This window comes from Urtica dioica, chromosome 2, assembly GCF_054948205.1.
Source record: "Urtica dioica subsp. dioica isolate 48M chromosome 2, U.dioica_male_clone48M_v1_H2, whole genome shotgun sequence".
In the NCBI taxonomy this organism is placed as follows: Eukaryota; Viridiplantae; Streptophyta; class Magnoliopsida; order Rosales; family Urticaceae; genus Urtica; species Urtica dioica.
In genome coordinates, this window is record NC_142757.1 from 10,044,299 (window position 1) to 10,116,387 (window position 72,089).

General features: G+C 45.4%; 1 protein-coding gene across 1 annotated transcript; it reads right to left on the bottom strand.

Annotated features, from left to right (window-relative positions):
- Nucleotides 1-22,919: 22,919 nt before the first annotated feature.
- CPL2 (carboxyl-terminal domain (ctd) phosphatase-like 2) lies at nucleotides 22,920-52,899 on the bottom strand. Its single transcript, XM_089602529.1, has 16 exons — nucleotides 52,403-52,899; nucleotides 51,300-51,770; nucleotides 50,377-50,587; nucleotides 49,745-49,902; nucleotides 49,581-49,651; nucleotides 49,329-49,434; nucleotides 49,162-49,248; nucleotides 34,835-34,970; nucleotides 34,368-34,708; nucleotides 34,208-34,265; nucleotides 31,315-31,436; nucleotides 31,185-31,238; nucleotides 25,339-25,435; nucleotides 24,449-24,609; nucleotides 23,701-23,777; nucleotides 22,920-23,362 (listed from the first exon to the last, which is right to left on the bottom strand). Exons 1-16 carry the CDS (start codon nucleotides 52,670-52,672, stop codon nucleotides 23,254-23,256), a joined length of 2,529 nt encoding a protein of 842 aa, XP_089458655.1. The 5' UTR covers nucleotides 52,673-52,899; the 3' UTR covers nucleotides 22,920-23,253.
- Nucleotides 52,900-72,089: the final 19,190 nt, after the last annotated feature.

The window sequence follows — 72,089 nt, forward strand, 5'->3', positions numbered from 1 at the left end:
TATTAGCAATGTAATGACAAGGCATAAAAGAAATAACAACAAGCATAAAACGATTCAAGTAAAAATAAGAAACTAGTAAGACAAGAAAATTAGTCACAAAATTTTACTCGAAATTTCTCAAACCTTTAAAACACGTTTTTCAATATAAAAAATTAAAAACTTTTAGAATTGATTCTAATGTGTACATGCTAATAATTTTAAATACATGTACATGCTAATCTTTGACCATAGCTCTAATACCATTTTTTGGAATCGATCTAGGGTTTAAGAAAATAATTAACGCTTCGGGAAGCGGCGGAATTTTAAAAATTTTCTTTTATAAGTAAAAACGGTTTTTTACTAACCTAGACAAAAGAGCAAGTACATGTAATTAAAAACTAGTATGAGCTAAGAAGTTTACTAACCTTTCTTGAAGCTTGATCTTTGAGAAGCTCTTAGAAAGTTGCAACGCTCGTCTCCCCTCGCAGCACGTCTCTCTTTCTTTCCTCGGCACCTCGAGCAACCACGAAAGTTTCTATCACTAAATCACTCGAGAGAAAAGGAATTAGTTAGTGGACACTTTTAAACACTACGACTTAAGAACGAGTCTCGAAGTCGCAGAGCTAAACTATAGGTCAAATGAGGACCTAGGTGCCAAAGCAAAAAATCGAAAATAAACTAGAGAGAGAGAGAGAGAGAGCATTTCGGCCAAAGTTCTAGAGAGAGAGTCTCTCAAATCTCTTAAACTTGGATGAATGAAAATGTGAGGAAATGAGGCTCCTATTTATAGGAGAGGTCTCACCTTCTATAAGGTAGTTTCCTCTTCTATAGAATATCACATATTCATGAGCCAATTTCCCTATTTCCTTTATTGAGTCACACGGCCAACATAGGCTTCAATAAGCCTTGGATTTGTTTCCTATTTTGTTCCATGCCTTGCTTTGACTCTCTCTTGGCCGAAGTTGTGCTTTCCTTCTAGAGGAAATTTGTTTCCTCTTTTTCTTTTGGCAAGTATCTTGATACATTTATGCACAAAATAATCTCTCCTATTTCTCTATAGGGTAGGCGCCCATATTGTCTAGAAAAGGCTTCTAGAAGCTTTTTCATTTATTCATGACAACATGAAAAAGCCCATTAAGAATTTTCAATAAAATTCTTATGAAATGAAATTAATCCACAAGGCCCAATAAGACTAGTATTGGCCGAGTGATGCATGTCATCAAATGACCTTGTCAAAAATTTATTGACATTCATTTCATCCTATGTCTCAAAAGACAAAAATACCCTTTTTACAATTTTCGTTCTTGTTTTGACTTAGCTTCCAGTTTAAATATTCCTACTCGATGTGATTCGTAACAGTGACCTCATGGACCCAAATGAACAAAGCTTGAGCTAAACACTTGGACTCAAAAGTTCACAAACCTTTTCCAAGTTTAGCTTAATGCCAACTGACTCCACTAAAGAGTTGACACTGAAAATCTCTCGGTTCAAATGAATTTATTTTCTACTCAAGAATTCAACCTAATTATGATGAGCGGATCCACTGAATATTATCTATGTTTACCCTTCATGAATGTCATCAGCTAGTCGGGATTTACTAAATTACCATTTTACCCTTCTAGCTGTTATTTCCTCAACTCCTTTGTCGCTTGTGAATAAGTTAGAAACAATGTATTGACGAGGAGCTAACAAGTCACATTGTTTCATCCAAAAGTGTCAGGACTCAATTTGGACACTGGCCAGTTCATTTATTCACACTCCAAGGAACAAAGCATGAGGTGACATACATTGCATTCCAGCAATCTTGTACATGAATTCCATATCTATGAGAACTTCACAAAGTTACTCATGACATTCTCACAACTTAGTATTTCACCAATAGGCCCTGTTCGGAATCACATAGTGAGTCCGAACTCTGACTTTCTCAAATGAGAATACTAAGCTGTGAAATGGCATGTCTCATTTCAGGATTAAGGTAAGCATGATGCAATTCATACGTAGTGACTTCGAGACATAAGAGGTTAAATGGTTTGTTCTTATCTTGTCTCTAGAAGTGCACTGGTCAATTCAGTACCTTCGGAAGATACCTAGAAGAACTATAGAGTCTCCAACTCTCAATGCCTCATAACCAGACATCATAGATTTTTCTAACAATCGTACTGAGGTCAATAGTCCTTTGACCCTAAGATTGCGAATATATCGTTTTAAGCAAACTACGAAGAGTTTGTTCATGCAAATCTACATTTGTCTCTTCGTAAGTTGTTAAGTTTGTTTATGGACTAAAAGACTAAGGTTTTATCATAAAGCTTCAAACAAAGAAAGAATGAATGAACGTTTCAACTTTATTATTAAATGAATAGGCAATTACAAGCAAGAGTCTTCATGAGACTTTATTACATCAAATGTACAAAATAAAGATTACAACTCTTCTTGTGGGCACCATTGACAACAAATGACACATCATTAATGCTTAGCCAAGATGTCAATACACCAATTTTGACTAGCCACCTTTTAAATTCGTTTGATCACTCACATCCTTTCGCAGAGCCTCAAGGGAGGATTACTAGGGATTGAGTCTAAGTGTGCAACCAACCACTTAGTCCAAAAGGTCAACTTTGGAAAAACAATCCCCCAAGAGGAGGCCTTGTCTTCATTGTCTTAGTCTCGAACGTAGCTCATTGAGAAATGATCGAAGCAAAAACGCCATAGAGTACTCTCATTGAAGAGAGGGTCACAAGAGTGACTCTTAGTCTCACGTTAATTCCTTCTTTCATTAGTGTTGGGGACCGTGGGTTAAAAACAACAAGTATAACCCTCCCACTTAGTTTTTAGAAAAGGCACATCGTCTCTAATACATTTCAGAATCATGCTTTCCTTGTGCTTAGAGAGATAGAGTCGACTTCTAGAAAGGAATCTTAGACCTTCGTGTTTAAGGAAGAGCAGTGTTAGTACATAAATGCACAAGGTACATACTCGAACATTTTCCTATTTTCTATTCGGGAAAGTGCATGAGGGAAGTGTGAACTTCAACTCACTCGAACACTTGAAAGTTTGAGATTACACATCTTTTTTTTTCGGCTCGTCTACGAGGAGACCTCCCACTCAAATTTTCAAGAGCATATAGATTTTGAACATATGTGATATAGATATAGTTTTGAAAACTTATTTGATTTGGATGACAAAATATTTTCAAGTTTGAAAGCGAAAACGGTTTTTCAAAATTCAAACTACTTATGTAAAAATTAAATTTCAATTAAACTTTCAAAAATGAAAATATTTTAACCTTTCACTTTATGTTTCTTATCTTATAAAAAACAATTTTGGTCAAGGAAATTTTTCTAAGAAGAGTTCTATAACTCATGGAGTGGGGTCCTAAATTCGGAATTCAATAATTATAAAAAACTGGACATTTGGAATAGTCGCAGACCTCGGAGTAAAATCATCATAACTGGCGGTTCCGATATCCTTTTGACCTAAAACCTATTGCATTAGAAAGAGGACAAAAAGATATTTAATTTGATTCAAGAATCATTAAATTTCAAATTCTGAGCAGAGATGTATGCCAATTTTACTGTGTGTTTTTCTCGAGCTCGAAGAAAACAGAAATAATTAAAGTTCGAACTTTAAGTGCGAAAGAGAATCGAGTGTAACGGAACGTTTTAGAGAAGTGTTAACGCTTTTATTCTGTTGTAATAACATGGTATAAAATAAAATAACAACAAACATAAAACAAACGATTAAATAAATCAAATTAGCAAGACAATATAACTAGTCACAAAATTAATCGAAATTTTCTCAAACTTTAAAAACACGTCTTTCATTATAAAAAATTAAAAAAATTTAGAACTTATTCTAATATGCTTTAATAACATCCCAAGGCCATAGAAAATCAACATGATTTTTAATTTAAAGGCATGAGCAATAAATTAAAAAAAAATCTAAGAAAACAATTCTAACTTGTCACAAAATTAGTAAATTTTCGAAAACGATTTTCAAGCTCATAGTTCTAATTACATGTACATGCATATCTTTGACCATAGCTCTGATACCATTTGTTGGAATTGATCTAGGGTTAAGAAAAAATTTAACTCTTTGAGCAAGCGGTGGACTTTAAAAACTTTCTTTTAAACGAGTAAAACGATTTTACTAACCTACACAAAGAGCAAGTACATGTTCATTTAAAACTATTAAAAGAATTACTCATTTACTAACCTTTTGTTGTCAATGGAGCCCACAAGAAGAGTTGTAGTCTTTATTTTGTACATTTGATGTAATAAAGTCTCATGAAGACTCTTGCTCGTAATTGCTTATTCATTAATAAAAAGTTGAAACGTTCATTCATTCTTCCTTGTCTGTTTGAAGCTTTATGATAAAACACTAGTGTTTAGTCCATAAAAAAAACTAAACAACTTACGAAGAGACAAATGTAGATTTGCATGAACAAACTCTTCGTAGTTTGCTTAAAACGATATATTCGCAATCTAAGGGTCAAAGGACTATTGACCTCAGTACGATTGTTAGGAGAATCTATGATGTCTGCTTATGGGGCATTTAGAGTTGGAGACTCTATAGTTCTTCTAGGTATCTTCCGAAGGTACTAACTGACCAGTGCACTTCTAGAGACAAAATAAGAACAAAGAATTTAACCTCTTATGTCTCGAAGTCACTACGTATGAATTGCATCGTGCTTACCTTAATCCTGAAATGAGACATGCCATTTCACAGCTTACGTATTCTCATTTGAGAAAGTCAGAGTTCGGACTCACTATGTGATTCCGAACAGGGCTTATTGGTGAAGTACTAAGTTGTGAGAATGTTATGTGTAACTTTGTGAAGTTCTCATCGATATGGAATTCATGTACAAGATTGCTGAAATGCAATGTACATCACCTCATACTTTGTTCCTTGGAATGTGAATAAATGAACTAGCCAGTGTCCAAATTGAGTCCTAACTCTTTTGGATGAAATAATGTGACTTGTTAGCTCCTCGTCAATACATTGTTTCTAACTTATTCACAAGCGACAAAGGAGTTGAGGAAATAACAGCTAGAAGGGTAAAATGGTAATTTCGTAAATCCCGACTAGCTGATGATATTCATGAAGGGTAAACATAGATAATATTCAGTTGATCCGCTCATCATAATTTGGTTGAATTCTTGAGTAGAAAATAAATTCATTTGAACCGAGAGATTTTCAGTGTCAACTCTTTAGTGGAGTCAGTTGACATTAAGCTAAACTTGGAAAAGGTTTGTGAACATTTGAGTCCAAGTATTTTAGCTCAAGCTTTGTTCATTTGGATCCATGAGGTCATTGTCATGAATCACATCGATTAGGAATAGTTAAACTGGAAGCTAAGTCAAAACAAGAACGAAAATAGTCAAAAGGGTATTTTGTCTTTTGAGACATAGGATGAAATGAATGTAAATAAATTTTTTGACAAGGTCATTTGATGACTCAATAACACTCGACCATGACTTGATCATTGGGTCTTGTGGATTAATTTCATTTCATAAGAATTTTATTGAAAATTCTTAATGGGCCTTTCTCATGTTGTCATGAACAAATGAAGAAGCTTCTAGAAGCTCCTTCTAGAGTGATGTTGGGCGCCTACTACCCAAGAGAAATAGAGAATATTTTGTGCATAAATGTATTTAGATACTTGCCAAAAGAAAAAGAGGAAACAAATTTCCTATACAAGGCATAGGGAATTTTGGCCAAGTATAGTCAAAGGGAAGCTAAATAAAAGAGGAAACAAATACAAGGATATCTTGGATCCTCTTTGGCCGTGTGAAATAGGGAGAAGAAAAGGAAATTGGTTCATGAATATGTCATATTCTATAGAAGAGGAAACTACCTTATTGAAGGTGAGACCTCTCCTATAAATAGGAGCCTTATTCTTCACATTTCATTCATCCCAAGTTTTAGAGAGTGAGAGCTTCTCTCTCTGGACTTGGCCGCCCCTCTTCTCTCTCTGTCTATTCAATTTCGTTTTTATTGTTTTGGCATCTAGGTCCTCATTTGACCTAGTGTTTAGCTCTTCGACTTCAAGACTCGTTCTTAAGTCGTAGCGTTTAAAAGTGCCCACACACTAATTCCTTTTTATCTTGAGTGATTTAGTGATAGAAACTTTCGTGGTTGCTTGAGTTAGCGAGGAAAGAAAGAGAGACGTGCTGCGAGGGAGACGAACGTTGCAACCTTTTCCAAAAGCTTCTCAACGTTCAAGCTTCTAAGAAGGTTAGTAATCTTTAAAGCTTATATTAGTTTTATTTACATGTGCTTGCTCTTTGTCTAGATTAGTAAAAACTGTTTTATTTGTAAAAGAAAATTTTTAAAATTCTGCCGCTTACCGAAGCGTTAAACTTTTTCTTAAATCCTAGATCGATTCCAACAAATGGTATCAGAGCTATGGTCAAAGATATGCATGTACATGTATTTAAAATTATGAGCTTGAAAATCGTTTTCGAAAGTTTACTAATTTTGTGACAAGTTAAAATTGTTTTCTTAGATTTCTTTTAATTTATTGCTCATGCCTTTAAATTAAAAATCATGTTGATTTTCTATGAGTTTGGGATGTTATTAAAACACATTAGAATCAGTTCTAAATATCATGTGAAAGATTAAAATGTTTTGAGGAAATTTTCTTGAGAAAAATGTTTTTCATAAGATTATAAACATGATGTGAAAGATTAAAATGTTTTGATTTTTGAAAGTTTAATTGAAATTGAATTTTTACAAAACTAGTTTGAATTTTGAAAAACCGTTTTCGCTTTCAAACTTGAAAAATATTTTGTCATCCAAATCAAATAAGTTTTCAAAACTATATCTATATCACATAAGTTCAAAATCTATATGCTCTTGAAAATTTGAGTGGGAGGTCTCCTTGTAGACAAGCCGAAAAATAAAAAGATGTGTAATTTCAAACGTTCAAGTGTTCGAGTGAGTTAAAGTTCACACTTCCCTCATGCACTTTCCCGAAATAGAAAATAGGAAAAGATTCGAGTATGTCCCTTGTGCCTTTATCCACTAACACTGCTCTGAACATGAAGATCTAGGATTCTTTTCTAGTTGTCCGCTCTATCGCTCTCTAACTAGAAAATCCGTTTCCGAACTTATAAGAGTCGATGAACCAACTCCACAAACTAAGTGGGAGGGTTATATTTGTTGTTTGTAACCCACGATCCCCAACACTAATGAAAGAAGCAATTAACGTGGGACTAAGAGCCGCTCTTGCGACCCTCTCTTAAATGGGAGTACTCCAAGGTGTTTTTGCTTCGATCGTTGCTCAATGAGCTACGTCCGAGAGTGATACAATGAAGGCAAGGCCTCCCCTTGGGGGATTGTTTTTCAAAGTTGACCTTTTGGACTAAGTGGTTGGTTGCACACTTAGGCTCAATCCCTAGTAATCCTCCATTGAGGCTCTGCGAAAGGATGTGAGTGATCAAACCAATTTAAAATGTGGCTAGTCAAAATTGGTGTATTGACATCTTGGCTAAGCATTAATGATGTGTCATTTACTTATAAATGGAGATTTTTTGCGGCCTTCTCTTGAGGGAGTAAGTTATCGTTTGGTTTACAACACCTTTGGATTTTATCAAGTATTAAATAAAACTTAAATCCTAAACCAAAGACTAATCATAAATTTGTTTCAACTTTTATAAGCAACATGTCTCTCAAACATCTCTCAATCATCCTTTCCTGGAACAAACTCGAAACTAAAAACTACGTTAATTGGAAACATAACCTCGACATAATAGTTACCGCTAACAAGCACAAATGGGTACTCACCACCCCGTGTCCTCCTCTGACGAATGATGATTAGACTCAAGAGGGCAAAGACGCCTTAGCGGCCTGGCTTCGATCCGATGAGATTGAAAGATGCTATATCTTAGCAGCAATGAACAATGTGTTGCAACAACAACATCGTGACATCGATACTGCCGCCGACATGCTCAACAATCTCCATGAGATGTTTGGAGGGCAAAGGCGTCAAGCAAGGCAACAAGCAGTCCGACAGTTTATGAACTATCATATGAAGGCTCCTAGGCTCCTACGACTCCTGTTGGAGACTTTCTGATACTGATCATTAGTTTTCTGAATAAAATGGAAATCCTAGGATCTGAGATTGATGGGAAGAATGTCATAGATATGATCTTAGAAACTCTCCCCGCATCTCTTGATACCTCCAAGATGAACTACTCTATAAACAAGCTAGAGTACATTGTTACCAAGCTTATGAAGGAACTTCACACTGCTGTAGGTCTCACTAAGAGAAAGAGGAATCAAGGATAGGCACATGCTACAGAGCAAAAAGTCTCCGCCTCTGGAACTAAGAAGAGACCTCACAAGGCCGATAAAATGAACTGTCCTGCCTATGTCAAAGCAAAGGAACATAGTATTGTACTAGTTACCGAAGCATGCTTAGTAGCTGATAATGTATCAACGTGGATTTTATGAATCCGCTGCTACTAACCATAATTGTTGTTCCTTGAATGGTTTCAAGAAAACCAAAAGCTCAGAGGAAGGCGACTTCTGTTTCAAATGGGGTGATGGGAGCCTGGTGTCTGCGAAGGCTGTGGGATCTGTGACGCTGTCTTTTGAAGACCGCACTTTAAACTTGAATAATGTTTATTTTGTTCCTACCTTTGGGAAGAACTTAATATCCATTGCTCGTCTTCTTGAGCAAGATTATTGTTTAAAGTTCATTAAGAATGGAATTCGTATTTCGTTTCCTGATAATTCTTTCGTCACTGATGCATGTATGAAGAATGCTCTTTTATACATCTATCTCACTCAACCTTCTCTTTTCGACACCAAAATAGATAACGATCTAATTAGGGAGCCAAAGAGGATCAAACTTTTTTAATCATCCGATCTAACAAAATCAACATAACTCTGGCACTCGAGACTTTGTCATATCAGTCTAGATAGGATTAAGAGTCTTGTGAGGGACGGTCCACTCCAAGCCTCTGCAATAGGTTCACTGCCTACTTGTGAATCCTGCATAGAAGGAAAAATGACTAAGCGACCTTTCTCCGATATGGGTCGAAGAGCCACTGAGTTGCTGGAACTAGTACATTCTGATGTATGTGGTCCGCTTTGCCAACAGGCACGTGGAGGATACGAATACTTCGTTACCTTCACCGATGATTACTCGCGATATGGTTTTGTCTAATTGCTCAAACATAAATCCGACACCTTTAACGTATTTAAGGTCTTTAGGGCTTTAGTGGAAAAGCAAACTGGCAAAGTGATCAAAACCCTTCGATCTGATCAAGGTGGTGAGTATATGTCTGGAGAGTTCGATGACTTTCTTAAAGAAGAAGGTATCGCTCCTCAGCTTACCGCACCTGGCACACCTCAACAAAACGGAGTGTCAGAGAGAAGGAACCGAACTCTTATGGAGATGGTTAGATCAATGATGAGTTACTCATCACTCCCTCTTTCCTTTTGGGGATATGCCCTCGAAACAACCGCTTATATTCTGAACCAAGTTCCGTCCAAAAACGGTTCCTGGTACTCCTTATGAACGATGGACTGGCCGTAAAGTAAATCTTGGCCGCATCAAAATTTGGGGTTGCCCCGCACACGTGCTAAGGCAAAAGACTAGCAAGTTGGCTAGTAGGTCAGAATTGTGCCTGTTCGTTGGATATCCAAAGGAAATCAAAGGTTTCACATTCTATAGTCCTGAGGACGATAAGACTTTCGTTAGCACGAATGCTCGTTTCCTTGAGGAGGACTTCATGAAGGATGCAAAACCTAGAAGCAAAATTATGCTTGAAGAAAAGTTGGGTGAGGAAGCTTCTACCTCATCTGTAAGAACTGTTCTTATTCCAACTGAAACACAACCTAACTCATCAGAATCTCGTCAAGTAGTACTTCGACGTAGTGGGAGGGCTACTCAAAAGCCTGACAGGTACATGTCTTATGGAGACTCTCTCGTAGCCGTCTTTGACATGGATGATCTTGTTTCCTATAGCCAGGCAATGGCTTGTTCTGAATCAAACCTTTGGCTTGACGCCATGAAAGTTGAAATGCACTCGATGTATATCAACAAAGTTGAAATGTGACTTGTTAGCTCCTCGTCAATACATTGTTTCTAACTTATTCACAAGCGACAAATGAGTTAAGGAAATAACAGCTAGAAGGGTAAAATGGTAATTTCGTAAATCCCGACTAGCTGATGATATTCATGAAGGGTAAACATAGATAATATTCAGTGAATCCGCTCATCATAATTTGGTTGAATTCTTTAGTAGAAAATAAATTCATTTGAACCGAGAGATTTTCAGTGTCAACTATTTAGTGGAGTCAGTTGACATTAAGCTAAACTTGGAAAATGTTTGTGAACTTTTGAGTCCAAGTATTTAGCTCAAGCTTTGTTCATTTGGATCCATGAGGTCACTGTCACGAATCACATCGAGTAGGAATAGTTAAACTAGAAGCTAAGTAAAAAAAAACGAGACAAGTTTTACGAAAATTGTCAAAAGGGTATTTTTTATTGAGACGTAGGATGAAATGAATGTCAATAAATTTTTTGACAAGGTCATTTGATGACTCAATAACACTCGGCCATGACTTGATCATTGGGCCTTGTGGATTAATTTCATTTCATAAGAATTTTATTGAAAATTCTTAATGGGCCTTTCTCATGTTGTCATGAACAAATGAAGAAGCTTCTAGAAGCTCCTTCTAGAGTGATGTTGGGCGCCTAATACCCAAGAGAAATAGAGAATATTTTGTGCATAAATGTATTTAGATACTTGCCAAAAGAAAAAGAGGAAACAAATTTCCTATACAAGGCATAGGGAATTTCGGCCAAGTATAGTCAAAGGGAAGCTAAATAAAAGAGGAAACAAATACAAGGATATCTTGGATCCTCTTTGGCCGTGTGAAATAGGGAGAAGAAAAGGAAATTGGTTCATGAATATGTGATATTCTATAGAAGAGGAAACTACCTTATTGAAGGTGAGACCTCTCCTATAAATAGGAGCCTTGTTGTCGCCGCTTTTCGGACAACGATTTAGGAGCCCCAAACGGTTCCACCCAAGGCCGGACCAAGTGGTCGCGTTCGGGCTCGAGCGTGTCGGACATGGTATCCCAAGTCGTCCCTTAGCTGTTGGTGGTGTCTATCTTGTTCGGGCACCTGAAAGGCAAGCAAAGAGGTGTGAACTACAAAAGGGAAAACAGGGGGGTTGCCCCTGTTTACCTCTCCGACGCTCAACATTAGTAAGGGTGAGGTGGTTTGTAGAGGGTTTAAGTGTTTTAGGGCCGAGACTTGAGAGAAACGAGCGAGGTATGAGTTTGGCAGCGTTTCAACACACAAGAATGGATTACCTTTGGAAGAGGGCAGGCCTCTTGTATTTATAGGCGACCAAGGGGTCATTGGAGGGCCCCATGGCCGAGGATAGCCAGTGGCCGAGGATAGCCAATGGCCGAGGATAGCCAATGGCCGAGGATAGCCAGTGGCCGAGGATAGCCGATGGCCGAGGATAGCCAGTGGCCGAGGATAGCCAGTGGCCGAGGATAGCCAATGGCCGAGGATAGCCAATGGCCGAGGATAGCCAATGGCCGAGGTCGAGCTCGTGAGGCCGAGGTCGAGCTCGTGAGACCGGAGGTCGGCCATGGAGCTGGAGGCCTAGCTCGTGAGGCCGAGGTCGAGCTCATGAGGCCGAGGTCGAACTCGTGAGGCCGAGGTCGAGCTCGTGAGGCCGAGGTCGAGTTCATGAGGCCGAGGTCGAGCTCATGAGGCCGAGGTCGAACTCATGAGGCCGGTCTAACTCATGAGGGCGAGGTCGAGCTCATGAGGCCGGTCTTTGGCCTCTTAGCCATGGGACCCCGCGGGCACCCACGGGCGCTGTCGACCCGGAACGGGCCGACAACATTAGCCCCCCGAGTTTGCGGTCGAGCGTAGGTCGAGTGGAAACTCAATGCTTACGCCGGCATGTGGACGCGGGACGAACGCTCTCGGGTTTGCGAGCGTGCCGCAAGAGGGCTTTTAATGCATCGCGAGGGAAAGCCTCTGTGCGTCGCGAGGGACGGCCTTTGTGCGTCGCGAGGAACGGCTTTTGTGTGTCGCGAGGGACGGCTTTATTGCGTCGCGAGGGACGGCTTTATTGCGTCGCGAGGGACGGCTTTATGCGTGTCTTATGTTCTCGACATATTATCGTAGTCGATTCGCACGGTTTTGTCGGTGCGCGTCTTATTTTCTCGACTTACTAGTGGAGGCGTAATCGATTTGCGCGACTCGGGCCTCGGGGGACCCCAGTGTCACGTTCGTGTGACCGGGTTTCCCGCGGACGCTGGCTAGACCAGATACGTCCGGCGGACGCCAGCCTTTGAAACCCATTTGTGACTCGCTGCCTTTCGGCTCACGAGCTGGGCGGCGAGCGCGGCGCCACGTTCGTGTGGCCGGGTTTCCCGTGGACGCTAGCTAGACCGGATACGTCCGGCGGACGCAAGCCTTTGAAACCCATTTGTAACTCGTTGCCTTTCGGCTCACGAGCTGGGCGGCAAGCGCGGTGCCACATTTGCGTGGCCAGGTTTCCCGTGGACGCTGGCTAGACCAGATACGCCTGGCGGATGCAAGCCTTTGAAACCCATTTGTAACTCGCTGCCTTTCGGCTCACGAGCTGGGCGGCGAGCGCCGTGCCACATTTGTGTGGCCAGGTTTTCCGTGGACGCTGGCTAGACCAGATACGTCCGGCGGACGTAAGCCTTTGAAACCCATTTGTAACTTGCTGCCTTTCGGCTCACGAGCTGTGCGGCGAGCGTGGTGCCACATTTGTGTGGCAGGTTTCCCTTGGACGCTGGCTAGACCAGATACGTCCGGCGGACGCAAGCCTTTGAAACCCATTTGTAACTCGCTGCCTTTTGGCTCACGAGCTGGGCGGCGAGCGTGGTACCACATTTGTGTGGCCAGGTTTCCCGTGGACGCTGGCTAGACCAGATACGTCCGGCGGACGCAGGCCTTTGAAACCCATTTGTAACTCGCTGCCTTTCGACCCACGAGCTGGGCGGCGAGCGCGGTGCCACATTTGTGTGGCCATACCATCTCATGAACATGGCACCACTCGGCGCGTGCGTCACGTGACAGGCAAGGTTGGGTGCAGATTTGATCCCCCGGCGAGTGTGGCACCTTAGGGCGCTGGTCGCATTTCCGGGTTGGGTCTCTCGGGTCAAGCCTTGTGCCTTTGTGAGTGCGGCGCTCTGGTGCGCGTTTCGCGTTTGGGTACTCAGGTGGCTCATTCTTATTTAGTACTCGACTCGTGGAGTGAACTCGACCCGAGGAGACATGTAGAGTCGTCACGAGGAGTAGCTAGTCGACTCGCGGACTCGGTACTTGACTCGAGAATTGGACTCAACTCGAGGCGACATGTAGAGTCGGCACGAGAAGTAGCTTGTCGACTCGTGGACTCGGTATTCGACTCGAGGAGTGAACTCAACTCGAGGAGAAACGTAGCGTCGGCACGAGGAGTAGCTTGTCGGCTCGTGGACTCGGTACTCAACTCGAGGAGTGAACTCAACTCGAGGAGAAACGTAGAGTCGGCACGAGGAGTAGCTTGTCGACTCGTGGACTCGGTACACGACTCGAGGAGTGAACTCAACTCGAGGAGAAATGTAGAGTCGGCACGAGGAGTTGTCAATCGACTCGTGGACTCAAAACTCAACTCGAGGAGTGAACTCAACTCGAGGATAAGTGTAGAGTCGGCACGGGGAGTTGTCGATCGACTCGTTGACTCGAAACTCAACTCGAGGAGTGAACTCAACTCGAGGAGAAGTGTAGAGTCGGCACGAGGAGTAGCTTGTCAGCTCGTGGACTTGGTACTCGACTCGAGGAGTGAACTCAACTCGAGGAGAAATGTAGAGTCGGCACAATGAGTAGCTTGTCGACTCGTGGACACGGTACTCGACAAGAGGAGTGAACTCAACTCGAGGAGAAATGTAGAGTCGGCACGAGGAGTAGCTTGTCGACTCGTGGACTCGGTACTCGACTCGAGGAGTGAACTCAACTCGAGGAGAAATGTAGAGTCGGCACGAGGAGTTGTCGATCGACTCGTGGACTCGAAACTCAACTCAAGGAGTGAACTCAACTCGAGGAGTAATGTAGAGTCGGCACGAGGAGTAGCTTGTCGACTCGTGGACTCGGTACTCGACTCGAGGAGTGAACTCAACTCGAGGAGAAGTGTAGAGTCGGCACGAGGAGTTGTCGATCGACTCGTGGACTCGAAACTCAACTCGAGGAGTAATGTAGAGTCGGCACGAGGAGCAGCTTGTCGACTCGTGGACTCGGTACTCGACTCGAGGAGTGAACTCAACTCGAGGAGAAATGTAGAGTCGGCACGAGGAGTTGTCGATCGACTCGTGGACTCGTAACTCAAATCGAGGAGTGAACTTAACTCGAGGAATAATGTAGAGTCGGCACAAGGAGTAGCATGTTGACTCGTGGACTCAGTACTCGACTCGAGGAGTGAACTCAACTCGAGGAGAAGTCTAGAGTCGGCACGAGGAGTTGTCGATGGACTCGTGGACTCGAAACTCAGCTGGAGGAGTGAACTCAACTCGAGGAGTAATGTAGAGTCGGCACGAGGAGTAGCTTGTCGACTCGTGGACTCGGTACTCGACTCGAGGAGTGAACTCAACTCGAGGAGAAGTGTAGAGTCGGCACGAGGAGTTGTCGATCGACTCGTGGACTCGAAACTCAACTCAAGGAGTGAAGTCAACTCGAGGAGTAATGTAGAGTCGGCACGAGGAGTTGTCGATCGACTCGTGGACTCGAAACTCAACTCGAGGAGTGAACTCAACTCGAGGAGTAATGTAGAGTCGGGACGAGGAGTAGCTTGTCGACTCGTGGACTCGGTACTCAACTCGAGGAGTGAACTAAACTCGAGGAGAAATGTAGAGTCGGCACGAGGAGTAGCTTGTCAACTCGAGAAGTGAACTCAACTCGAGGAGAAACGTAGAGTCGGCAGGAGGAGTAGCATGTCGACTCGTGGACTCGGTACTCGACTCGAGGAGTGAACTCAACTCGAGGAGAAATGTAGAGTCGGCATGAGGAGTTGTCGATCGACTCGTGGACTCGAAACTCAACTGGAGGAGTAATGTAGAGTCGGCACGAGGAGTAGCTTGTCGACTCGTGGACTCGGTACTCGACTCGAGGAGTGAACTCGACTCGAGGAGAAATGTAGAGTCGGCACAAGGAGTAGCTTGTCGACTCGTGGACTCGGTACTCGACTCGAGGAGTGAACTCAACTCGAGGAGAAATGTAGAGTCGGCACGAGGAGTTGTCGATCGACTCGTGGACTCGAAACTCAACTCGAGGAGTGAACTCAACTCGAGGAATAATTTAGAGTCGGCACGAGGAGTAGCTTGTCGACTCGTGGACTCGGTACTCGACTCGAGGAGTGAACTCAACTCGAGGAGAGGTGTAGAGTCGGCATGAGGAGTTGTCGATCGACTCGTGGACTCGAAACTCAACTCGAGGAGTGAACTCAACTCGAGGAGTAATGTAGAGTCGGCACGAGGAGTAGCTTGTCGACTCGTGGACTCGGTACTCGACTCGAGGAGTGAACTCAACTCGAGGAGAAGTGTAGAGTCGGCACGAGGAGTAGCTTGTCGACTCGTGGGCTCGGAACTCAAATCGAGGAGTGAACTCAACTCGAGGAGTAGTGTGTAGACCGCCTCTCTCTGAGACCTCCGGCCTAACCATCGGCCCCTTGAGACTTTGTTATGCTTATTTTTATTTTGTTTTTTTTTTCTTTTTGAGTTGTTTAGTAGATTGGGCATTTATCCATGTTAGCCCCCCGAGTTTCTTGCGTTTGTGAGACGAAGGCCAAGAAACTCTCGTGTTGGAGGTGCACAATAGAGTGTGTTGAAATGTGTAGAATGATCCTTTATTGTAGTAAGGAGGTCGTTACAAGTTTTCGTGGCACTTGGCCTTCTTTGGAATAGGAAAATTACATAATTGAAATGAAGCGATTACAAAGTCGAGTGAGTCCGGGCATGAGTTTAAGGGCGGAAGCTGCGACAATCACGGCTTGCTAGCGTATGCGACAAATTCCTTGAAGTCCCCACTTCGAATTAGGGAATCAATTTGCTTCCTAAGTTGGTAGCATTCTGTCGTTGTGTGCCCGTGGTCTCGGTGATATTCGCATTTTTTGCTCTTATCCCGTGTTGCGGGGTCCGTCTTTAACGGGGCCGGCGAGCCTAGCTTCTCCCTGTGTAAGCCCAGGATCCAGTCGGGCGTCGCGTTGAGCGGGACGAAGGATTGCTTCGGGGCCGGAGAAGGATGGTCATTAGGGACTCGACCATTTCTATGCTTCCTCCTTCGCGAGCCGAGACCGGTGGCCGGTGGCATGAGTGTGGCGGCGCGTTTCTTGTTGGATGCGCGGTCAGCAACGTTGGGTGGTTGATGTCCCAAGACGACTTCTCTCTCGACCCCGCGCTGGGCGTTGAGTTTTTCTCTCAAGTCGCTCCCATGAGATTCCCTGCGGGAATTGAGGCGATCTCTCAAGTCTCCGGTGGCCGTCCCCATCACTTTAGGCGAGGGGACATCATTCGAGTGACGTCCTCGACAGACGCCGTGGCCATTGACGTCGTCACATCCCCGGGGGTTTTGGACGCGGATGGTGAGCTTGGAGCGTCCCCTTCGGGACCTAGAGGTCAAGCGTCCCCGAGTATTACTCGACACCTGACGCCTTGGCGTGGTCGCCCGAGGGTGTCCCCTCGAGGGCGCGTGCGTGTGCTCATTGGAAAGTTGACGTCTAGACGCAGTCGCCCGAGGGTGTCCCCTTGGAAGCGTGCTCGTGCGTCCCCTTTCGTGAAAAGCGTGGTGGAGGTCGGTCTCGTTGGTTCTCGACTTTGCCACGTAATCGGGGTCTTTCTCGTCGTGGTTGACGTCGTCGACGTTGTTGGAGTCGAGGAGGTCGGCGATGAGCGTGCCGGTGACGCCGGGGCGGTCTAGGAGCTCGGCGAGCCTTCGAGCCGTGTCCTCTCGGACTGCGGCCTCGGGGTCATTCTTCGGGTCTCAGGGCTAGCTCTCATTATCATGAGGTTGCCCTTCGAGACGGTGCGCGGAGCTTTGGACGTCGTGCCTCGAGCTCGTCGCTCGGTCGGCCGCGGAGGTGACGGGCAACTGACTCATCTCTCGAGAGTTTTTCCGTTGAAGGATGAAGAAGAGTGGTAGAGGGAATGCGTCGCCAAGGTCGAGAGATCCCCTCCTTCTAGCGCCAAAATGTTGTCGCCGCTTTTCGGACAACGATTTAGGAGCCCCAAACGGTTCGACCCAAGGCCGGACCAAGTGGTCGCGTTCGGGCTCGAGCGTGTCGGACTTGGTATCCCAAGTCGTTCCTTAGCTGTTGGTGGTGTCTATCTTGTTCGGGCACCTGAAAGGCAAGCAAAGAGGTGTGAACTACAAAGGGAAAAACAGGGGGTTGCCCCTGTTTACCTCTCCGACGCTCAACATTAGTAGGGGTGAGGTGGTTTGTAGAGGGTTTAAGTGTTTTGGGGCCGAGACTTGAGAGAAACGAGCGAGGTATGAGTTCGGCAGCGTTTCAACACTCAAGAATGGATTACCTTTGGAAGAGGGCAGGCCTCTTGTATTTATAGGCGACCAAGGGGTCATTGGAGGGCCCCATGGCCGAGGATAGCCAATGGCCGAGGATAGCCAATGGCCGAGGATAGCCAGTGGCCGAGGATAGCCAATGGCCGAGGATAGCCAATGGCCGAGGATAGCCGATGGCCGAGGATAGCCGATGGCCGAGGATAGCCAATGGCCGAGGATAGCCAATGGCCGAGGATAGCCAATGGCCGAGGATAGCCAATGGCCTCGGTCGAGCTTATGAGGCCGAGGTCGAGCTCATGAGGCCGAGGTCGAGCTTATGAGGCCAAGGTCGAGCTCATGAGGACGAGGTCGAGCTCGTGAGGCCGAGGTCGAGCTCGTGAGACCGGAGGTCGGCCATGGAGCTGGAGGCCGAGCTCGTGAGGCCGAGGTCGAGCTCATGAGGCCGAGGTCGAACTCGTGAGGCCGAGGTCGAGCTCATGAGGCCGAGGTCGAGTTCATGAGGCCGAGGTCAAGCTCATGAGGCCGAGGTCGAACTCATGAGGCCGGTCTAACTCATGAGGGCGAGGTCGAGCTCATGAGGCCGGTCTTTGGCCTCTTAGCCATGGGACCCCGCGGGCGCTGTCGACCCGGAACGGGCCGACAACAAGCCTTATTCTTCACATTCATTCATCCCAAGTTTTAGAGATTGAGAGCTTCTCTCTCTAGACTTGGCTGCCCCTCTTCTCTCTCTCTCTCTCTCTATTCAATTTCGTTTTTATTGTTTTGGCACCTAGGTCCTCATTTGACCTAGTGTTTAGCTCTTCGACTTCAAGACTCGTTCTTAAGTCGTAGCGTTTAAAAGCGCCCACACACTAATTTCTTTTAATCTTGAGTGATTTAGTGATAGAAACTTTCGTGGTTGCTCGAGTTAGCGAGGAAAGAAAGAGAGATGTGTTGCGAGGGAGACGAACGTTGCAACCTTTTCCAAAAGTTTCTCAACGTTCAAGCTTCTAAGAAGGTCAGTAATCTTTAAAGCTTATATTAGTTTTATTTACATGTGTTTGCTCTTTGTCTAGGTTAGTAAAAACTGTTTTACTTGTAAAATAAAATTTTTAAAATTCTGCCGCTTACCGAAACGTTAAACTTTTTCTTAAACCCTGGATCAATTCCAACACCTTTGTGAAGCTTGAACGTTGAGAAGCCTTATGATGGTTGAAATGTTCATAAAAAGTGAATGAGCAAAAACGTTCATAAAAATAAACAATATCTCACAAAAGGAAAGGGCAACTGTACCAAAAAATCCTAGAAAGCAAGCGCTAAAGCAAGTGCGCTGAAAGGAAAAACCTAAAAGAAAGAATGCGCTAAACACTTGCGCGACAAAAATAATAAAGAAAATATATCACTTGGCGGGATCGTCGCCAACAGGATCAGCCCCGTCGAGTGGTGGGAACAACGAGTCGAAGAAGTGGAAGGTGACCCCCCGAGAAACATTCTCGGTAGCTGTGGCGTCCCGACACTCCACCGCCGCCGCATGCCTTGCCTCCTCGACTCCGACGTCGAAGTCGTCCTGAAGGTCGGACGCGAGCTGTTCCGCCGTAGCTTTCTCCGCGGTGACCCAAGCCACCTCCTCCGCCAAGGAGTCGCGCTCACTCTACGCTCGAACACGGGCAGCTTCGCTCGATGTAAGTTGGCCCTGAAGAATACCTATTTCTTCTGTGCGCGATTCCAACTGGCGTCGAAGGTCCCGCACCTCGCTCCGGAAGACCTCCGTCGATCGAGTTGCCACTTCGAGAGCCTGACGTTCCGTCGTTAGCTCCTCGGCCATCTTCGCAACCGCCGACTGAGCACGGTCGCATTTGCCGCAAGTAACTCCCAACTCCACGCGAGCCTCTTGGAGCTGCTCGCGGAGACTCGCAAACTCTGCCTTTGAGTGAGAACCTCGCTCGGCACGGGCCAGCTGAGACTTCGCTTGAGCGAGCTCCTCTTGGGCAAGGCTCATCCGTCTGATGAGGTCATGAAGGATCTTTTCGCCCCGGGTCGCTCAAGCAAGAACCTGAGAAGGCGAAAAGACAATTCAGTAAAAGACAAAGCCCTAAAACAAACAAGGCATGAGAAACTCACTCTCTGAGCGTCAGAAACGCTGTGACGAAAGAATTCCACGTCGCTGCTGGCCATGACGCTCTTCCACATCTTCATCGAAGATCGAGCGAGACCCAGGGAACATTCTCCCCTAACCTCGGCGGCCTCCACGTCGACCATCGAATTTACGCGCTTCGAGTCTGAAGACGTGTCTGGTAGAGCCGAGGAGGAGGGTCGCTTCAAAGAAGCGCGAGGGCCGCTCTCCGACGGATGACCGGTATCGGGTCTGTCCCGACCATTCCGCGCGGCAATCCGAGAACGGACCGCCGCCAACGACTTTGGGTCCCGGGAAGCCTTCGCTAAGCGCGCTTGAGCCCTCGCCCTAGCCGAGGAGGCTACAAAAGCGACAAAGTCAAAACCCTAAACTAAAAGCAAAAAATAGAAAGAGCGAAAGTCGAAATACCTGGAAGACCGCCGCTCGAGGGAGATGACACGGCGTTGGGAGCACTCTCGGTCCGCTGACTGCCGCCATGGCTAGGAGGAAAGGGCGGGAACCACCCGGTGGAAGCCATCAGCTCAGGCGAACGAAATCGTTCAACAGCCTTCCGAGCCTCCGACATTCCCCGGATCTCCTTCACAAAGTCGATATCATCGGCCCCCGCGTCAGCAGAAAACTCGGCCAAGGGACCAAACCGAAGCGGCGCGTCGCCAAAGGCCTCCGCCGAGACCCACACCCACGGTCTTCGATTACACTTCTCCGAGTCCGTGATCAGCTTAGTGTTTCGGCGATCGCGGGCCATGAAGAAACCAAGCTGCCCGGGCGCAGGGAAGACCGCGTTGAGATTGCGAAAGTCACTCACGGTCATCACCCGCTCGGTCTGGCAATGCCACTCCATGTGACACATCGCCACGATGCAGTAAAACGCCGGACTCATCTGGCAAGCATGCCCCCAGTCGTGCGAGGAGCTGCTGAACGATGGGTTGGAACGGCAGCCGCAACCCGCAGTTGAGACTCGCGACCGAAACTGCGGCAAATCCATGGCGATGACAGAAGGGACGGTCGCCATGTAGGTGAGCGAGCTCGAAGCATCGACCCCCGAACAATCGAAGCCCTCGGGAGCAGCCCTCCTCGGGATACCACTCCGTCCTAGCAAGCGACCTCGCCGACACTAGCGCCTCGGCGTCAGGGGTCTCGGGCTGAGAGCCCTCTGGCTCCACGGAAGGGCCTCCACCCTCCGGCACTTCGGGACGCTCCGATGCGAGGCCTTCGGCCCCCGGACATGTCTCCGAATCACCTCCGGGATCTTCAGACTCGGGACCGAAATCGTCCACACAGTCAATCTCGTCGAGGACCGACTCTAGTGGAGTCGTTGCATCCACGCCCGCAATATCTCCCGGCATGCCGTAAGAATCACAGCCGGACTTTGGCGCGTCAGGGCAGGTCTTGTCGCGAGCCCCCTCGCCGACCAAGTTGATCACGAGGCGAGGAGCGGGATCCTCAGACGCGGGATGATCGACCCCCCACCTGCTCCGCGCCCAGTTGGCGCGCATTCCTCTTGAGGCTGAGCAACAGGCACGGTCACACCCAGCTCGCCTTCTTCGAGCCACTGCTCTACTCCACTTGGATTCTCTTCCACGTGCAGAGGAACTTCCGCTAATCCCGCGAAGAGATCATCCTCTACACGTTCAGAATCCTGAAACAAGAGAGAGAAATCAATCTCGGGACTCTCAGCTGAGAAAAGGGAAGGAACATCCATAATGCAAGCGTAGAAAAGAAACAAGCGTAGAGAAAGAAAGAAAAAATAAAGTGGAGGAATAGGAGAGAAGGGGGGGGGGGGGGGGGGGGGGGGGGGGGGGGGGCTTATTTATAGACTCCTAGGGGGGTAGGAGTCCAAATCCTACTCCCACAAGGAGAAAAACAGAGGAAAAAGTCGAATTTCCCTGCGCGAAGCGAACCAGAAAGACAAAAAAAATTGAAAATTAATTATTTTCCTTGGGTGACGGGATTTCAGAAAATATTTTCCTCAAACACCCAACCGGAAAGACAAAAAGTTCATCGCCGGGAACCTCCCGAGCAACGAACTTGGGGGGCTAATGTTGTCGGTCGTTTTCGGAAAACCCGAGACGCCAGGAAGACACGTCGCTCAAAGGGTCGATGGTCAGGCCGGAGGTCCTGAAGAGTGGCAAGCCTTCCAGCCCTCACCCAAACTCTTGACTCCTTAAGTCGAGCCTAGCCCCTCGAGTCGAGACTTGAGTCGGCTCCTCGAGTCGAGCATCGCTCCTCGAGTCGAGCCTTGAGTCAGTCTCCTCGGGTCGAGCTTCGCTCCTCGAGTCGAGCCTCGACTCAAATTCTACCCGTCGAATAGCTACATTCATGTCACAAACCCAAGATGAAAAGCCCACAATAGCTCAACGGGCCCGGAAGGACGACGGTCGCGAAAAACCCACGAAGGCGCTGCCCAACGCGCGCCGCGCCCGGGTAGAGTCGCGCCGCGCGCACAGCAGCGCAGACCGTGCGCCGCGGGTTGTGCGCCGCGCCCCGCAAGTCGCGCGCCGCGCGCCGCGCGTGGTGCGCCGCTGCCTCTTGTGCGCCTCGAATTGGAGAGGTGCGTGCCCCCAATCCCACATGGGCGACGAAGGACCCTCTTAGGGTCCCCAAACACCTATATAAACCCCCTCTCACTGAGGGGCAAGCCATCCCTTCATCTCCTATGGATACGCTCGATTTCTCACTCTTCTCTGCTTCTCTTGATGCGATATTTGGCCTGAAGCATTCTCACAAGTCTCTCTCGTTCTCAGAGGTTCCGAAGCACTCACGGGAACTTCCCGGACGTCGCTCCCTCTGACCGAACGCCCCCCGGTGCTCAAGCACGCCCCTAGGGTTCTCAACTAGAGTCCCTTAACGCGTCTAACACGCTAGACGCGTACGCGATCTCCGAAGTTCTGAGACACCGCCGAGGACTCCTCCTTCGTTGAGCACGCTTCTCCACCAAGGTTCCACGCCTCATACTGCGTCTTACACGCTTGAACTACGTTCTGACCTGATCCCACGCACGGGTACATAGGCAGCCGACACCCAAGGCACGGTCACTCCTCCTCCTCACCCCTTTCCTCTCCCGAGAGGCGGGTTGATCGGAGAAAACCTAGCTCGAGACTTTCGAGTTCACACTCTTGGCCCGGGTGCGATCACTTTGTCCGGCCTTGAATCGAACCGCCCGAAGTATTAAATAATTGTTCATTTTCGTGCGACAACAATAATTTCAGTTTTTACTTAGTTGTGGTCGAACAAAATGCAAACATAGTGGTTGTAGAACAGTCGAAGTTTGTAATAAACAATCTGATAACCAAAACTTGTATATATGATAGCAAACAATGTCCGTACAGATCCAAGGGTCAAATTGGCTCCCTGGTTCAAAGGAAGTAAAAAAAAAATGGGGCACAAAATCAAAACATCATCCCAACTTTTCCTCACAAAATTACAAAACTGAAAGTTTCCTACACTATTAGTTATAGTTAATCCCGGGCATAAAAACAATGACTGAGGAGAGGAGATCTCAAACTACCAACCCCAAATCACTGGGCTCCAAAAAAAACTTCTTTTCTAAGTCCCTTTTTTTTCCAGTCCAAGATTTTCTGTTTCTACATAATATTTAGACTCATGGTATTGGATGATGACCATTTTTCGGCTGCCACGATGCAGGCAAATTTTGGGAACCTTGCTGATAATCTTCCTTCGCTTGTTTTGTTGGAACAAATGGCTGAAACCTGCGAAATCAATTTACAGCTAAATAACATAAATCAGAGACTGACGTAAGCACGAGCCATGCTCACAAATCTCCATACGATGAATTTCATGCTAAAAACAAACGTTTTGTTTTGTATTATAGGAAGAGTGAGTTTTCAGTTCATTTTATGAATGATTCGAATATTCAATATTATCTGCCTCTAAAACTACTGTCAGATGTATCACCAGATATCCAAAAGATGTGCGAGAAACTAGTCATCTCTAGATCAGCGACTATGACATTTAAAATTCAATTAGAAGAACTTGATCATATACGCTAAGAATAATTATCGATGTTGACTTTTTCATCTAACGTTACCTTTGGGAATTAGCTCGCTTTTGCGCTTGCTGATTTCCCACCATGGAGGATGCACTCCCAGCCTCAGTATCAGCACCCTGCAGATATATTATCAATTATCGTACATGCGCAGTGATCAGCCAGTCAAGTCAGGCATGAGAGGAAAGAATAAAGATTCAAAGTGTGGATAACAAGATAATAATAAAACATAATAGCTAACAAAAACATTACTAAATGGATAGAAGAAAAGAGTAGCACCATTACTGGGTTGACAAGCACATTTTGGTATCAATCCAGCTTGAAGTGCAACTAATTAGCTGCAATTCAAGCCACCTACCATAACTTAAGAGCTTAAATAACGGATTTCTGACATGCCCCGTCATACAAGAACAAGTACAACAAAGAAGTGCGCTCAGACTCACAAATGTCTTGACAAGAAAACATGTGGCTACACTAGTTGAATCAACTACTTTGAGAATACTTGGATAATGGGCAGACCTAGGGGCTAACCCCCTAGCTTACCTCATACAACCATTAAGTGGAGCCTAGCCATGGCAGCAGAAGCGGACATGAAGTCAGCTCGCTTAAGTGTTTTTAGCCATCACATCGGTGCAATGCAAAATTCAAAATACGAGCTGTTTTCTTGCTAGATAACCACGAAATCTTTTATCGAATTGTCTTTACCACAAACGCTATATCCAAGCATCACCCATGTTTTTTAACAAAGAAAATCTAATCTCTTATTGGAACCATTATCAGGAACGCCAACCTCAGGAAAGCTTTCGTTCGGAAAGTCCTCTTCTTTAGGTCGTACTACTGGTCCATCTTGAATAACTTCCCACAGAAATCCGTTCTCGTTTCGAAGAGAGAGCTTATCCAAATCTTTATCCACATCCCCAGTGCGAGGCGCTATATAAGCTACGTATTTTTCTGCAATTCCAGGTGTACAACTATATTAGAAAGGGATTACTCAACCTTTACATTAAGAAAAAAATGTCACTTTCGTTTGAAATCTTTGAATCTCTGTAGCTAGGTCTAGATAAGCAAACAAAGAAATCCTTGAGTGTGATTTTATATTTATGGCCTCATTTCTTAATTATGGTGAGCTCTTTCATATCAGTTATCTTTCCGACAAGCGGGCTGTTGCTACTCTGGACCAGGAACAAATGGCTTGTTAGGCCCAACCTGAATCCCAAGACGAGGAGAAGGGGCCAACTTCAATCCAACAGAAAATCCAAGCAGCAACAGAGTCAAGCCCAGGTAAACAAGGTTGAGCGAGACAATTGGGCCAAGCGGACTCCCCACTGGATGGCTGATTACGCGTAGAAGGCAGAGGCACGTGAAATGGGACCAGCGGTGGCGAATACCGGCGACATAACGAATTGTAATTGCATTTATCATTTTATTTTATTTTTAGGAAGGAGGGATATATGGATTACTGTAAGGAGTTTTATCTTGTACGCAAGAATGATTTCTGTTTGCATCACCTGGTACTGTCCCAAATACTACAGGTTATCAATAAAGATTTCTATCCCTTCCATTAGATCTCTTTTATCACTTCCGTATATACTGATTGACTAGTAAAGACTAAAGCTGAAGATTGTAAGACAACATATTGGGGGTAAGAGAAACAACAATATGAGTTGCGAAATATCATACCAGCCAAGTTATGAAGGGCGTTCTCAGCAGCTTGCTGTTGGGCATCCTTTCTTGTCTTCCCCATTCCAACACCTATCTTATCGCCCGTAAATAAAACCTACACAATGAGCCAAGAATTAGATATTCAAGATTCGAACAGTTCTTGAAATCTCACACAAGTTAGTAACCAAGCCATTTCAAGGATTTGGTTTCAAGCTGTGACATCAAACTTCTTATTTTTGTTGCAACCAGAGATGATTGAAATACCGGGAAAACCGGTCGGTATACCGGTTTTTGGCACTTCCCGGTAGCGCTATGAACAAAACTGTTAGATACCGAGAAAACCGCCGGTCACCAGCAGAAAGCCGGATCGATTACCAAAACTCCGAAAACCATGTCAATTTTTTAAAATTTTTAAGAAAATGGGTCAATTTTTTAAAATTTTGAAAAAATTCAGCCAATGATCGTGGCCGACTTTTGAAAATTTTGAAATTTTAAACCCATGATCGTGGGCATTAAATAATAGAGGGTTAATTGCTCCAATGGGTGTGTTAAATTGCAAAGTATGTATTGTAATGAAAATATTGTAGACTATTTATATTTTTATCCTAGGTATGAAAGTACTTTTTATTTATAATGATGTGTTCACTGGATACCTCTCGGTAAATCCGGTATTTGTCAGCAAAGCACATCATTAACAGTAAATACTTTACCAAGCTCATTTTTTTTTTCTTTTTTGTCCTTTCTTTTCTTATTTAAGGTGTTTCATATTGAGCTTTTTAATTAGGAAATTGGGCTATTTATATTATGCCGGAATTCTTAATTCTGAATTTTATAATTACAAATTTAAATTAATTAAGTCATTAGGATTATTTATGTGACTAGGTTGATGGTTTTGGGCTGGCCCATAAGGTAATAGGTTGTAAGCCTTAGTCAACTAAAAAAGGTTGTAAGCCTTGGTCAACTAAAAAAGACCCAAGTAAATGAGAAGAGTCTCTAACCAATAACTTGATGTCCCAAGAACGAGAAGAGATTAGAGGTTACCGTGAAGGTTTGCATTCTTGTTTTCCGGCAATCAAAACACAACGCTTAGTATTAGAGATCGAAATCCCGGCAATCATAACAAGGTTAGTATTAGAGCCACGTGAAATGGGAGAGGTATCAAAAAATTTCATGGCAGAACTCCCAACCGTTCATGGAAACACAAAAGAACGCAGCAGCAGTTTAGGAGGAGCTGTTGGAGGAGGTACAAGCTCAGCAGGCATCAATTTAGGCCCTCGAACGGCAGATGGAAGGAGCCGTTGGAACAACAGACAAAAACGAGCCGAACGGGGGCGTATTTGTGGAGATGAAGCTTTAGGAAGGGCAGCAGGGCGGCGAGTGTAGTTAGGAGGACATCCGCATCCACGATAGAATGGTTCGGGGTTTGAACAGCAGCGGCGGGCAAGACAACGGCCTATAGTTCCGCGGGGCATGCCGATCAAAAACCCTAGGCAGCGGGCATGACCGTTTCTATGCATCCCTCAATGGCGAGCGCAACACCGCATCTCCATGGCGACCGCAGGGAAAAAGGTGGTGGTTACTTAGGGCACAGTTGGGAAAACCTAGGCGACAGAGGCCACTAGGAAGGACGGGGACTGAGATCGTCGATGATGGAATTTCGACCTTACGCTGGGGCGAGCGATGCCGTTGAATGGCTGAAATAGTGCAAAGACTTCTTCGAGGACCAACTATACGTTGAGGATGCCAAAGTTCAACAGGCCACATTCATATTATCATCTCTTTCTCGGGTGTGTCGTGGCCACTGATCTATGGCGATGGCTTTTCTCGAAGTTGGGGCTCGATTTCAACACTATCTCCATTGAGGCTTTACTGAATACTTACGAGTCCCCCGGCTTCAGCTCAAAAAGGGCAGCAGCCGCTAAGACTGGGGTGTTGGCTGGTCTGTGGGGTATTTGGAATACTCGGAACAAGGTTATTTTTAAGGACAAGAGGTGGAATCTACAAAGTTTGATCAATAGTCTGAATCACTGTATAGCCCTTTGGCTTTTCTCTTCTTGTTCTGAGTTGAAGTCTTTTTCTTTGGCTGATTTGGCTTGGGATTGATCCAGTGCTTTGTAACGGTCTGTTTTCGGGTTTTATGTTTTCTTTCGTTTTAGTTCTCTGAACTCTTCTGTGTTGTACTTCGGCTATGCCATGTTGAATGAATAAAGTCCCGATGTTTCTTTTAAAAAAAACGATTAGCATCTTTCCTTTTTTAATATCAATGGGGATTCTTATTTTCCCCATCATAAAAACGATGACATATTCACTGCTTGCCATGGGAAGAGTTTTCAGAGAAATGTCGATATTGTTTTGGGCCACTGGAAGACGTTAATCCATCGAGCGAGCAAATTGTCGAAACTCCGACAGATGGGAACAGTCGAGGAATATTATGTGCATTCTGTACAACACAATAGGACGACACCGAGCGGCACTCTTCCACATCGTAATGATAGAGGGAGAAGATCAAGACGACACCATGTGGGGACTAATGTTACGTGGTGGGCTTTTTAATTAGGAAATTGGGTTGTTTAAATCGTGCCAAGAGTATTCTTAATCCTGCACTTTTATAATTATGAATAGCTTAATCTCTCTCAAGAATAAGAAGAGATCAAGTTCCGCCAGAGCTCTTCATGCTTAGCATTCTTGTTTTCCAGCAATCAAAACACAAAGCTCCCATCACAAGACCAAAATCCCAAGCTATGACATAAGACAAAAGTGTTGATACGCCCCGTGATATTCGTAATAACCCGAATAAGAACCAGAAATACAAGGATTGATATCGGACATTCGAGAGGTCCGTGCTCTCCCAGTTGGAAATCTCTTCCTTACAAGATACTTTTTAGAGAATTACATACCCATCTCTATGCTATTCCCCTCATATTTATAGGCTATTATAACTTCCAAAGGATTGGGCCCTAGATCTTAGTTCGCGCGGGCTGTCTAAGTCTGTTGGGTAAAAAAAAAAGACTACTTTAACGCTTGGGTCCAGAAGGTGGTGCCCCAAACAGAAATCGCTATTTTGAGTCGCGGCCATTGCTAGATGGAACGACTTTGTTAAAAGGAAAAATCTCGTCCCTAGTATTCGGAAGCCTATCATCGACTACGAAAACTCGGAGCTTATGAGAAATCGGAAGCACGTAAGATTTTTCTCAAGGAGACGACGGGAGGATCAAAGAGTTTTGTCTCCGTTTTGTCCCGAGCCGGGTATTGCGAGCGAACAAGGAGTTGAGTTCGTGATGGAAGAGCTCGGTCTGGCCGAAGGCGATGGAGACTCGGAGAGGATGGATCGTTCGAGGAATCGTTCTCGTCATCTCTAGAGGACGGAGAGATTGATCCTATGGAATGTCTCGATGGTTTGGCTCTGACTTTTGGAGTCGAGAATTTCACGCCGATAGATTTTGCACCTCCGAAAGACCTAGAAGTCGCGCTGGCCATTCCCCCAACCTCGCCGCTGGTTTTTCACTTCCCCTCGGAGCCTAAGGTCTCAACCCCCTGGACTGAACTCGCTTAGCTTAGAGGGTTCCGAGAAACTGAACAGGGTCAAGGGTCAGTGTCGGGAACTTCGCAATTTCGAATTTGAGATGTCTTTTGGTAAAGCAAAGGTGTCCGAGTCTTCACCAATGAATCAATGATAATTCTTTCATGGAACATTAGGGGATGGGGGGATCCCGAGAAAAGGAAAGGCATAAAGGCATTGGTGTGTAGTGTGAATCCCAATATCGTGTGTTTCAAGAAGTTCGAAGGGCTCACATGGACATGAGGTTTATGGGCAGTGTGTTAAGTTCCAGGTTCAAAAAATGGATTTATCTTCCCGCTGTATCCTCTGGACATTCTAATGGTGTGGCATTCAAGGAAAGTCAGTGTGTTGGATAATCTCATGGGTGCGTTTTCCGTGTCTATCAAGATTGGAAGAGGAGTCGTCGTGGCTGTTTTCGGGTATTTATGGGCCTTGTCACTCGGGTGATCGTGGGGAGTTTTGGGACGAACTTGCAGGTCTCGATTGGTGGGGCAAAGAAAAGCAACACGGTTGGGAAGGCTTTTGTTTCATGAGAAAACTTAAAAGGGCATAAGGAGAAGGTTAAAGAGTGAGCTCTCGAGGAAAGGGCTAAGGCCGCGGGGCTGAAAGCAAGTATTCAACGCAAAATTCATAGGCTGGATAAAGCAAGAGATGAATTGGTCTAACAAGCACCGGAATGAAAGGGTTGATCTTAAAATCTAGCTCGCCGAAATTTTTGAGGAAGCAGAGAGAGCAATCAGACTCAAAAGGAAAAGTCTCGTGGGCCAAAGATGGTGACGGTAATTTTAAGCTTTTCCATTCCCTTATGTCGGTTTTCAAATTGCCGGCGGGTCGCTGCAGATTTTCAAAAGATCATGAAGCAGTTCTTTTGGGAATGGTTTCGAGGAAGGTCACTCTCGCGCAGCGGTGGCGTGAGAAACGTGATGCCTCCCTAAGAACAAAGGGGGGTTAGGCTTCGGGAGTCTCGTGGATAAGAACAATTCGCTTCTAGCGAAATGGCTGTGTCGTTTTCCGCTCGAAGAAGATGCCTTGTGGCGTAAAATTATCAGTGCTATCTACGGCACCCTCCCTAATGGATGGGACCCGAGGGACTTAAAGATCGCATTTTTTTCAGCCCATGGCGATCTGTTTCCTGGAAAGCTTTCGATGGGTCGATTGTTCGATTTTAAGAAGACCTATGGTGTGTCGATATGTATTTGAAAACCGTCTTCCAATATTGGCCAAACTCTGTCCTTTCCAAAATGATCCCATTAACAGGTTCGCGTCCTCTTCTGCTGCCTCTCCTGAACAGGTGGATTGGAACTTTTGGTTCCCCTGAAATTTGACGATCAGGGAGTCTTGTGAAGCTACTGTTATGATGGGGGTTCTGGATTCTTATAAGCTTTGGGAGGGGCTAAAAGATCGGCGCACGTGGTTAGGCGACGAAGAGGCTTTTTCAATTAAGAAAATGGCTGCCCCCTGTTCCTTTTTTCGACGCGGTGTGGAAATCTTCGGCTCCGAACAAAGTCCAAATTTTCGCTTGGATGGTGGCTATCAAGAGTGAATACCGCGGATCCAGTCTAAAAGCATAATCCCCACCTTTTTCTCTAGCCAAATATCTGCCCTATGAGCCTTAGACCAAGCGAAGATGCCAAGCATCTCTTCTTACAGTTTAGCATGGCTTCCTAAGTCTGGCGGTGGCTTTTTCTAAGCTGAGCATCACATCATGCCCTGTTTCCGTCGACGAGCTGCTGCTGTCTCACAATTCGCCTGGTCATAGCTCTAAATGGGTCGCAGCTGCTAAGACCGGGGTTTGGCTGGATTATGGTGCATTTGGAACACTCGAAACAAGTCTGTCTTCAACGATGAGCCGTGGAATATGAAGAGTTTGATCGATAGCTTAAATCATTGTATTGCCCTCTGGATTTTTTCCTCTTGTAATGAGTTTTAAGTCCTTCTCTTTAGCGGACTTGGCTAGGGATCGGTCTAGCGCATTATAATTTCGTTCTTGAGGAGCTTTTGGCTTTTGTTTTGGATTTTGGTTCTCTGTACACTTTTGTACTTTTTTCCGGCTTAGCCTTGTGTTAGTAAAGATCCGCTGTTTCTTTTCTTTTAAAAAAAATAATAAAAAAAAAAAATTAAGCCCTCTAATTAACTCGTTACTATTATATCCTAGAAATCCCGGGTTCTAAAAAGTGATACTTAGCTGGCAATCATCAATGCTTCCCTCAAACACGGTTTAATTTCATACGAATATTTAATCATGATTTTGGCAACGGTTACATTTCATCATACTAGATAGAAAATTTGAAGCTCGGTAACTAACCTCAACAGAGAACTGCAAATCCTTGCTGGTGCTTAAAACAGACTTGAATTCAACCTGCAAATTAGCAAATGCTGTTGGAAATCATATAAAACTCTACAAACAATAAAATCAGTAAGTCAGACAGGAATACCTTTGAGCTGCACCGTCGTGCAATTTCTTGCAGCACACCAATTGATAAAGGGGATGGAAGCAATTTGATTTTTCCAGATTCAATTGGAAAATCTTTACCATATGAGGATGCCTTATTAGCATCTGCAATCAGCTATACATCAGCCAGAAACTCTAAACATATAAGATATATCATTTTTAATAGAAAAAATATCAATACTGTCACCAATACTTGTTACATACGAGAATACAACTTAGTGCATTTTCCATTACTACTCGTTGATTTTTTTTTTTTCCCTGCGCTAATCTAAGCGTGGTAAGACCTAGTACAAATTGTACTACCCAACCAAAACATAACCAGATACAGAGCAAATAGGGTATGAATTTACTAATATTTCAGAACTACAAATAGTCACCTGGCCTTTCGAGAGGACAAGTGCTCTCCAAGAGTAAAACACTGACAGATTTAATGAATAACCTCACTCATCCAAATCAATGTAAAGGAAACAAATTTTTTTTGGTTGACTATAAAGCCATCACCAACAATGTAAAGGAAATAATAAGATAAACAGACCTCATACTAAGCCATGCCCCATGCAAAAGTACAAAACTACCCCTGCCCCTATCACTAAATTCCTTGAATGCCATCCTCACAAAGGTACAATGAATTGGGACCTTATCAAAGTGCAGAGAAGTTCATTTCGCTATAATCAATACCAAGAGACCCGAGAGGTTTGTGTCAAGGAGACCCGATCTCGCATTTTCTTTTCATCTTAGTTGCGGACGCTATGTCAAGAAGAACCCTTCGAGGCATGGAAAACGACTCTTTCAGACCCCTCGAGGTAGGTTCCCTGAGATTAATCCTTTCCCATCTACAGTTCGCGGATGACACCCTCATCTTCGGAGAATTCAATATTCAAAGTTGGGCGAATCTTATTGAGATCCTTCGTGATTTTTGCAAAGACTCGGGTCTCAAAAGTCAATATTGAGAAAAGTTGTTAGGTTGGAATTAACTGCGAAGCAAAGGAAGGTGAGAGTCACGCAGCTTCTCTCGGTTGTCAAAAGCTGGATTGGCCGATCACCTATCTCGGACTACCCCTCGGAGACAACCCGAGGAGCAAATCTTTCTGGGACCCCGTGCTTCTCAAGGTTGCTAAGAGACTCGCTGGCTGGAAGCGAGGCTTTCTTTCGAAAGGAGGGAAATTGACCCTTATTCAATCGGTGATATCTGCCCTACCGACCTATTTCATGTAAATCTTTAAAATGCCCACTGGAGTAGCCGACGAAATGGAGAAAATTATGAAATGTTTTTTTCTGGGAAGGATTCGAAAACAAAAAAAGTCGGGCAACAGTTGCATGGATCGAGTGTTGCAAGCCAAAAGAGGCGGGAGGTTTGGGGATTGGGAGACTTAGTTGCGAAAAACAATTTTTTACTCGCTAAATGGCTTTGATGCTTCCCACTCGAGCCGGATGAGCTGTGGCACAAGATGATAAAAGCAATCTACGGTATTCAAGAAAATAGATGGGATCCAGGGCCTGCACCAAGACACATTCTAAGGAGTCCTTGGAAATCCATTTTCTCGCTCCAAGAAGAATTTTTTAAGCGATGCACATCGATAGTAAGAGATGGTAATAAAGTTAGGTTTTGGGAGGACGTTTAGTGTGGCGGCGAGGCTTTGGAATCACGCTTCCCAGGTCTATTCTGTATATGTTCTCTTTAAAATGTGTCAATTAGGCAGATAGTCTCTAACCGTCTTACAGGTACTATCGAGTGGAACTTCAACTTCTCACGAAAATGTGTCAATTAGGCAGATGGTCTCTAACCCTCTTACAAGTACTATAGAGAGGCCTCGGAATATGCATAACTGATGAACTCCCTAGAGACAGTCTCCTCCTGGACGGGGTAGAGGATCGAAGGGCTTGGTTGGATGACTCGGAGGAGTTCTCGGCAAAAGCTATGCACGCTGCACTCGCGTCTCCGGGATCGACCAGTTCAATGCCATTCCATGAAACAGTGGAAGTTTGGAAGAGTGCTGCTCCAAAAAAAGTACAAATCTTTGGGTGGAGACTGGCAATCAAAAGAATCAACATGGCGGACGTCATTCAAAGGCAAAATCCTCATCGGGCCTTTTCCCCGAGCCGTTGTATCCTCTGCCACAGAGCAGTTGAGGACATTCACCATCTTTTTGTAGACTGTCCAGCACAACAGGACTATGGACGTGGTTTTTTGGGAAGCTAAACATTGATGTGTCATCGATAGTACTCCTATTTGATTTTTTCTTGCTTCACGCGACACCGGGGAAGAACAATCGTTGGAAGGCAGCGGTCAAAACGGGGATGCTGGCAGGCTTTTGGGCCATGTGGCTAAGCAGGAACAAATGCGTTTTTGAAAACAAGGTTTGGAGTCAAGAAGGCGTTCTGGAAATTCTAAATCGGAACATTGCTCTTTGGCTTCACAATTCATGCAAGGGGTTTAAAAATTTCTCCTTTGGCGGATCTTCAGAGAGACTGGAGTAAAGCTATATAGACCTGGTTTGTATAGACCTTTTGATTAAAAATTTTAGGATTTTCCTTTGTAAGTTTTGGTATCTTTACTGACCGACCGCCTGGAGTAATGCTATATAGACCTCTTGGTTTGTATAGACCTCTGGATTTAAATTTTTAGGATTTTCCTTTGTAAATTTTGGTATCTTTACTGACCGACCTCCTGGTTTGTTGTGGGAGGTTACGACTGGTCGGTGTGTGTTTTGCACTCCATTTTTGTAATTGGCTTTCAGCCTTTTAATACAAAGATTCTTGTTTCAAAAAAAAAATACCAAGAGATAGATAGTTACCTTGGTAAATGCAAAACTAATTTTATAATTCAGGTTCAGCAGGTTTCTACTTTGTTATTTTAATACACATGTTGTACGTACCAGTTGGCTGGCCTGGAAGAGGAAGATATGGCTTTTGAGAATCAAGTCCATTATGAGCCTGTACATAGAGCACGACAATGGTATGAGTAATTTTAAACCTAAAGTAATAGTTTGTAGACTTTATAATACTATCAGATGAAGGAAAAGTGTGAGAATATACGTCTTCGATCTTCATTTCAGTTGCTGGCAGGTGTAAACCAGAGGGTGTAGAAACCGGAGTGATGAAAGACGTGCCATGTTGAGATTGCTGTTTTTCCGGTTCATGAATAATCATCAAGGGTCGATTCTTTAGAAGCCCTCTACTGATATCATCATCAGTTAACCAACCTCCCTGTCCATGAGGTGGAGGTCCTGAAATTTGTGTCGGTAACCTGGACAAGATAGGAGGGTCGCCAGAGACTGGGTTCCTTGAGTCCAGACCACCCTTTATATTCCCTCTCTTTAAGTCGGGATAATCAGAAAATCCATCTCGCCTAACAGGAGGTCCAAGCAAACCAGGTTCTACAAGATAATTGGATAGACATTAGAACACGAAAGTAACAAAAAACACAAGCATGCATTACTTTATTACACTTTCAAAACCAACATATCACGTGTGCATTATCATCAATCAGAGAGACTTCATACTCTGAGAAGGCAGCAGAGGTCCTAGAGATGCCGGGTTAACGACATTCGGAAAAAAAGTAGTGGCTTGAGACGTTTCGGATCTTGAGTCATCATTGTATGTAGATTGAGTAGCTGATTCAATAATATTCCTGTCTTCCTGGAAAAAAAAAAAAAAAAAAAAAAAGGTAAATAAAGTTTCCATTCCTCAGCAACCTCGTCGTCCACAATTAGGAAAGATAATTAATATTTCTTGTACGATATGAATATGTTACATATTTACCCATTTGAGGTTTTAATTATGAAAAAATCTGATTTTTATATTATGGAATTAGGCTATTCAAATCTTGCGAATGGTATGTTTATTATTATGAATTTAAGGTTTTAATAGGACATTTAGGGATTACAAAAACGAGAAAAGGTTAGGTTCCAGTGGAGCTCTGCGTTCTAAAGTATTCTTGTTAACCATAATGGTAGCACAACGGCTCCCATCACAAGATCAAAATCCCGGGTCAATAACAATTTGGTTTTAAGAGTCACTCTTGATGAAGACGCAAGTAGAAGATTCACTAGTGGAAATCAAGTCGTTCCTGATTGCTCAGGCAGCGAGGTTCAATGGGCTTCACGATGAACTCCACACGTTGCAGACCACCGCGGACCAGTGGATAGAAGCGCTGGATTTTGCAGTGAGCTAGGAAAAAAGATCGAGCGTCGCAGCGACATAGGACGAGTCGCTTAAGAAAAAAAGGAAAGGATCAAAACCTAGATGGTGAAGATAGCGACCTCGACCCGGTTGAAAGTCTTGGTGGCGGGGGCGAGCCGATTGCCAGGGTTAGTAGACATCGCAGACGTAGCTTTCGAAGGGAGCTAGGGGCGGTTGAGGACACAGGCTCCCGACGATGGCGGCGAGGTCTTTGGAAAAGGGGTTTCGGGCACAGCATGGCAGCAACACCTTTTGCGGTGTTGGAGTTCGTGACAACAGCTATCCGGCTCAGGGGAGCGGCGATGTGAGAGTGTGCAGCTAGCGGAGTTGTGAAAACGGTGGAAATGACGGCTGGGACAAAGGCGAGTTCGGCTGCTGGGATCGGCGGGACTGAGCGCAGTCAAGCTGGTCCACGACCACCTCGGTCACAACCAAATTACAAAATATTGGGTCCACGACCCTTAGGGTTTCGTTCCACTCAGGGCTCGGGAGTCCCGACTTCGGGATTAGGTTTTTGGGTCACAATGTGGCGGGTGGCGGTGAATCTAGTCGGGAGAGCCAGAGGTGGTTTGAAAGGTTGGAACATTGGTTTCGAGGAACCTATATACTACCATCGTGGAGATGAGCCCGGAGACCACGCAGGATGCGACACGTGAAATGGATCAATGGGTGGAGACTATGTTCACGGCGTGGCTGACTTTTGTAGGGCATGGATCAACTCTGGAGAAGGTGGGCTGATCGTGAGTGGCGCAGTAGGTGTTCCAGGGAATCAATTCCCTGGATGGACTTTTCATCCCACGTTCGAAAGATGGACCCGATCATATGGCTACGGAAATGCAGACTTTTTCGACGGTTAATCGAGCCCCCAAGATGCCAAGGTGGCCTAGTCACTTTTAGCTTGACTGGGGAAGCGCAACTTTAACACCACTCTCCGAGCGAAAGGTACCCTAAGTCTACTGGTTCGAGTTTGTTGACCGGATGAACCACCTGGCGAGCTAACAAACTTCTGGCACACCGCGACTATTGGGATTGATTTGAGTTATTATTAGGCCGCACCTCTATCATTCAAGTAGAAGCCAAGGTGTGAAACTTCTGTGTCGGGCTGTCTGACAACGTACGTTGTCACATGGAGGTGTATCAACCGATTGACCATTATCATGCAGTGAACCTTGCCAAAGAGTACAAATTGGTCTTTCCTCACACACCATTGGAGGATTGCTACAAGTAGCTGATAGGTCGGATGGACCACCACTGGAGAACGATCAAGGAGCACCAGGGGCACCACGAAAATGTAGAGACGGGTCTCTACTTCAATAACAAAGAGCTATCTGTCCCAACCAGCAACCAAAACTATTTCAAATCATCTTGATCGGGGAGGGAAGACAGTGAAGATGGTGATCTCGACATGAACAAACTCAATGCAATAAGGAGAAAAGAGGATTAATTATAAAAATCGCTCTTTTTAATTACGGAATTAGGCTGTTTAATTGGTAGAGGAAATGGAAAGGGACGGAATGGTTTTTTCATTCATGTGACATTTGTAGTCATTTGGTAGGGAGGGAGAAAGTAAGAAGAGTTCGAAGGTATTGTGAGTCCACCTAGCCCACCATTTTTAATCTTTCCAATTTTAGAAAGAAAGAGAAGTAAAGAAAAAAAAAATATTATTTATTTTTACAAATATACCCTCTAAACGATCCATTCGTCCATCATTCTCTCTTTTCTACCAAACATACCTAAGAAAAAATTATTTGATCTTTTCTTTTCTCTTCCGTTTTTTTCTCTTAGTAAAAAAATCTATTCATTCCCTCTCAATCATTCTCACCAAAAAAAAAAACCTAAATCTTGTATAATATTTGTTATTGTCTAATTATGAATATCATTGATAGGAAGAGCATATAAATACGCGTGGAAGAAGAGCAGATCAGATCTTAAGAATCTGATTTGCAAGAAATAAATCTATCAGCTACACAGCTACACATTACTGATTTTTAGGGAATCCTATCTGACTAATTTAAACTAAATTACATAAAATAAAAGGATCATATCTAGGATTTATCCCCCCTCAAGCTGGTGTGTACACATCATACATACCAAGCTTGCTAATTAATTCGTTAAACATTGTCTTTTGAAAACCCTTGGTAAGAATATCCGCGAGCTAGTCCATGAACGGAATGTATGGCATGCAGATTTCACCAGTTTCAAGCTTTTCTTTGATGACATGTGTCGATTTCAACATGCTTTGTCCAATCATGTTGAAGTGGATTACGTGCAATGCCGATTGCAGCTTTATTGTTGCATAGAAGCTTAAAAGAGAGTCTCTCTATACTTTTGAGTTCTTGGAGAACCAACTATACCCACATCAGCTCACAAATACCTAGGGCGATAGCAATAAATTATGCCTTTGCGCTACTTCTAGCCACCACTGCTTGTTTTTTTTACTTCTCCACGATACAAGATTGCCCCAAACGTAGGAGCAATATCATAACGTTGATCTATCAGTTGCTGCCCAATATGCATCAGTGAACATCATCGTTGATCGATGAGCATGTTTCTGGAAGAACAGACCCTTTCCCGGACATCCTTTAAGGTAACGTAGTATTCTCAAAACAGCTTCATAATGTTCTTGACATGGCTAGTGCATAAACTGGCTAGCAATTCAAGCGGCATATGCAATGTCGGATCTTGTATTGTTGAGATATATGAGCTTCCCAACTAATCTCTGAATAACTTCCTTTATCGACTTATATTTCCGTTGACAAGACCCAATTTGACATTGGCATCGATCGAAGTAGTTGCAGGTTTGCATCTAGAAGACCAGTTTCCTTTATGAGATCCATAACGATTTCCGTTGAGAGACTATGATCGCGAAGCTTGATTTCCGTTGGATGGAGGCCATGAGGCAAGACAACGCGGCGGTTATCGCTCTGGAAGGGGAGGCGGTGTCTTGGTTCCAGTGGCGCGATGCACGGAGCACTATCACCACATGGGACGAGATGAAGGCCGCGGTGTTGGGGCGATTCCAATCATAGCAGGCCGGAAGCCCATTAGAAAGGCTGCTCGCCCTTAGCCAGATCTGGAGTATGACGGAGTATCGGAGGGACTTCGAGATCCTATCAACGCCAATTCCCACTTTGACGGACTCTTTGCTGTACGGGATGTTCATTAATGGGCTTAAAGAAGAGGTAAAATGCAAGATCCGGATGCATAAACCCGTGGGCTTGGGAGCAGCGATGGAGTTGGCCCAACGAATTGACGACAAGAATCGAGCTAAGGCCGGGTCGGGTGGGGGAAGTTCGGGTCAGCGGAGCCCTGCAATCCCGAACCCTAGGCACGTATCGAGTCAAACATTGCGAGCTGCTCAACCAATCCCGCGCGACGAGCGAGCAGCTGGAGCGAATTACGGAGGTCGACGCGAGCCGGCTATCCGGCGACTCACGGCGGCGGAAGAGCGAGAACGGCGGGACAAGGGCCTCTGTTTTCGCTGCGACGAGCAGTACTTTTACGGTCACCGCTGCAAAACTAACCGCGAGCTCCGATTTTTGGTATTGGAAGAAGATGATGTGGACACGTTTCAGATCAGCGAGGAAGCCTTGGAGGATCTTAGTGGCGGCACTCGAATCACCGAAACCAAGGAGGCTGCGGCTTTGGAGACCGTAGAGCTCTCGTTGAATGTGATGGTGGGACTCACACCGCCACAAACCATGAAAGTGCTCGGCAAGTTGAGCAATCGAAAGGTGGTGACCCTGGTCGACTCCGGTGCAAGTCACAACTTCATCTTCGCCGCCCTAGTGCAGGAGCTCGGACTCACCGTCACCGGTGCCTGCAAGTACGGGGTGGCTATGGGGGCAGGAGTTACAGTACAGGGTCAAGGGGTATGCAAGAAAGTTCACCTCATCTTTCCTGAGGTCGAGGTAATCACAGATTTCCTGCCATTAGACTTGGGCAGTTCCGACGTGATCTTAGGGGTCCACTGGCTTCGTACCCTCGGCGACATCACCGCAAACTGGGAGACTCTTGTTATGAAGTTCCAAGTTGGTGGCTCAACGGTCAAGATGTGGGGCGAACCCGCTCTCGGAAAGACGTCGGTGACATTCAAGTCGCTAGTGAGGACCCTCCAGGACGGAGACGAAGGAATGATGGTGGAATTGAGTGCCCTCACGAGCCAAGGAATTGATCCAGACGTGGGCCTACAGGTTGTGCCCGCCGATATAGAAGGACTTCTCACGGGATTTTCCGATGTCTTTCAAACGCCTAGCGAGCTGCCACCGCACCGCGAGAAGGATCACGCCATCCCTCTCCGAAAGGGCAGTGGGCCTGTCAGCGTTAGGCCGTACCGCTACCCCCAAGTCCAAAAAGATGCAATTGAAGAGCTCGTGGGAGAAATGCTACGCGCAGGGATCATTCGTGAGAGCACCAGCCCGTTCTCGAGTCCGGTCCTCCTCGTGCATAAGGACGGGAGTTGGCGATTTTGTGTCGATTATCGTGCGCTCAACCACGAGACGGTACCGGACAAATTCCCGATACCGGCCATCGACGAGTTACATGGCGCGGCGTGGTTCACCAAGCTCGATCTACGTTTCGGGTACCACCAGATACGCGTACGAAGCCTTCCGCACTCACGAAGCCCATTATGAGTTCCGGGTCATGCCATTTGGCTTGACCAATGCGCCGGCGACTTTCCAAGCGCTCATGAACTCCATCTTCAAGCCGCCCTTGCGGAGGTACGTGCTCGTATTTTTTGACAATATACTAATCTATAGTCCGTCCTTGAGTGACCACGTGCAACACCTTCGACATGTCCTATCGCTGCTACGATCCCACAAGTTAGCAGTGAATCACAAGAAGTGCAGTTTTGGTCAGCCGCGACTCGAGTACCTAAGGCACATCATTTCAGCAGACGGAGTGGAAGTGGATCCGCGAAAAATTGAGTCGGTGGTCAACTGGCCGAGACCACGATCGGTGAAGGAGCTTCGCGGGTTTCTCGGATTCGCGGGCTACTACCGCAAGTTTGTGGAGGGGTATGGGAAGATCGCGTGGCCGCTGACCGACCAGCTGAAGAAGGATAGCTTTGGGTGGACCGAAGATGCCGAGAACGCCTTCGCCGAGCTCAAGCGAGCGCTCACCACCACTCCGGTGTTGGCGTTGCCTGACTTCGACAAGGTGTTCGAGATCGAGACCGACGCGTCGGGGTTCGGGCTCGGGGCGGTGCTCATGCAAGAGAAGCGCCCAATCGCTTATTTTAGCCAAGTGTTGTCCGGACAAGCCCGGCTGAAGTCAATTTACGAAAAAGAGCTCACGGCAATTGTCTTTGCCATACAGAAATGGCATCCCTATCTTCTCGGCCGCGAGTTCCTCGTCCGAACAGATCAGAAGAGCTTGAAGTACCTGCTAGACCAACGCCTCGTGTGTGAAGAGCACCAAAAGTGGATGACAACTTCTCGGGTATCAGTTTACGATCGAGTACCGACCTAGACCGGAGAACAAAGCCGCTGACGCACTGTCGCGCATGTCCAGCGAGGAATGCAACGCCTTGAGTCTCCAAAAGTGCGCTGAGTTCGAGGAGGTGGCTGCAGCGGTGGAGGCTGACCCGGAGACGCGTAAGATCAAGCAAGTCCTCATCACCGGTGACAAGACCGCAGACGGGTATGAGCTTTTCGAGGGTAAGTTACTTTTTAGGGGCCGGTTGGTCGTGCCCGACGGAGCTTCCTTCATTCCCAAACTTCTTCGTGAGTATCACCATAGCCCGACGGGCGGACACTCGGGAGCACTTCGGACTTACCAACGGGTTGGACTCAACTGGTATTGGCCGGGGATGCGTAAATCGGTGGCTGAATTTGTGGCGAGCTGCGAGGTGTGCCAACGCTGCAAGCACTCAGCTCTCGCTCCGGCCGGGCTACTCCAACCTTTACCTATTCCCGAGAAGGTGTGTGAAGATGTATCCATGGATTTCATCGAGGGATTTTACCTAAGAGCCGTGGAGCTGACTCGATCATGGTAGTCGTTGACCGACTCAGCAAGTACGCACACTTTGTCGCCCTCAAGCACCCTTTTTCAGCCCCGAGCATCGCGAAGGTGTTCGTGAAAGAAATTGTGCGGCTTCATGGCGTCCATCGGCCTACCACCCAGAGACGGAGTGCAAACCGAGGTGGTCAACCGCACCCTCGAGACGTACTTGCGCTGTTTTGTGGGAGACCGCCCGAACGAGTGGAGCTTGTGGTTGCCATGGGCGGAATATTGGTACAATACCGCGTATCACACCGCAGCACATACCACCCCTTTCCGGATCGTCTACGGACGCGACCCACCATCGATTATGCGATTCGAAATCGGAGCTACTAAGGTGGACGCTGTGGACAGTCTCTTGACTGAGCGCGACAAGATGTTGGACGAGCTCAAGCGACAACTCGGTCGCGCACAGCAACGCATGAAGAACTTTGCCAATAATCATCGCCACGAGGTCGAGTTTCATGGAGGCGACCTTGTGTACCTCAAGATGCGGCCATTTCGCCAACGATCCTTGGCCAAGCGCTCGAACGAAAAGTTGGCTCCTCGCTACTATGGACCATTTCGTGTCACTCAGCGCATCGGAGCCGTGACGTACAAGCTTGCGTTACCTCCAACCACGAGAATCCACGATGTTTTTCATGTGTCACAACTCCGCCGTGTCATCGGCGCATCGAAAAAGGTTCACGATCTACCGGAGCAACTCACTCCGGAGAAGGAGCTTCTAACCACCCCGGAGGAACTACTGGGTGTTCGTACTGGTACCGCGACCGGGACGGAGGTCCTCATCCGCTGGAAGGGATTGCCGGACTCGGACGCTACATGGGAGAATTACAACGATGTGCAGCGGGAGTTCCCTAGCTTTCACCTTGACAAGGTGAAAAGCGGAGGCGGGGGTATTGATAAGTTATCGCAACCAACAACAGCAACTTATCAAAAGCAAGCCCCAGAAGAGAAGAAATGGACAGGCCTTAAATGGCCCTGTTTGGCTGGTACAGGTGTTGGGGGACAGGGCTAGAATTGGCAAAAGCAATCTGCCAGGGAAAGAAGGGACATGACAGATGGCAGAAGGAGAGTGGGTAGTGGGGAAGTCAGTTACAGGAAAAGAATAAAATGTGTGAGTGAGGAAAGCGAATCTTATCTTGTAATTGGTATTGTGTGTGTGAGAGGATATTTCTGGGAGGTTTCTCTATACCTCTCGGGACTCTGTGTATCTTCTTTACTGAATATCAATACAAGGCTCATTCTCTGGTTCATCACGTTCTTGACTGAATTGTTGTGAATTAATTACTTTAGTTCATAACACATTCCTAGAAAATATTGCAATTTTTCCAAGTCTTATATTTCGAATTCTTTTCCAAGTTGGGTATTCAACTTTCCCATTCCTTCAACATCATTGCCTGTGATGATCATATCAACATGAACAATAAGGTGTGTTAGTTTGGGCAGCGGAGTGTCTGTAGAACTTTGCGTGGTCTGATTGAGCTTGTGATTACCCAAGGCTTATAACAAACTTGGTAAACCTGTCAAACCATGCTCTTGGCGATTGCTTGAAACCATATAATCGCCTTCCTGAGTATACATAGTTTTCCAAACTGTTTTGAAAGTCTCAAAACCTGGTGGAATTTCCAAATATACATCTTCATCCAATTCTCCATTTCAGAAAGCATTAGCTATTGTAGAGGTCGGTCTGCTGCTATTGATAAGAGGACTCGAATGGTGTTTTACTTGGCCACTGGAGCAAAAGTCTCATCATATTCTATGCCAAACGTATAAGTGTATCCTTTAGCAACGAATTGTGCCACGTGTTGTTTTGTTTCAAGGATCCCACTTCCTCAATTACAGCTTGTCTCCACTTTGGTTTCCCTAGAGCTTCATGCATCAACTTAGGTATTATTTTGTCAGTTAGAGTGGATATAAATGACATGTATGGTGGATTGAGTTTGGAATACGTGACATTTTTGGCTATAGGATATTTTTATTGCACCCCTTTTTATAATGGCTATCGATAACTCTGGAATAGACTAATGGACTTGAACCTCCTTATTTCAATTTGAGAAATTTGTCTCGAGTATGAGCCATACCTGGTTCAACATTATTCCGATCTGGAAGAGGTCCAGAGATTGGAAGATTCAAAGGGTTAGTGGTGGTGTTCCTTCGGCAAACATAGACACGAAGTTCTTTTGGCATAACATCTTTGTTTTCTATTTGAAAGCCAAGGGCAGGTAAAATATATGTAGTTGGCGAACTATTGATAATGTCCGTTTGAATTTAGCTAGTGTCTCCCCCTGAAGCAAATATTTGGGAAAATAAGGCTGGTCTTCAAAGAATGTTACATCAATGTTGATCGGGTATTTGTTGGACAAAGGATGATAAATTTTATACCCATTTTGAGTAGCTGAGTAACCAAAGATGATACACTTGACAACCATAGGATCTAATTCACTACGACGGTGAGAATGAACATGAAGTGCACCCAAATACTTTTGTAGGTAGTTGAGAAAATATTAGATTTGCAGGATAGACAATGTTCAGTGTTTGGAGAAAATGTCACAAACCGTCGAGTTCCACGTGTTAGATACTCTAGATGGCCCGCACACATCACTATGAAGAGCAAAAGGTTTTGAAGCCGTATATACATGTGTAGGGAAAGATGAACGATGCTTTGCAATTTGACACACTTCACACTGAAAAAAGGTTGGTATTGATGAACAAAGGAAACATTTTATATAGGTAATGAAAACTTGGACGGCCCAAGCGATTATGCCATGGAGTTTATTAGCCATGACATCATCATAGAATTTTCAGCCTCGCACAAAAAGCTTTACTGACTCGGACCAATGAAGGAAGTTGATCCCATTTAGTATTTGGCTGGTGATCAAGAGGGAGCTAAGTGAGAGCTACTATTGGAGGTAGGGTTGTTAGGCAGGGGTGTGCTAGAAACCTTGATGGAGGTGTGAGTAGTCATTGATAGAAAGGATATGCAGAGGAGGCTCCGTAAAAGCTTTTATTATTGTCTAATTATGAATATCATTCATATGAAGAGCATATAAATACACGTGTGGAAGAAGAGCAGATCAGATCTTAGGACCTGATTTACAAGAATAAAATATATCGTATAAATCAGCAATTGCTGACTTTTAGGGGAATCCTATCCGACTAATTTAAACTAAATTACAGGGATTAGATCTAGGATTAATTACAATAAATACAACGGGATGACTAAATTAAATATACAGATATTCAAACATCTTGCAATAAATATTTTTAAGTATCCATCTTTTATTATTAAGAAGTTGGGGTTATAAGGCAATTAGGGTTAATTATGTTGTTCCAGACCTGTCTTTAGACCTACTTAGAACAAGGTTTTAAAAGGCGTAAACGGTAATCAAGGCGTAATTTTTTGTATAAATCTGGAATCATCCCAAAAAAATATTTAGATTGATAATGCTTAGTTTTAACCTTCATACTAATTTAACAATGAAAACCCAAAAAAAAGCCGTAATCTATGTTTTAGACCAGTTTTAGACTAATCTATATTAGATAATGAAAACCCTGAAATAATAGTTTTAGACTTAGGATTCAAGTTATGTGTTAAAAAAAACCCTAATCTATGTTTTTTTTAAGAGAAACTCGAAAATTAAATACTAATTTATATTAGATAATGCTTAGTTTTAACCTTCATACTAATTTAACAATGAAAACCCAAAAAAAAAGCCGTAATCTATGTTTTAGACCAGTTTTAGACTAATCTATATTAGATAATGAAAACCCTGAAATAATAGTTTTAGACTTACGATTCAAGTTATGTGTTAAAAAAAACCCTAATCTATGTTTTTTTTTAAGAGGAACTCGAAAATTAAATTAAAAAGAGGAAAAAAAGAAAGCTTCTACTATGAAGAAGCAAAATACAAGCTAGAAAACACTGGGCCAATCTCTAGAAAGATCGGAGAGACTAAAGGAGCTGAAAGCGAGATCGAGGGTCGCAAGCCAAAAACCTAGACCGGAAAAGATGGTCCCAAAAATTATCGACACAAACAGGAGCATCTTCAAAAATACATTTGTTTCGGAATTTCCAAATGGCCCAGCAGACAGCAAGGAAGATAGCCTTGAAACCGGACCGAGCTCTTTTATCTTTACCCACGGAACCGAACCAAAGATTGAAGTCTTCAAAAGAAACACTGACTTGAGGAGGGAGAGCCACCGACAGGGAGGAGCAAATCTTGTGCCAAACTCCGGAAGAGAAACTGCAATCTCTAAACAAGTGGGCGCGATTTTCCTCAGCCCGACGACAAAGAGAGCACCACGAGGGAAAGCAGGTCTTCTGAGGGCTGCGACACTAAATAACGTCCTCCGTGCTGAGCTTGTTAGAGACGAGGAGCCGTCCGAAGACGTAGACTTTCGACGGGACTTTAGCTTTCCAAACCAGATCGACAAAGGGCCACTCGGGACGAGACGAAGAGGTAGAGATGCTAGTAGACATGGATTTGACCGAGAAATCTTCAGAATCATCAAAGCCAAACTCGACGGTCCGTCATGCCATTCCAAATCTTGATGTTGTCAAGCTTAGATAGGAGGTCAGAGATTTCATTAATTTCCCTCGTCGAAAGATTTCTGGAAAGCTTAGGATCCCAAGAAACCTTTCCGATCTCCGACGGGTCCAAAATGGCGAAGAAACCAATCTTTTCGGAAAGGGCGGGGCAGATCCTAGCCAAGCCAGGGAATTCCGCTTCGAGGGATGAATCAAAGAGCCAAGAATCTTTCCAGAATCGAACCAGCGAACCATCGTGGACTGTCCAACTAACACAAGGGTAGAAAGAATCACTGACCGAAAGAACTGATTTCCAAGGGCTGCGGAACGTAGATGAGGAAGCAAGCCCTGGGTCAAAGCCATTTTCCTTGAGACCATGGATAGCCTTGATAGTACGGTGCCATAGAGAATCGGGCTCCTTCGGGAATCGCCAAAGCCATTTAGCGAGGAAGCTAGAGTTCTAATCTTCAATTCTGCCGATACCTAAGCCTCCCGAAGAACCGATACCTAAACCTCCCTCGTTCTTCGGGAGGCAGCATACATCCCAAGAAGCCGAGTGTATCCCCTTAGCGTCTTCGTATCCTTCCCAGAGGAAATCTCTCATCAGCTTCTCAATGTTAGCACAAATCCCCTTCGGCATACGAAAGATCGACACGAAATGGTTTGGTATGGCCGAGAGAACGGCTTTGATGAGGACCAACTTGTCCCCTTTCGAGAGGAAACCACGCTGCCAGCCTGAAAGGCGTTTAGCCACTTAAGTGACGACCGGATCCCAAAAACCCTTGTTTCTTGGGTTTCCCCCGAGCGGGGCTCCGAGATAAGAAATCGGCCAGCATTTCGAGACAACAGAAACTTCCAGCCAAAGCCGCCACTGAAGGAGTGGAGATATTGATACCAACAAACGAGCTTTTGGGAAGATTTACCTTCAAACCAGAGACATCGCAGAAACACTTGACCGTATTGTGGAGCTGAGACCAATTCGCTTGAAAGTTACGACCGGAAACGAGAATATCGTCCGCAAATTAGAGATGAGAGATGGGCAACCTTTCCGCTCCAACGAAAATAGGAGTAAACGAGCCCGAAGCACAATCTCGAGAGATCATCCTAGAAAGGACATCGGCGACCAGCGTAAAAAGAAACGGAGACAACGGGTCACGTTGCCTCAACCCTCTAGAACAAAAAAATCTTTTCACGAGGCTTTCCATTCACAACCGAAATCGAGGAAGAAAGACAACCGGAAATCCACTTTCTCCAACGAGGATCGAACCCCTTCTTAGCGTGGACAAAGTCGAGAAACTCCCAATTGACTCTGTCGTGCTTAAGAACCACACCTTCCTCACCACTTTTAGAGACTGCCTCTACCACCTCGTTAGCAATAAGGAAGAGGTCAGACACTTGACGGCCTTCCACAAAAGCAACCTGTTCTTCCGCCACCGTTTCCCACATGATCTCGCGAATACGATTGCAAACGACTTTAGAAATGAGCTTGTATAAACTCGAGATCAAGCTTATCGGGCGAAAATCAGCGACTCTCCTCGACTCCACTTTTTTGGGAATCAAACAAAGGTGAGTCTCGTTAACACTGTGATTGATGACACCGTTGTACCAAGTCGGAAAAGACTGAAATGATATCGATCATCAAAACCTCCCACGTCTTGAAAAAAAGGCCATGGAAAAGCCATACGGTCCCGGGGACTTATCGCGCGCCAAACTAGACAAGGCTGTTTTAATTTCCTCTTCGGAGAAAGGGGCGATCAGATCTCTTTTGCTTTTGGCCGTGATGGGGGGCCACTGAATGCCTTCGTCTTCAAGCTCTCTGACCGGGTCCGCCCAGAACAAAGAGTAGAACTCGTTTATCTCGCGAACAATATCTTTTGGGTCGTCTGTAACTGCTCCGTCATTTTTCTCCAATTTCCAAATCCCATTTTTAGCTTTCCTTGAGTTCATGAGCAGGTGGAAATATTTAGAATTGACGTCCCCTTTAGCCCAAGAGATCTTTGAGGACAAATGAAGCTTTCTATTTTCCTTTAGGCTGATTTCCTTGAGGGTACCTTTAAGCTCGAAACGTTCTCGCCGGAGGTCCTCGGACCAGCCCGGCCCCCCTTCGAGACCGTCGATCAGCATAAGACGGGTCTCAGCGGCATGTTTAACACCTTCGGATGAGTGTTTATTCTCCGCAGCCCAAGCCCGGATGTGATCTTTAAGAACATGTAACTTGTGCATGAAAGCGTGACCTTCCCAGCCGAGGTGAAGAAGATTGAGATCGGACCACCGAGACTTAACCAATTCCCGGAAAGAAGGATCATCAAGCCATCGGTTGTCAAAACGAAAAGGAGCCGGACCCCAAGATGGAGGGGAGGTAGAAAAAGATATCGCCGAGTGATAGGAAACCCAGCGGAGAATGGCTTCTTGTTCTCCGAACGGAAACAAAGATTTCCAACTGCTGTCAAGGAGGAAACGGTCGAGACAACAAGTTGGGGAGGCACGGAAAGACCATGTAAATGTCGCAAGGAGGGACGAAGGTTGTGGTTCCTTAGGGGGAGGGGGAAGAAAAACACCATCTAGGAGCCGAGCCACACCCTCAAGAGCGGAGTCGGGGCAACCCTAATCTATGTTTTATTAATAAAAAAACCAAAAAGGCCCGAAAAAAGACCAAACTTTTTTATTTGGGCCTTCTTTAAAAATAGAAAATAAAAAACTGCCATATTTCATGCGTTTCTGGGCGAAAATTTTCAAAGCGTACCCTCAAGGCGCACACCTAAAAACCAAAAAGGCGCAAGTCGAATTTTTTTTCCCAGGCTTAAGCCTTGAGGCTTTTTCCGACCGCCTCGCTTCAAGGCGCGCCTTGAAACGCCTTATAAAACAATGACTTAAAATGGGTCTCTCTATTAATGGAGTAGCCTCCAACTAAATAACTTAATTGCTCTCAAAACGAGAAGGGGTTGGGGTTCGATAGAGCTTTGCATAGTATTTGTTAACCGTGAATGAAGCACAACGACTAGCATCACGTGATCGAAGTCCTAGGTTCATAACAAAAATTTGATATTATCATTGATTTTCTACCTAGATTCATATAAATATATAACATATCAAAGAAAAAACACTATCACTCACAGGTCGGTTAAGTCTGCGTTCAACTTCCAGGCCATTCATTCCTTCGTGAAAGGGAAGAGGGATAGCATTTGGTACAAAACCAGCATCCTATAACAATATTTAAATGATGAGATTTTGAAAAATCCAAGTTAAGTATTTTATTTTATTTTCTCGTGTTTTACTTGTACCTCTGAAATCAAGTAATTGCTCACATCAGGAGACGAAGGTAAATTTACTATATCATCTTCGTAAAAGACTTCACTGATTCTTCGCAATAAGTTTTCATCAAACTCTCTGTAACACGTAGTTATAAAAAGCCACATCTTAGAATATCAAGAGCAACATAACTGGCTTGAATAAATAATAGTAATAAAAATAATAACAGTGATAATAATAATAGTAAAGAGATGCATCCACCATATATTATTTACAGAACTTACTTGAAAAAACAACCTCTAACATTGCATGCAACATTTCTTGCGACACAGAGGACAGGAACGGCGTTTGCTATCTGCCAGGCAAAGAGAGAATCAAAAGCAAATTTCTAAAGATGAAACAAAAGATTCATCTTACAATGCAAATTTATGGTGGAAGTAGAATGTACCTCTGCCTGAGGAGCATAATATGGACTAAATGCAGGAACGACATGAACACGAGGTTGATCCTTATCTTCCCAAACCTTTAAGCGGTCGTCAATTACCATCGCCATCTTTGAGTGGCAAATGCCATCTTGGAAGACATTTATCAAGGACTTCTTGGATCCTGGCAAGTTAATATTGATTCGTATAATGTTAACCTTACTTGAGAATTACTCTCTAGATTGGATAAAGAGAAAAGGATAAGGGGAACAGCAGCATACTATAGCACACAATTTATACATGGATTCAATACATTGATTATTAACCTATGCATTTACTCGAGTCTTTTTATAACTGTGGTGTCCGAGTTAGACCCGACTAAAATCCACACAGCCCTGCAGTATCGACTGGGATACTACCCCAGTGGCCCCAATTGTTGAGTCCAGAGAGAATCGAACAGGGGACTAACAAGGTCCCAAGAATCACCCCAACCCACTGGACCACACCCTTCGGATTACATTCACTTAGTTTTTCAGATGCAAATGAACTATTAGTATCCAAAGCTAGAAAGAACGGCAGAGAGAAAGAGGAGCTTCTTAAACTCCGATTATCCAGGAATTAAGCAAAGACATGATAGTATATTATAAGATGAGCTTGCCTGATTTCACGCAAGTAACTCGAGTCGAGAGTTGCTTTAAATTGATCAAATGTGCTTCTGGGTCAAGAAGTCTCCACATTTCTAAGGCATAGTCTCTTTCAGCCATTGTACATACATAAACTTCAAATCTTTTCCTTCCTTTTGCTATCAAGTAACTTCGCAAATCTTCCCATGCAGGTCGTAACCTCACAAGCACACTAGTGTCTCGAATCTGCATTAAAAATAAACCCAAGTAAAATCAATAAAATAGGAGTATTGTCAAAACAAATAAAATAACTTGGTCATAGCTGATAACCATGTTTTTCAAAGCCCATGTCCCCATGGGCATGGACTATGCGGTAAGGAATAGAGCCTGTTAGCCTGATAGATACAGCAGTCACAGGTTCAAACCACGGGAGCTGGAAAACAAAATCCCCGGTGTCTCGTAAACATGTAGTAGTACCAACCAAGCATGAAGTCATGTCATAGCTTCTGAGGCCGGATTCTCAGTTATTTGCTTTGTAAAAACATTATGAGAGAGAGAGAGAGAGAGAGAGAGCTACACTGTATTCGTTCTTCTCAGCCTATGTTTCTCTAATTTGACCAGCAATTCTTTGGGTGTGGTTTTGAGAGGAATTATTATTTCTAAACAATCCGAATTTTGGTTTGGCTATGATTAATCATGTGACTGTCTCACAAACATCATTTTGACCAACATTAGGGAATACTATTAAGTTATACCTACACGTGCACCAAGGCACTAAGCCTCACTAGATATTATCTCTTGTCAATTTAATGAGGATTTTGTTCAACCAAGTGCTTCCAAACAAAGATCCATTTTCATCTAATTTTGGACGCAAATCACGCGAAGATGTTCAGAAGTCTAAGTTCAAAATATGCAAATATAAATCAATCCGAAGAAAAACTACACCAAATTGTCTAACCTCGGGATTAATGCGAGTGAGTACAATATGCTTCTCTTGCAACCTAATTATAGGCCGTAAAAACCTCTCCTGGTTATCAGATAGTGGAGGAACTTCTTCCATCTGAACCTTACACATCTTCCCGTTGTCTAAAACAGTATCATTCTCCAAGTACTGCTTCAAGATCAACCGATCGTCTATGTAGCGCTTTATCTCAGCCTGCATTACCGCTAAGCGCTGGGGATCAATCTCGCGCACCATCCAGCATCGAAGGGCCTCAATCCTGTCCTCAAACGACTTCATTGTGTTTGCAACAATCAGCGTCTCGTCGAGATCAAACACGATCGAGAGGCACCTCATATCCAACATCACAAGGGAAGAGTTGTATAAACCTTTTGGAACCGAATAGCACCAAAAGCATGGGTACTTCTTTTGCTTACTAAGCATCGCCACCAAGTGAATCTCTTCATCATCAACCAATACAACTGCCGTCTACGTCCAGAAAAAAGAAAAGGAAAACATCAAATTTCGCCCAAGAGTTAAAACCAATGGTGTAGTTTCGCATTGCAAACAAATTAGAAATTTAACTGACAATATAAAATTAGAGAAAGATAACAACATAAAAGACAGCATCGATTTCAGAGTCCAAACCGTCACATTTCTAAAGCTGTAAATTTCTCAGCACAGCAGCACAAAATTAATACACTAAAGGAAAAATGAAGAATGTGTAACCTGAAAGCACAGAGATGGCAATTTCATCGGCTCTCTATCAACAACGTCATAAAATGAAAACAAAGTAAAGGTTTCCGATCACAGACGCAAGCACTCTGAAGGTTGTGTTTTTTCGACAAACAAGCACATAATATTACAATAAGAGCAAAAATACCATAACGGAACGGAAATTGTCTGCAACCAAACTGCAAATAATTTAATCTAACAGAAAACACAATCCCGAAGATAACAACTATAACAAAAGCAGAACAAAAACAATACGATGAAAACAATTTACTTCGATCATGGCTGAAGGAGGAGCAGAGACAGGCATTTTCGCGGCAACCAAACACTAAGATGGCAATATCATCGGCAGTGAAACGGTGAAAGGAGAGCAAGATATGAACACACACCTTCAATTCGTAGTGGCAAGTGGCGTGAAGGTTGATCAAGTGAGGGTGTTCCACGGGCGACGAGGACTCGAGCTTGCAACACACCGAGAAGGAAGCGATCGTCTGGAGGATCGACAGAGGATGGCATCGCTCGCTCGCCGGAGATATCCGCTGTATGCGAATCTCGTTGTTTGGGAACTCGAATTTTCTGTCCTTCGCCACGATAACGTCCAGTTCCCCCAAGCAAACCTCGCCGTGATACACCTGCGATTTCAACCCTAGACGACTCATCAGTCAACCCGCGGCGACACCGTTAAATGTCTTTATAAGATCGAGGGCAGTTTTGGTCTTCTTCGGTATCCAAACAATCTTCGCTCTTTCTCAGTTCGCGCTCTCTTCTCTCAAGACTCGGAGTCCTCTTCCTCTTCTCTTCTCTTCGCTTTCTCTGCTCTATTATTACTTTTTTATTATTATTATTATTATTATTGATGTTTATTTTCTCTCTAAATTTGTTGGCTGTTTGTGGGTTCGTATTTATATGACGTTGGATTCAACTGAAATTACGAAAAATGTCATATAATTAGAACATGAAGATAATTGAGGGGAAGTCTCCATTGCTCGTCAGTATATTTTTTTTCCGCGGCATTAATAGTGTGATTGGTAACTTTAATTGAAGGATAAACCATTTATAGGAGGAAAATCGACACTTATTCAGACAAAAAAAAAAATCTATTGACAAGAAATCGCTTATCGTAGAGGAAACCGACAAAAAATATAGGAAATCGATGGATATTCAGATAAATATTTTGCAAAAATATATATACTTTTTTTGTTACATTAATTGGCAATTTAATGTTAGTAAAATATTTAAAGAATCGTGATATCACTACTACAATACAGTTTTCCGGTGCGCATGACTTTTGGGTGCGACTTTTCGCACCTAAAAGTCGCACCAAAAAAGACTTTAGAGCAACTACAAAAATTCTCTGATTTTTTTAAATTTGGGTGCGAAAAGTCGCACCCAAAAATTAGTCAAAATTTTTGGGGGCAATGCCACGTCGAAAAAAGTGGGGGAAAATATGCCGCTCAAATTTTTTGACTTTTGGGTGCGAAAGTAAAAAAAAATTGAGCGGCAAGATTTTCCCCCACTTTTTTCGACATGGCTTCCCTCTTTTTAATTTATGTTCATTATCTTTGGGTGCGACTTTTTGGATGCGACAAAGTCGCACCTAAATTCTAGGTATTTTTATAAAATCAATTTTTTCACTTCATCTTCTTCATTTGTCTCGCCACTCTCACTTCTTCCCTCTGCAAAATATTCAATCTCCGACCTCCACAGCCCAAGTTTCTTCACGAACTCCACAAGTGCTCCGCGTTCCATGGGTGGCGAATCGGAGTTCCGTCCGTGTGCTCGATGTAGTATGTCCCGTCGTGAATGACTTTGCGGACTCTGTAAGGGCCTTCCCAGTTCGGGCCTAGGACGCCGGCGCCTTGGACTTGTGTGTTCTAGAACACTCGTCTGAGGACGAGGCTTCCGACGGCGAAGGTTCGCCTTTTGATCTTGGAGTTGTAGTATCTTTCGACCTTGCGCTTCTGTGCGGCGAGGCGTCTGAATGCTTCCGTTCTCTTTTCATCGATCAGGTCCAACTCAAGGCGCATGGCCTCGTCATTGTCCGCTTCGTCGAATGTATCGACTCGGAACGTGGGTACCTCGGTTTCAATTGGAACCACGGCCTCGACCCCATATGCAAGGGAGAATGGCGTCTCGCCGGTGGCGTTTCACGCGGTCGTCCTATGTGCCCATAGGACGAATGGCAATTCCTCGGCCCAGGCGCCTTTCTTGTCTTCGAGCTTCTTTTTCAGGTTGCTTTTGATTGTCTTGTTGACTGCCTCGACTTGGCCGTTGGCCTGAGGATGACGCGGCGAGGAGAAGGTCTTGCTGATCTTCAGTTGATCGCAGATATCTCTTACTCGCGCGTTGTCAAATTGTGCCCCGTTGTCGGTCACAATTGAGGCGGGGATACCGTGCCTGCATATGATGTTCTTCCAGATGAAGTTTGTCGTGTTTGCTTCAGTTATTCTGGCAAGCGGCTCGGCCTCTACCCACTTAGTGAAGTAGTCGATGGCGATAATGGCGTACTCGTATTGCCTTGGCGCTCTAGGGAGCTTGCCAATGATGTCCACGCCCCACTTAGCAAAGGGACGTGGGACAACGATGCTGCTTAACGGGGTCGGGGGCTGTCGCGGAATTTCTGCGAAGCGCTGGCATTTATCGCAACGCCTTGCCCATTCGCAAGCATCTCGCTTCATGGTAGGCCAGAAATAGCCTTGCTTAAGCGCTTTGAGCGCAAGGGAAGTTCCAGCGGCGTGGTTTCCGCAGATGCCCTCATGGATTTCGCGGAGGACCTTGGTCGACTCAACGCTATCGAGGCATCGGAGCAGTGGTGTCGAGTAACCGCGCTTGTAGAGTGTGCCCTCCCGGAGCGTGTATTTGGATGCTAAGGCCCTCAGTTTATCGGCTTCCTTGCGGTCTTCGGGGAGTTCCCCTCTTCGCAAAAACTCGACAATTGAGTCCATCCAAGTAGGCTGAGGTGTCATCTCTATGGCCCCGACTTCGTCTCGGGAGACGGATGGTCGTGGGAGAGATTCAATGGGCACGGTCCCCAATCCGTCTTCGTCGATGCCAGATCCGAGGCGAGCAAGCGCGTCAGCCTCCGAATTTTGTTCTCTCGGGATTTGGTGAATCTCGAACCAAGAGAAGGCATCGAGTTTGGAATTCGTCTTAGCCAGGTACGCGACCATGTTGGGCTCCTTGGCGATGTAATCTCCTTTAACCTGGTTTACGATCAACTGCGAGTCGCAGTGTATTCGGAGGTTATGGGATCCGAGCTTCTGTGCCAGCTCTATCCCTACAATGAGCGCTTCGTATTCAGCTTCATTGTTGGAGGCTTGGAAGCCGTAGTGAAGGGCATATCGCAGCTTTTCCCTATTGGGGTTAATCAGGATTATTCCGGCGCCAGCCCCCCGAGCATTAGATGCTCCGTCTACGTATAACTCCCAGATGGGACCCGTTGGGTCTACCTTCCTTTTCCGAGTTAGCTCGTTATGTTCAAGTCAGTTTCCGCTCTTCCCATATCGGGAGCGTAGGAGAATTCTGCCACGAAGTCGGCTAAGGCCTGCCCCTTTATAGCCGTTCTTGGGTGGAACTCAATCCCGTACTCGCTCAATTCTTGGGACCAGATCGCCATGCGAGTCGACGTTCCCTTTTGAAGAGCTTTACCGATTGGATGCTCAGTTCGCACTGCAATTGGGTGAGCTTGGAAGTACGGTCGTAGCTTCTTTGCTGCCATTACGAGAGCCAGAGAAAGCTTCTCAATCTCTGTGTAGCGCGTTTCCGCGTCGAGTAAGGCTTTGCTTACGTAGTAGATTGGCCATTGGACCTTGTTTTCTTCGCGGACAAGGACGGCACTTACAGCTCTTTCAGAGACGGCGAGATACACGTACAGCGTCTCGCCCTCTTTCGGTTTAGAGAGGAATGGTGGGGACCCAAAGTAAGCCTTCATTTCTTGGAAGGCACTTTCGCATTCGTCCGTCCACTCAAAGCCGTCCGTCTTCTTCAGAGCTTTGAAGAACGGTTGACACTTGTCGGTGGCTTTAGACACGAAGCGTGTCAAAGCGGCAATCCGACCGGTCAGGCTTTGCACTTCTTTGACTCGTCTTGGCGACTTCATTTCAAGGAGTGCCTTGATTTTTTCTGGGTTCGCCTCTATGCCTCGTCAGCTGACGATATAACCGAGGAACTTTCCGGATTCAACCCCGAATACGCATTTGTTGGGGTTGAGCTTCATTTTATATCGGCGGAGGATTGTGAACATCTCCCTAAGGTCGCGTACGTGATTAGTTGCCAGTAGGCTTTTAACGAGCATGTCATCCACGTACACTTCCATCGTCTTGCCGATTTGATCGGCGAAGATCCGATTTACCAAGCGTTGGTATGTTGCTCCCGCGTTCTTAAGGCCGAAAGGCATGACCTTGTAACAGTAGAGACCTCGATCAGTGACAAAGGTCGTCTTAATTTGATCGGGCTCGTGCATTCGAATTTGGTTGTAGCCGGAATAGGCGTCCATGAAACTTAGAAGTTCATGGCCGGCCGTGGCGTCCACCAGTTGTTCGATGCGCGGGAGTGGAAAGCAGTCCTTAGGGCAGGCTTTGTTAAGATCTTTGTAGTCTATACAAATTCGCCACTTCCCGTTGGGCTTTTTTACCATTACCACGTTGGCGACCCACTTGGGGTACTTAGCCTCTCGAATGAAGTTTGCGGTGAGGAGTTTCTCGACCTCTTCATTTATGGCCAGGTATCGTTCTGGGTTGAACGTTCGTCTAGCCTGCACTTTTTCGGCGACTTTTGGGTCGTCGTTCAGTCGGTGCACTATTACCTCGGGATCGATTCCGGGCATGTCCGCATGAGTCCACGCAAAAACATCCTTGAACTCCCTAAGGAAGGCAGTAAGCTGAGTTTTGATGGCGAGTGGAAGTCGGGTGCCGACCTTTACAACCTGATCAGGTTTGGACTCGTCCAAGACGATTGGCACAAGATCATCAGAGGTTTCCACCTTAAGTCTTTCGATTTCGTCACGGGGGTCAAGTTCTCCGAATTTCCTTGCATCCCTTGGGTTGCATGGGTAATCGTCTTCCAGTTGGAAGATTGTGTTGACCGCTTTTCCCGCGGACTTGCCATCAACTCCTTGCACGTAGCATATTCTGGCTTGGGATTGGTCTCCAGCCATAATGCCAATTCCCCCTTCGGTGGGGAACTTCACCAGTAGGTGATACGTGGAAGTGATCGCCCTTAGCCGGTTCAACGTGGGTCGCCCGATGATTAAGTTGTAGGGCGACTCTTGATCGACCACTAGGAATGGGACCATGTGAACGGCTTCGATTCCTCCAGGGGTCCCAAAGGTGACCGGCAGGTCGATGATGCCCTCGGTCATAACCTTTTCCCCAGTGAACCCAAACAATGGCGTTTGGGTCGGAGTCGTGCGCAGCCCCCCGAGCTTCATGCGCTCTAGGGTGGACTTGAAAATTATGTCGGCAGCGCTGCCGTTATCGATGAGAACCCTTTTCACCAAGTTATTGGCCACTTGGGCCTTGAGCACGATCGCGTCATTGTGCGGATGCACAACTCGCTTGGCCTCTTCATTGGTGAAATACATCATCTCGTGAGGCACGGACGGAGGTTCTTCATATGTGAAGTTGACGTGCATAGCAGCGTCTTCCTGAGACACGGCCCTAAGGAATTTCTTCCGTTGTCGGGCCGAATCCCCATCTTGTGGACCTCCCAGTATGGTGGTTACCACGTGCAGTTGCGGGTTGGCGTTGGCAGTAGCCGTGGTTTGGTTGGCAGAAGCGGCTGCTCCTCCTCCTTGACCAGACTGTTGTCTGTTCGCGGTGGGGCCCGCAGCGCCGATCATGCGCAACACGAACTCCTTCAGTTCGCCCCGTTGGATCAGAGCCTCGATTTGCCTTTTGAGGTTGTAGCATTCCGAGGTCAAATGACCATATTCCCGATGGAACTCACAATACCTGGACCGATCGCGAGTTGCGGGATCCTTCTTCATTGGAGCCGGGGGCGTGAACTTGTCACGTGCCAGAGCCAAGATCCTTTCCGACGCCGTGTTCAGCGGCGTGAACGACGAGTACCCTTTGAAGTTTTCCGCAAGTCGCGGTTTCTGAGGTACAGGGGGTTGGTTGCTAGGAACCTGGTTCCCCTTGTTTCGCCTCTTACGAGGTTCGTTCTGCTCGCGGATAGGTTCTTCTCGACGGCGAGAGCTTTGATTAGTGCTCTTGCGGCCGTCGAGGTAGTCTTCGACTCCCATGAAGGTCTTAGCTCGAGTCATTAACTCGGCCATGGTGGAAGGGACACGGCCGACGACAGACTTGAGGAAGTCACTTGTGCGCAAGCCTTCTATGATAGCGGCAATTGCGTCACTGTCGTCAAAGCGGTCGACCTTGTTTGACTCTTCAGTGAATCGGGTGAGGTATCGTCTAAGAGACTCGTCACTCTCTTGCCTGATTGACCACAGGTACATCTTGGTCTTCTTTTGGACCATAGACGTAGCGAACCGTGCCAGGAACATGTCCTTCAGGTCTTTGAACGAGTGGATGCTTCCTGGCCTTAAGTTTTTGAACCACTCAAAGCCGGGTCCGGCGAGGGTCAAACTAAAAGCTTGGCACATGGCACCAGGAGAAACACCCTGCATCGTCATCCAGGTTTCATAGTGCTGGATGTGGTAAGCAGGATCTGCTTTCCCATCATATGGAGCGAGGTTCGGGAGCTTGAAATTCCCCGTACCAACCTCAGCCAGTATCTGAGTAGTGAAAGGTGATGAGTTCTCCTCAACGACTCCGTAGGCACTTCCACCTATTCCGTATTCTCGGAGATCTCGTACCTCATTTCGAAGGTTGTGGATCATAGTGACCACATCGAGACCGGTCGTTGGAGTAACCCCTTGATCGGGAGGAGTCACCTGCAGCCTTTCGTTAGACCCCTGTCCTGCGCGGCGATTCCCGTTAGTTGGGGCTGCCAGCGGGATATTGGGTCTAGAGCTTAGTCGCTCTCTCAGATCATTGCCACGCCCAATGCGTTGAGCAGTGAGGTGGTCCCTAAGATCAGGGCTGGCCGTACGGAGGCGCCGGCTTTGCTTGCGGCGGTGCGCTCTCCGCGCGCCCTGACTTTCCGCAACATTCTCCCTCGGACCTAGTCGGTCGAGAGCCGAACGTCGGGAATTCCCCTCTTGAGAAGCTACCGGCGCATCGCATGTTCGGGGTAAGGGATTCGACGGACCGGCTTCAAACACGGCGGGGAGTTCCCCGTCCTTCGTGAGAGAAGTCTCGATATCCTCCGACTCACCAGTATCCTCATAATCAGGGTCGCGGCTTTCCTCGTTGAGGTTCTCAGGATCCCCGTTGGGGGTCGTGGTGTCACGCATAGGTTGCTTCGCAGCCAGTCGGCTGTGGTACCTTGCGTTCCTCGCCTTCAGTCGGCGGATACTCTCCTCTAACTCCATGATGCGGTTGTCCCTGCTATCAGGAGATGGAGATGGTGAGCGGGTCGAGCTCTCTTCGTGGAGCGACTCTTCGTCACCATGCGCTCGGGAGCGCAAGAAGTATTTCTTGGTTTTAGCGACGTTTTCGGGGTTGTTCACGCCCTCAGAACGTACGGGTGGTTGGCTACTCATCGTTTCTCAAGTTCGAGAAGGTTGAGTTCGCAGAAGAAAAGAAGAAGATGAATAGAAGGGATTTCGGGCTGAATAGGTCGGGAAGTCCCCTCCTTCTAGCGCCAAAATGTTGTCGCACGAAAATGAACAACTATTTAAAACCTCGGGCGGTTCGATCCAAGGCCGGACCAAGTGATCGCACCCGAGCCAAGAGTGGGAACTCGATAGTCTCGAGCTAGGGTTTTCTCCGATCAACCCACCTCTCGGGAGAGGTAGGGGATGAGGAGGAGGAGTGACCGTGCCTTGGTTGTCGGCTGCCTACGTACCCGTGCGTGGGATCAGGTCAGAACGTAGTTCAAGCGTGAAAGAAGCAGTATAAGGCGCGGAGCCTTGATGGAGAGGCGTGCTCGACGAAGGAGACGAGGCGCGAGGAGTCCTCGGCGGCGTCTCAGAACTTCGGAGATCGCGTAGGCGTCTAGCGTGTTAGACGCGCGAGGGTAGCTCTAGTTGAGAACCCTAGGGGCGTGCTTGAGCACCGGAGAACGTTCGGTCAAAGGGAGCGACGTCCGGGAAGTCCCCGTGAGTGCTTCGGAACCTTTGAGAACGAGGGAGGGAGAAGAGAGTCTGCTTCAGGCCAAATATGGCATCCAGAGAAGCAGAGGCGAGTAAGAAATCGAGCGTGTCGATAGGAGATGAAGAGAATTATTGGATATTTTGGGATGATCTTTCCCCTCAATGAGAGAGGGTATTTATAGGTGTTTGGGAGCCTTAGAAGGTCCCTTTTTCGTCCATGTGGGACTAGGATCGCGCATGCCATCAAGTGGAGGCGCACGGCGCGCGCGGCGCACAAAGAGCGGCGCGCGCGGCGCACAAAGAGCGGCGCACAACGCGCGGCGCGTGGCGCACGGCGCCAGGGGCGCGGCGCGCGTGTCACCGGGCGCGGCGCGAGGGTCACCGGGCGCGGCGCAGGTCGCGCGGCGCATGGAGCGCGCGGCGCGCGCCTGTCTGGCACGGCGCGCCGTCTGCTGCACGGCCGGCCGGCGTTGTGCGTTGTGTGCGCGATGGACGGCTCGTCTTGGCCGGGTTCTTGCGGGCCTTCGAATGTCATTCTTCCCATGTGAAATATGAAGCTTTCCTCTTGACGAGAGCGACTCGATTCGAGGAGCAAGGCTCGACTCGACGAGGGCGACTGGCGACTTGGCTCGAGGAGTGACTCGAGAATGACTTGAGGCTCGACTCGAGGAACAATTAAGGGCTCGACTCGAGGGGCGAAGCTCGACTCGAGGAGATTGACTCAAGGCTCGACTCGAGGAGTGAAGCTCGACTCGAGGAGTCAGGAGTTTGGGCGAGGGCTTGAAGATTTGCCGCTCTTCAGGACCTCCGGCCTGACCATCGGCCCTTTGAGCGACGTGCCTTCTTGGCGTCTCGGGTTTTCCGAAAACGACCGACAACAACAAGATAAGAACAAACCATTTAACCTCTTATGTCTCGAAGTCACTACGTATGAATTGCGTCGTGCTTACCTTAATCCTGAAATGAGACATGTCATTTCACACCTTAGTATTCTCATTTGAGAAAGTCAGAGTTCGGACTCACTATGTGATTCCGAACAAGGCCTATTGGTGAAGTACTAAGTTGTGAGAATGTCATGAGTAACTTTGTGAAGTTCTCATAGATATGGAATTCATGTACAAGATTGCTGAAATGCAATGTATATCACCTCATGATTTGTTCCTTGGAGTGTGAATAAATGAACTGGCCAGTGTCCAAATTGAGTCCTGACTCTTTTGGATGAAACAATGTGACTTGTTAGCTCCTCGTCAATACATTGTTTCTAACTTATTCACAAGCGACAAAGGAGTTGAGGAAATAACAGCTAGAAGGGTAAAATGGTAATTTTGTAAATCCCGACTAGCTGATGATATTCATGAAGGGTAAACACTGATAATATTCTGTGGATCCACTCATTACAATTAGGTTGAATTCTTGAGTAGAAAATAAATTCATTTGAACCGAGAGATTTTCAGTGTCAACTCTTTAGTGGAGTCAGTTGACATTAAACTAAACTTGGAAAAGGTTTGTGAAATTTTGAGTCCAAGTATTTTAGCTCAAGCTTTGTTCATTTGGATCCATGAGGTCACTGTCACGAATCGCATCGATTAGGAATAGTTAAACTGGAAGCTAAGTCAAAACGTGAGTGGATCGTTCCCACTCGTGAATCGAGACAAATAGCTTTACTCAATACAATGTGTTTGTTTACAGACACAAATTTCAAACATTATAAGCCGTAGATAATACCAATCGAACGGTTAAAAATAACAATTTTAAAAGGATGAGGATTGTCGTTTCATACAAGTAACTAAAAACAAGATGTCGTTGTTTCTTTATAGACGTTTTGGGACATATGAAATAAAATCAAATTATAAAGCAATATATGTAAGGAAAATAGTTTCCTATACATATCATATTTTAAAAGATATATATAATATATATATATATATATATATAATTTTAAAAGATAAATTAAAAGATTTTGACATGAGAAACGTTTGTATGGTTTTGCATAATATTATATATATAAATTTATTATGTATGTGAATTATTTCATATATGTTTTGTACCATAAGTATCTTAGCAATAATATGTTTAATGAACATATGTCTCGTGAAAAATTTAAATGTACTTCCTATTTTATTGATATGTTCATAAAGCTGAATTATATTAAAAATACTCATGAAGAGGGTAATAAAATCTAAATATTTATTTATAATTCTAATATTTTCGATTATAATAATATTTTTATGTAATTTTCAACTCCGAAAACATAGCTATTTTAAAAAAATTATGTACTCAGACATGTATGTAAGCACAATTTAAACGATCTTAATTAGTCAAGATCTTAGTACTAGATGATTTTCACAAGGCATCAGAGATCGAGAAAACCTACCTCGATCCATGACAAGAACAACGAAGGCGGTGGCGGAATCACTGGAATTGGTTTCTTCTTCTTGACCATTTAGACTTGAGAACTTTCTTTTGATGGCTCAGGAAAACTGTGTAATGGGCTGAGAGAGGACCAATCCCTAGGGTTAGATTTATATAGACCCACCATCAGGATTAGTATGTCGGGATAGGTCCCTCGGTCCCGAGATCATCTTGGGCCATTGCTTAGGCTCTGGACGAAAGCTCGTCATCAAGTTTGTCATCGCGGCATTTTCCAGATCCAACGGTTAGCGAGCTACAGACCCAATTGGCGGCACAACAAGCCGCTATGGACGAGTTGAGGCGATCCTCGCAAGCCCAGCTGCAGGAGATGCAAAAACAGCTATACGCGTTGACACATAATTTTTCGCCCCTGCCTCATATGTCGTCCGGCCCTACGATGCCTCAGATGACGCCGATGCCTCAGATGATGCCGATGCCTCAGACAACGCCGCCATCAGTTTCAATGGCAGATACTCAGATGACGCCGCCATCAGTTTCAATGGCAGATGCTCAGATGACGCCGCCAGCTTCAGTAGTTCCACCGAGAGCGTACGACGAGTGGGAACAGCGCACGAGGAAGATTTAGCAGATGAGGAGGTAGTGCAATCAAGCAGTGGCGTAGAACCCATGAAGGGGAAAAAGGAAAGAAAAATAATAGGATTAAACGTTTATTTAATTATTTATCAAACATCGGAATTTTTATTATAATTATGTGATTAATATTATTTGATGAATACCTTAACTAAAACTATCTAACGAATTTTCAAATGAATGTTATTATTCAATTTTATTTAATGAATATCTTAATTAATTCTATTTAGAATATGAGCACAAAGATTTAAAAAAAAAATTACTTTTACCTTTGGGTGCGACTTTGCACACCCAAAAACCTACCCGCTAAATTTGGGTGCGACTAAAAGTCAAGGGGAATAACTTTTGGGTGTGAAAAGTCGCACCCAAATGCTTACCCGCCAAATTTGGGTGCGACAAAGTCGCCCCCAAAGGGAAATGCAATTGACTTTTGGGTGCGAAAAGTCACACCCAAAAGCTTACCCGCCAAATTTGGGTGCGACTTTTTCGCACCCAAAATATTTTCCCGCTATTTTCAACATACTTTCTGTCATAATTTGTATACATATATTTACGATTTTGAAAACGTCTAAACAAATATATACATTTCGAAAATATCTGAAATTAGACTTTTGACCCAATTTCGGACAAAAATACCATTGCAGTCCATATAACCCCTATGTCATTCATTCTCTCTCGTTCTATTCTCAACTCTCTCATTCTCTCTCATTTTCTCATCATTTCGTGTCTCCAATTGATTGAATTCTGTCAATGGGTTAATTTGCTTCTTTATTCATCTTTTATAGACTTATTGATATATTTTGAGGAAAATCAAATAAGTAAGTACATTTATGTCCCACAGAGCTCTCAAATATAGTATTGAGAAAGATGTGGCTTCGGCGGTTCATGAGTCCCATAAAAATGGGGATTTTTCGTTAAACTTTCTGGAATTTTACGTTATATATGATGAAATCCGATAGTTTAGGATGAAATGCAACTATTTTTTCTGATGAAATTCAAGATCCGATAGAATCCAACAATGTCCGACAAAATCCGACAGAATGTGGCAATTTTGACAAACTCTGATCAATTTAATTGAGTTGCATTCCACCTTATCGGGTTTATTTTTTTTTGGTGCGTGTCTTATTTTCCCGATTGACCAGTTGAGGTCTAACCGATTTGCAAAGCTTGGACCTCATGGGGCCGCGGTGTCACGTTGAGTGACTCGATTTTCGTGGACGCTGGCCAAACAAGTTATTCGTCTTGCGGGCGCAAGCCGTTGTATCTAACGAGATTCGTCGCCTATCGGCGTACGTGTTAAGCAGCGAGCGGGGCTACCTTCCCGATGAGTGTGACGCCAGTTGGCGCACGCGTCATGTGTTAGGATGGGCCTGGCGTAGACTTGGTTCCCGGCGAGCGCGGCACCTAGCGGTCTGCGTATTGTGTATTGAGTTTTGTTTGTCATTTCAGAATTCGCTTTCCGGCGCATGTGACGCCTGTTTGTGTCGTATCCCTATTAGCCCCCCTGAGTTTTTTTTGGGTATTTGTACAAGAATCTAAAAACTATAAGAATGAGAGGCGAAGGATGGAGTGTAAATAGAGTTTCGTATTGCTTTAATATGAAAGTTACACCCTTTTTGGCCGTTGGCCTTCTTACATAAAAAGAAAAAAATGAAAGTAAAAGCCGTAAGATAAATAGGGTGAGGAGGCGAGCTTCAGTGATAATTTGCCTCAGGTGTTCGGCGTTCCATGGGTGAGTGAACGCAAGGCCTTGCATGTTTTTGAGCTCATAGGTGCCATCGTGTATGGCCTTGCGAACATGATACGGACCCTCACAAGTGGGGCCCAAGACTCCAGCTCCTTTCACTTTGGTGTTTTGGAAGACCTTTCTCAGAACGAGGCTTCCATCGGTGAATCTCCAAGCTTGACCTTCGAATTATAATATCTCTCGACTTTCCTTTTTTGAGCGGCAAGGCCGGTTAGTGCGCCCATCCTCCTTTCGTCTATGAAGTCGAGCACGAGTCTTATTGCCTCGTTGTTGTCTTCTTCCTCAAATGCTTCAATGTGGAGAGTCGAGAGTTTGGTCTCGATGGGTGCCACGCTCGACAACATATCACTACTACAAAATTGATTTTCTGATGCGCAAGACTATCAGATGCGACTAGTCGCATCTAAAAGTCGCATCTAAATAACTTTCAGGTGCGACTAGTCGCATCTGATAGTCAATCAGAAGCCGAAAAAATTCGCTCAAATTGTCTTTTGATTTTGACAATCCGATGCGACTAGTCGCACCTGAAAATATGTTGAAACTTTCAGGTGCGACTATGTCGCATCAGATAGTTTGAAATTTTTGAGCGGGCCTCATCTCCCCCTCTTTTATTTCATTAATCTGACGTGGCGAATGAAATTTTTATTGTTTATTTTTATAATCAGGTGCGACTAGTCGCACCTGATAACTCATCAGATGCGACTAGTCGCACCTGAAGAATAATCAGGTGCGACTAGTCGCACCTGAAGAATAATCAGGTGCGATTCTGTCGCACCTGATTATTAGGGTTTTGTTTAAAAACCCAGGTCGCGATCCTTTCTTCTCCAGCCGCTCAAACTCTCTGCACTTCAAAAAAAAAAAAAGCCCTGCACTTCAAAAAAAAACCCTCTCTCTCTCTCTGACCTCCGCCGCGCTCCGCCCTTTCCACCACCTCTGCCGCGTCTCTCTCTCTGCCTCATCTGCGACACCAGCCACGCTCCGCCGGCAGCAGCTCCTCCGTCAAGCCGAGCTTCGATCGGCGGCCAGCAGCTCCTCCGCCAAGCCGCGCGCGCCACCACTCTCCGGCTCTCTCTCTCCGGCTCTCTCTCTGCCTCACTCTCTCCTGCTCTCTCTCTGCCTCACTCTCTCCGGCTCCCACTCTCCGGCTCTCTCTCTGCCTCACTCTCTCTTTCCGGCTCTCTCTCTGCCTCACTCTCTCCGACTCTCTCTCTGCCTCAGTCTCACTCTCTCCGACCTCTCACTCCCCGGCTCTCTCTCTGCCTCACCTCTCACTCTCCGGCTCACTCTCTCCGACCTCGACAGCCTCGGCGTCTCTGCCCCGACAGCCCCGCTGCCTCGACGCGTGCTCAGCCTCGGTGTCACTGCAATCCCGGTAAGCTATCTCTCACTGCCTCTCTCTCTCTCTCTCTCTCTCTTATTTTCCCTTTGACTGAACTGATGCGTTGTCCCGTGCTCAGCCTCGTCAAGCTGCTGTCCCGAGCTGCCTCGCGCGTCCCTGCTGTTTCGACGAGTCCCTGTCCTCGACGAGTCTCTCTCCCCGCTGCACCGAACCATCGCTGCCTCGATCCCTCCTTCGCCGTTTCACCGAGCCGTCCCCTGTTGTCCCGAGCTGTCCAAGTAAGTCTAGCCTTTTAAAAAAAATTGTTTGTGTTGTTAGTTTAGTTAGTTTAGTTAATTAGGTTAGTTGATATAAAATGTTAGTTAGTTAGTTAATTAGTATGTAAATGTTAGTTAATTAAATAGATATGTTAGTAAGTAATTATTTAGAATGTTAAGTGTTAGTATGTAAATGTAAATGTTAGTTAATATAATTGTAGTTAATCATTGTAAATTTTAATTACATAGTTAGTAATATGTTTAGGTTCTTTAATTTAATTTTGATTAGTATGTTAATTGTAATTGTAAAGAAATTGTAATTAATTACAATGTTTAGTGACATGTTTTGATGTTTTGTGACATGTTTAATATAAAATGAAGTTTAGGTTAAAATTAAGTTAATGAATTTGTGATTAGTTTTAGTTTATTTAACATGAAATGAAATTGTAAGTTTAAATAAGAAATTAGTATGTAAATGTTAGTTAATTAAATAGATATGTTAGTAAGTAATTATTTAGAATGTTAAGTGTTAGTATGTAAATGTAAATGTTAGTTAATATAATTGTAGTTAATCATTGTAAATTTTAATTGCATATATAGTTAGTAATATGTTTAGGTTCTTTAATTTAATTTTGATTAGTATGTTAATTGTAATTGTAAAGAAATTGTAATTAATTACAATGTTTTGTGACATGTTTTGATGTTTTGTGACATGTTTAATATAAAATGAAGTTTAGGTTAAAATTAAGTTAATGAATTTGTGATAAGTTTTAGTTTGTTTAACATGAAATGAAATTGTAAGTTTAAATAAGAAAATAGTTTGTGACATGTTTTGCTAGTTTGTGATATTTTGTTTATTTCGATTTTTCATTTATAAATGTTGTGATCGAACCACGGAGGTTCGGTTTAGGGCTGAGCTAATTTATAGGATAGTTCTGGATGGTTTATGTATGTTTTTAAATAATTTTGCAGGTTTTTGGTTTGTCAGTATAATAGGGGAAACTCTGCCGAAATTTCGGTAGAGTTTCGAATTAAGTAGTTTAAAAACTCCCAACTTATTCAATCTGAGCTCAAAATAACATAGAATTCATAATCTCTTCTCTTTCATTGTGTTCTCCGTCGTCCTTTATCAATAACTCTTCCAAACTTTCATTTCTCGCTCTCATTCAGCGTGTTGTTGGCCTGTCTAGGGCCAACGGGAACAAAGGCATCTCTTCGACCCACGTGGCTAGTACGAGGTCTTGGGCGGCGAAACCCTGACTCAACCAGGGGCCGGCCCAAACCAATGGCCAAGTCAAGCACCCTGCCCAGCCGTGGGCCGAGTGAGTGGCTCACTCGGCCATTGGCTGGGTCAAATGGCTCACTCGGCCATTGGACAATTCACTCGGCCAATGGCCGAGTGAACCTTTCAGCCACCAAGGCAGTTCACTCGGCCATTGGCCGAGTGAACCTTCCAGCAGTTCACTCGGCCAATGGCCGAGTGAACCCTCTAGCCACCAAGGCAGTTCACTCGGCCATTGGCCGAGTGAACCTTCCAGCAGTTCACTCGGCCAATGGCCGAGTGAACCCTCCAGCCGCCAAGGCAGTTCACTCGGCCATTGGCCGAGTGAACCTTCCAGCAGTTCACTCGGCCAATGGCCGAGTGAACCTTCCAGTTGCCCCTGCAGTTCACTCGGCCATTGGCCGAGTGAACCTTCCAGCAGTTCACTCGGCCAATGGCCGAGTGAACCTCAGCCGGCCCAAAGCTTTTCACTCGGCCAATGGCCGGGTGAACCTCACCACCATGTTCACTCGGCCATTGGCCGACCCAGCCACTCAATGGCCGAACCAAGCAAGTTCACTCGGCCAAGGGGTCTTCAAACCACCCCTTGGCTGCCTATAAATACAAGGGTCCTTCCCTTGACCCAGGTAATCCATTCTTGAGCACTGAAACGCTGCCGAACTCGTACCTCGCTCGTTTCTCTCAAGCTTTGGCCTCTAAACACCCCTAAAACCTCTATACTCCACCTCAATCCCACTAATGTTGAGCGTCGGAGAGGTAAACAGGGGCACCCCCCCTGTTTCCCCTTTGTAGTTCACGTGTTCTCTACTCCTTTTCAGGTACTCTGACGAACTCAAGGGACATCCACAGCTAAGGGACGACTTGGGATACCAAGTCCGACACGGTCGAGTCAAGACGAGACCACTTGGTCCGGCCTTTGGTCTAACCGTCTTTGGCTCCTAAATAGTTGTCCGAAAAACAGCGACAACACAGCGAAATGTCCAATCCAAGTAGAGATTGGATCACGGAGAATAATCGGGTGACATTGCAGTACAAAACCGGTGTTAACGAGTTTATTCGCGCTGCAAGAAGATTCCCTAACGAAATTGGCAAATATCGGTGTCCTTGCAAACCTTGCAACAACGTGAGATGGCACGACATCGGGGTTGTCAGGAATCATTTGCTGAACAAGGGGTTTACCCCAGGCTACACAAAATGGTATCATCACGGCGAGCTCGAGCGTGTCGTCCTTCCTCATGAAGAAGATTCCATCGGAGGAACAGATCAGAGAGGAATAGGAGGATTGCACGGTGCTGTGGAGGATATCAGGGATCACGAGGATTTCGACGATGCTACGGAGCCGACCCAGAGCGAGGTGCGTGCAGAGGAGCAAGTGGAAGACCTCTTCGCCGAGTTGGAAGCAGAATTGTACCCTAGATGCAAAGAGTTTTCTTCTTTGTCGTTCTTGGTTTCGTTGATGCACCTCAAAGTCACGAACCATTGGACGAACAAGTCTTTTACAGAACTCTTGCAGCTCTTGAAGAAGTCTCATCCAGCTGGTAATCGAATTCCGGAGAAGCATTACGAGGCAAAGGCGAAGCTGAAGCGTTTTGGCATGGGATACGAGATGATCGATGCGTGTATTAACGATTGTGTCCTATTTCGAAAAGATCTCGCGGAAGTCGACGTGTGCCCAGTATGCAACGAGAGCAGATGGAAGCCAACTGGGAAAATGATACCGCAAAAGATTTTGCGATATTTTCCCCTGAAAGATCGATTGAAGCGGTTGTACGCGTCTCGACACACGTCGCTTTTGATGCAGTGGCACGAAAGAGATCGCGTCAGGGAAGTTGGTGTTCTACGACATCCTGCGGATGGTACGACGTGGAAAAACCTGGACGAGAGATACCCAGGCTTTGCTGCAGAGCCTCGAAACGTGCGGCTTGGACTAGCTGCGGATGGATTCAATCCGTTCGGAGAAATGAGTTTATCGTACAGCATGTGGCCTGTGGTACTAACTGCATACAACTTGCCGCCTTGGTTATGCATGAAGAAAGAGTACTTGATGCTGACGCTTTTGATCCCGGGGCCTCACTCACCAGGAAAGGACATGGACGTGTTTTTGCAGCCAATTGTCGAAGAGCTGAAAGAACTGTGGGAGACCGGATTCTGCGTTCGAGATGGCGCCAACGATGAAGTGTTTCGATTGCGTGCCGCGCTACTTTGGACGATTAACGATTTTCCAGCTCGATCCTATTTATCGGGATGGAGTGGCCAGGGGTATCTCGCTTGCCCGACGTGCAACCTTGACACGCCGTCTTTGAAAGTCAGAAACAGGATCGTCTACTACGACCATCGTCGATTCTTGCGTATGCGTCACCGATTAAGAAAAAGCACCGATCACTACAAGGATCGCCACGAGAAACGCAATAAACCCGAGAAGTTGACTCCGCAAGACATACTTGCTCAGTTGGCTAGTGTCTCTTGCACGACAACTGGCAAACATGCTGGCTCCGTGGGCAGAAAACGAAAGCGAGCCGAGTGCGAACTAAATTGGGCCAAGAAAAGCATCTTTTACGAGTTGCCGTACTGGTCAGATTTGGAGTTGAAGCATAACATGGACTTCATGCACATAGAGAAGAACGTGTGCGAGAATCTTCTCGGAACCTTGCTCAGCTTAGAAAAGAAGAACTATGACACAGATAAGGCGAGGTTTGATTTGATGGATTTGGGCATCAAGACCGCTCTCCACTTGAAAAAACAAGGGGATTCGTGGTACAAACCGCGAGCATCGTACACCTTAACCCTTGTTCAGAGGCAGCGATTTACCGAGTTCCTCCAATCTGTCAAATTTCCAGATGGGGTCGCTGGGAATTTGAAGAAAAATGTGACTGCTGATGGAAAACTCACAGGTTTGAAGTCGCATGATTGCCACGTGATCTTGCAGAGGTTGTTGGCTGTTGGTATTCGTCCTTTTGTGCCAAAAGAAATACATCAGACGATCTCCGAGCTTTGCAACTTTTTCAAGCTGATAAGTTCGAGAACCTTGAGAGTAGAAGATCTTGAAAATGCGCAAGAGTCTATCATCGAGATCTTGTGTAAGCTTGAGATGATATTTCCACCAGCTTTTTTCACGATCATGATTCACGTGGCGATTCATCTACCAGATGAAGCGTTGTATGGCGGCCCGGTGCATATGCGGTGGATGTACCCATTTGAGAGATACCTTGGGACGTTAAAACATTTTGTCAAAAATAGAGCTAGACCAGAAGGCTCTATTGCGGAAGCTTATGTTGTAGAAGAAGCTCTAACGTTCGTTGCAAGGTATCTTGAAGATAAAAAAAGTGTCGATGAAGTTCAAGTGCAAGAGCTCTCTGTTTTTCGATCCGAGATGTGTGTGCCTTATGGGATGATGAAACCGATAGTATTAGACGATGAACAGAAAGAGAACGCGGAGTGGTACATCTATACCAACTGTCCTGAAGTGGATCCATATTTGATGTAAGTTATCGTTGGGAATGTGTTTCAATTCATTCTTTTTTATATATTGCTATTGAAGTAATGTTTTTAATAACAGCGAGCATTTGGATCTCTTGAGCGAATCTGGAGTTCGCGATATTGAAGCGGAGCATAGAAAGAGGTTCAAAATTTGGTTTGAGAAGAAGGTAATAACACAATATCAATGCAATTTTTTGATAAACGCACAAGTGCTAATCAATGCTTTCTTTCGTAATCAGATTTTTGATATGAAAGCTAGTGGTTCTAACGTGTCTGACGAGCTCTATTCGCTTTCTATCGGTTCCCTTCAAGTCGCCTATCAATATCCGAGCTGCTTTGTAAATGGCATGAAGTTCATCACTCGTCGTCGCGATAATCAACGAGTCACTCAAAATAGCGGTGTATTTGTACTTGTGGATGATTTCACTTACTATGGTCGAATGGAAGACGTCATCGTCGTGAACTATAGGCATAACTGTAGTGTTGTATTGTTCAAATGCATTTGGTACGGTGACAAGTATCATGCAAACCGACTAGTGCACACCGATAAGACTACTGGAGAAACGAGTGCTTATACTGCGAAACAGTGGTTTAAAGAGGAGCCGTACGTACTCGCGACTCAAGTGAAACAAGTTTTTTACATCGAAGATCTTATTAAAGGAGGCGACTGGGAAATCGTCCAGGAATGCAATCATCGAGGGATTTGGGACATTCCTGAAGTTGACCCCTCCAACTCAGCCTCGATCCCATTGACTATAGAGTTGTCAAACATCGAGCGTTTGAATCATCGACACGAAATCGATGAAGCTGAGT

What these genes read in the sequence shown, in the direction of transcription:
- CPL2 (XM_089602529.1), bottom strand. Translation starts at nt 52,672, where the DNA reads ATGAGTCGTCTAGGGTTGAAATCGCAGGTGTATCACGGCGAGGTTTGC. An exon ending in CTTGCCACTACGAATTGAAG is followed by an intron (nt 51,771 to 52,402) that starts GTGTGTGTTCAT and finishes TTCTGGACGTAG; the next exon opens with ACGGCAGTTGTATTGGTTGA. An exon ending in TCTTCCAGGCCAGCCAACTG is followed by an intron (nt 31,437 to 34,207) that starts GTACGTACAACA and finishes AGCTGATTGCAG; the next exon opens with ATGCTAATAAGGCATCCTCA.